This window comes from Triturus cristatus, chromosome 12 (assembly GCF_964204655.1).
Source record: "Triturus cristatus chromosome 12, aTriCri1.1, whole genome shotgun sequence".
Classification (NCBI taxonomy): Eukaryota; Metazoa; Chordata; class Amphibia; order Caudata; family Salamandridae; genus Triturus; species Triturus cristatus.
Genome location: NC_140595.1, coordinates 656073637 through 656145725, shown reverse-complemented (window position 1 = coordinate 656145725; position 72089 = coordinate 656073637). Strand labels below are relative to the sequence as shown.

General features: G+C 44.8%; 1 protein-coding gene across 1 annotated transcript; it reads left to right on the top strand.

Moving 5' to 3' along the window:
* Positions 1-20521: 20521 nt before the first annotated feature.
* Positions 20522-53339, top strand: IRF8 (interferon regulatory factor 8). The gene is made up of 9 exons (XM_085639977.1): positions 20522-21211; positions 28390-28564; positions 34238-34421; positions 37413-37510; positions 39272-39380; positions 41918-41965; positions 45427-45813; positions 47424-47539; positions 49767-53339. The coding sequence occupies exons 2-9, from the start codon at positions 28391-28393 to the stop codon at positions 49938-49940; spliced, it is 1290 nt and encodes a 429-aa protein (XP_085496103.1). The 5' UTR covers positions 20522-21211; position 28390; the 3' UTR covers positions 49941-53339.
* Positions 53340-72089: the final 18750 nt, after the last annotated feature.

Here is a 72089-nt window from a genome sequence, read left to right as displayed (position 1 = left end):
AATATGAAGCCAAGGTTGGCTTCCTTACCACACCCATCAATAAAGTCAAACCCAAAAACTTCTTAATCTCTTCCAGATATGTGGGAGTCCACCGGGTAGCTCTAGACTGGGGCCTAAGTTTGTCACTGTTGTTCCTCAAAAACTGTTCAGCATACAAATTCGTCTGCTCAACAATCTCACCCAAAAATACATCATCCATAAACAACTGAAAAAACTGTATAGGCAAAAAGTTTTCACAATTCACTGTACACCCTGCATCACCGCTAAAGGCAGGCAACACCGGCTGCACCATGTTTGGATCAACCCAAAGTCCAGCACTTCCAGTAGGAAGCCTAGCAGCCTCAGACTGCAATCAAGATGCCTCTTGCACCATCGGCACAGCAGTTTCCTCCTCTAAGACAGGCACTTCATCCGCACTGAGAGTTGCTTCATCCACACCAAGAGTACCTTCATCTGCACTGAGAGTACCTTCATCATCCGATGATTCCATGTTGAGTGAAAACTCACTGCCAGAATCTTCCCCTCCCTCCTCTCCCTCAGACGCACTGTCAGTCTCATAATCATGCTCAGAGGAAGATTCAAGAAGCATACCGACCACCTGTTGAGCAGTCATTCTACGGCTAGCCATATTGCTTACTAATAAAGGTAACTTGTCAACAACAACAAACTCTTTGTAAAATAAGTAATAAGCAAAAAGCACCTTTATCAAAAACTCAAATATACTCTGTTGGACTTGGCCCTTCTGGCAGGTTCACCCCTGAACTTTTTTGCTTTTTACTGATGACTTGGTGTGGTGATTTTTTGGTTTCCTGCGCACTTTCCCTGTGTCCCAGGGTAAAGTGCGTGCGTGCGTGCTCTGATTGCATGTGGTGAGATAGGCCTGCCCTCCCATAGGAATGCATGGGGAATGTATGTGTCCCTAGTAGTTCCTGATGCGTGGGGTGTGCAGGCCCGAGTTTGGTATGTGCGGACTCGTGGGAGTGAATGCTGCACGATGATGTGTGCGGCGTGCATGTACCTAGTGTGGAAGTGCCACTTCTAGAAGTGGGCACTTCTGTGTGCAGTGTGTCTGTCGCGTGATTGGCTGGTCATGTCATGTGACGGGCTAGGGATTCCCCAGAGTCAGGATGAGTCACCCAGTGGTGAATGGGGAGATCAGCAGCTAGATGGGTGGGAGGAGTACACCTGGGTCCTGAATAGGACAGGGTTTTCCACACACAATGCTGGCCCCGCCTCCTGCGGTGTGACTGACGACCCTAGCCCTGCCAATGAATAGAGTGAGGGGCTGAGCACATCAAGGGTGCTCCCCAACCAGCTGCGACTGGTTTTCCCCCTCACCCTGAACCCAGAACAAAGGGGTTTGCTGTATAAAAATGGGGCTGTGTCCCCACAGAAACTGTTCTCTGCTGATCCTAACTGAGGGGGCCTGCTGCTGCTGCTGGGCGCCAGGAGAGACCGCCACTGGGGACTGCCTCCCTGCCTGGAGGGCCCTGTGAGCTGGCCCCTGGGCCCAGCCCTCGCCCCCTGCCTACCTAGGACTTTTCCTGGACTTTTCACCTGCAGCGTCTGGGAAGCGCTGTATTTCTCATCCTACGGAGCGCTGTGTTTGTGCCCCAGGAGGCCTGCTGGGGGCCTGCAGCGCGAAGCTGCACAGTGTGTGGACCCCCCTGATTGGGATTGCTTTAAAGCGGGTGCCCACCCCGCGTTTTCACCCCATCGCGAATTTTATTAATAGCGGGTGCCCACCCCGCATTGTTGTGCTCGTTGGCGGGTGCCCACCCCGCTTATTCCTGTATTTTAATTACGGGAGCCTACCCCGTATTCCTGCCACCGAGAACACAGGGCCGCCGCGCTGCCTGCGGCGACCCGGAAGCAGTCAGGGAAACCCTGATCGTGGGCGGGGCTTTTTGACGCACCCCCGGAAGTAGCCGGGCCTCCCGTGAGCCGGGGGAGACCCGGGTCACTGCTACAAGAGAGGCGGGAGCCCACCCCGCTCTCACGACCGGAGAAGAATCCAGGCGAGGCTCCTGTGAGAAAGGTGGAGCCCCGCGTGGTCAAGTGCCGCATCGGAGGAGTACGGGAGCCCACCCCTTCTCCCACAGCAGGAACGAGGAAGTCCCGGGTCCCAGGAGGGGGCCCAGGCGAAGTGAAGTGCGTGCGGTGACTGCCCCACCGCCTTAGAGGAGAGCCCACGTGCAGCTGCAGGAGTCCGGTGAGTGGGGCTCCACTCTGACCTTGTTGGGGGCGTTGGTAGTGAAGAGTCTCCTGAGCGGCCCCCCGCCTGATAGGGGGGGGTGCTCCAACGAAGGGGCAGTATTGGTTTAGAGCGCCTGTGGCGCTCCATCGTGGGGGCATATCATTTTAGAGCGCTCGTGGGGCTCCAACACCCCGCATTGTTTGATTTCGAGCGCTCGTGCGCTCCATCGGGGGCATAATTTGTTTAGAGTCCAGAGGGACTCCCACGGGGCCATATTTGTTCTAGAGCCTAGAAGGCTCCCACGAAAGGCACATTATTCATTATAGAGCCCAGGAGAGGCTCCACGTAAGTGCTGCAGATTTGTGTTTAACAAGGCACAGTGGTGCCACAGCATCTCTCCAGTTGCCCAGCACTTAGTGGGCAACTGCAACGTTTAGGTTGTGGCCTCGGTGTTCTGGCTTGCGCAGCCTGCGCCGGCGCGCCCTGACTTTTCTGGACGCAGGGCGTCCTTGCCCCTACTAGGCCAGTTGGCCTAGGGACTGCCACAGGTGGTGGTTAATGTAAGGTTTGCGTTATTGTTCCTTTCCTGCACCTCTGAATGTGTTTATGCGTCATGTGCTTTGCTTTACACCTCTGAATGTATTTTGTGCATCATGTGTTTTCCCTCCCTACACCTCTGAATCTGATGCATCATGTGTAAAGTGCGTTTACCCCTACAGGTATCGTGATACTTAGGTGGTTGTTTTTCTCCTAGTACAGGTGGTGCTAGTGAGGTCCTGATTCCCTGCGCAGTATTCTCCTAAGGTGGTTAGGGTTGCGTAGGTGGTACTTACCGGATACCAGTAGTTACTGGTTGTGTGCTACGTGTTCTATTTTTAGTACTACAGTGATTGTATGTGCTATGTTCTAAAGTTTTATTCCTATGTTCTAAGTGCTATTTCTAAAAAGTGCTAATTCCTGACAGTGGTCCATGTGGCCCTGTCCCCTGTATATATAATCCCTTGTAAATTCTGCCCATGCCTGTTGGCACATTGTAGAGTGTGTGATTTTATCTAATATGTTGTGTATAATACAAAGGCTATTTTTATAGAATACCTTGTGTGGAGTTTCCTTTGTGGTGGGCCTTGGGTGTTGTTGCTGGGTGCGCGCGCAAACGCTTTACACATCGCCTCAGGGATACGCCTGACTGCTCGTGCCAAGCTACCAAGGGGGTGAGCAGGGGTTATCTTTGGCGTGTAACTCCCCAGCCCTGACTAGAGTGGTGGTTTCTGTCTGGCTTTGGCGCAAGCCCTAGCCAACCAGAAATCCCATTTCTAACATTGGTGATCAGCGGTGGGATTTGGACTTGCGTTTGCGCTGTACCGCAGCGGCAACTGGCCGCACTACAAAACTCTGCATTTAGAAAAATCACATGGTATAGGGATTATTGTTCTAAGTTCGTTTTTAATTGTCATTTCTTTGGAAATGTGTTTTTGTGCACTGTGAGTTAGGTGTCCCTAGCTCGGGAGGGTAGATCATCCCCCTTAGTGCATTGTGTTTTCTGGATTCACCAGAGGGTGGGATCCAGTGGTGGCAGCGTAATAGTGTCCAGTACATTTGTCCCCCGCCCTGCGCCCAGAGTTGGTACCTGTGTCACTTGTGGTCAGGTTGAGGAATCAGGGGTGGTAGAAACTGCCTTACCAGTCCGAGGGGAGGGTTGTGTGTGTGGATGAATGGTGTGTGGCACTAGGCAAGTGAGTGTGAGTTCTCTTGGATAGAGAGCTTGCTGAATCCTTTGTGAATTGTGTACTCCTGTGTTAAACTCAGACCTCTAGGTTCCCTGTGTGATCTTTTCTCTAGAACGTCTGCCAGAATGGAGCCTGCTTTTGATCTCAGTGATCTAGTTTATTACAGTATGCAGGAGTTGGAAAGGTTCTGTAGAGAAAGAAACATAGGGGTGAGAGAGTCAGACACTGTGTACGAACTGAGGAACCACATGATTGGATGGCAAGCAGGTGAATGGGAACGTGAGCGCAGTGAGGAAGAAAGGGCCCGGGCCTCACACCTGGAGGGTGGTAGGTCTGTGGGGAGCCCTGAAGATTCAGAAGAAAATGACAGTACCTGGATGCCAGTAGAGAGTGAGGACCCCGTAGGTAGGGAGTCCCTTGCTGGGTCCAGCGTAGGAGATAGCGCCTCATCCCTTTCCCTGTCCCCTGAGCATAGTGGTAGTTTTCTGGATTCCCCAGTGAGGGTGGAGTCCAGTGGTGGCAGCGTTATAGAGTGCAGTACAGAGAGTCCCATTCCCAGTCCCCCGAGTGTGGTACCTTGTTCCCGAGAGGAGGAGGAATATAGGTTGACGTTCAGGGCCAGTAGGAAGCTGTCCCACCATTCTTGGGAGGAGTTTTTGGGGGAATGTGATGATGCACTGTATGATTGGGTAAGGGTAAACACGAAACAGGATTTTAAAGGACTGTATAGTCTGATTATCAAGGAGCAGATGCTCAGTAGTTGTTCTCCAGGGTTGCGCCAACACCTGTTGAGGTATAACTCTTTTTGTCCATTTGAACTTGCAGAGGAAGCAGACCGCTGGGAAAGGGCCAGAGGTTCTCTAGTGTCATTAGTGAGTGATTCCAACAATAGTGGGTCAGAGATCCTCCAGCCCAGCGTGGTGGAGGAGGCTCAGTGTAGCCCAGCTAGGTCCCAGGATAGCGAGGAGGATGTAGGGGCTCACTGCCTGGCTCAGTGGAGCAGGAGTGAGGGGGTGATCGAGGGTCCCCAGACACCCGAAACCCTGCCTCAGGACTTGGATGGTTTCATGAGGGAACACCAAGTTGGAGACCTAGGCTGTCCTGTTAGTCCACTTGAGGAAGATCTCTTAGTGAGTGGAGGACCTGGAGCACCTGTAACCAGGGCTCCTGTGGTTCTAGAGTCTGGCAGTACCGCTCCGGTAGGGAGGGTACAGGAGTCCAGCGTGAGTGATTGGGGGATGAGTTCCCCAGTGGAAGAGCCGGTGGGTCAGGGACTTCCCAGTTGGGCTAGGATCCCGTGTAGTGACCAGGGTGACACCACTTCTGTTCTGGGGGATCTCCGCGCACTGTCAGGTGGACAGGGGACGGGAGATCAGCGCCAGACAGACAGTCGCTCGACATATGTGTCATTTGATAGCCTCAGGGGGAGGGAGTGTAAGTCCCCCAAAGTCCTGGAGTGCCAGGCGATTATTCCACCAAAGGTTCTAGGCCGGAGGTTGGAAGGCCAGGTTCGGGATCAGCCTGACCTGAAGGGTGGGACGTCTGTAATCAGCGTCCCGACCGGTTCTTCTTCCAGAGGTACCGCCCCAGTTGGTAGGGAGCAGGGCTCTGGAAGGGGGTGCAGAGGGTGGGAGAGCCCACCTCTGCCCCCGGTACAACCTGAGGGGTTAAACCCTGGGTTGGAATGGCGTTCTAGGTGTACCCCTCGCCAGAGGAGGAGGAACCCGAGGAGAAGAGGTAGGGGGAGGAGAGCCTTCCCTGAGACTCCTGGTCCGCCTGAGGGTGTAGACCCTAGGCTGGAGAACCAGTGGCAGTCTAGTCCTGTCTTTCAGAGAGGAAGAGTGGAGAATGGTCGCTATGTGCCAGGGGTTACTACCCCCCACTCTGTGATGAGGCAAAGACCGGTGGCACCTGGGTGGCCTAGGGCCTGGTCTTGGCCGCGGACAGCTTGGGAGTACCAGTGGGGTAGCCCAGTTGGTCCAGACAGTGGTGTTAGAAAGAATTCCATGGGTTCACCGTGGCGTAGAACCGGAGGGTGTCCCTGCAGTTGCGGGCCCGCGTCCGTGTTCTATCGCCCCAAGCAGGGAAGTCCATCACGGTGGTGATTGGTCTGCCCTGCGTTTTGGCTGGAAGGGGGTTGTGTTGGACTTGGCCCTTCTGGCAGGTTCACCCCTGAACTTTTTTGCTTTTTACTGATGACTTGGTGTGGTGATTTTTTGGTTTCCTGCGCACTTTCCCTGTGTCCCAGGGTAAAGTGCGTGCGTGCGTGCTCTGAGTGCATGTGGTGAGATAGGCCTGCCCTCCCATAGGAATGCATGGGGAATGTATGTGTCCCTAGTAGTTCCTGATGCGTGGGGTGTGCAGGCCCGAGTTTGGTATGTGCGGACTCGTGGGAGTGAATGCTGCGCGATGATGTGTGCGGCGTGCATGTACCTAGTGTGGAAGTGCCACTTCTAGAAGTGGGCGCTTCTGTGTGCAGTGTGTCTGTCGCGTGATTGGCTGGTCATGTCATGTGACGGGCTAGGGATTCCCCAGAGTCAGGATGAGTCACCCAGTGGTGAATGGGGAGATCAGCAGCTAGACGGGTGGGAGGAGTACACCTGGGTCCTGAATAGGACAGGGTTTTCCACACACAATGCTGGCCCCGCCCCCTGCGGTGCGACTGACGACCCTAGCCCTGCCAATGAATAGAGTGAGGGGCTGAGCACATCAAGGGTGCTCCCCAACCAGCTGCGACTGGTTTTCCCCCTCACCCTGAACCCAGAACAAAGGGGTTTGCTGTATAAAAATGGGGCTGTGTCCCCACAGAAACTGTTCTCTGCTGATCCTAACTGAGGGGGCCTGCTGCTGCTGCTGGGCGCCAGGAGAGACCGCCACTGGGGACTGCCTCCCTGCCTGGAGGGCCCTGTGAGCTGGCCCCTGGGCCCAGCCCTCGCCCCCTGCCTACCTAGGACTTTTCCTGGACTTTTCACCTGCAGCGTCTGGGAAGCGCTGTATTTCTCATCCTACGGAGCGCTGTGTTTGTGCCCCAGGAGGCCTGCTGGGGGCCTGCAGCGCGAAGCTGCACAGTGTGTGGACCCCCCTGATCGGGATTGCTTTAAAGCGGGTGCCCACCCCGCGTTTTCACCCCATCGCGAATTTTATTAATAGCGGGTGCCCACCCCGCATTGTTGTGCTCGTTGGCTGGTGCCCACCCCGCTTATTCCTGTATTTTAATTACGGGAGCCTACCCCGTATTCCTGCCACCGAGAACACAGGGCCGCCGCGCTGCCTGCGGCGACCCGGAAGCAGTCAGGGAAACCCTGATCGTGGGCGGGGCTTTTTGACGCGCCCCCGGAAGTAGCCGGGCCTCCCGTGAGCCGGGGGAGACCCGGGTCACTGCTACAAGAGAGGCGGGAGCCCACCCCGCTCTCACGACCGGAGAAGAATCCAGGCGAGGCTCCTGTGAGAAAGGTGGAGCCCCGCGTGGTCAAGTGCCGCATCGGAGGAGTACGGGAGCCCATCCCTTCTCCCACAGCAGGAACGAGGAAGTCCCGGGTCCCAGGAGGGGGCCCAGGCGAAGTGAAGTGCGTGCGGTGACTGCCCCACCGCCTTAGAGGAGAGCCCACGTGCAGCTGCAGGAGTCCGGTGAGTGGGGCTCCACTCTGACCTTGTTGGGGGCGTTGGTAGTGAAGAGTCTCCTGAGCTGAATGTATTTTGTGCATCATGTGTTTTCCCTCCCTACACCTCTGAATGTGATGCATCATGTGTAAAGTGCGTTTACCCCTACAGGTATCGTGATACTTAGGTGGTTGTTTTTCTCCTAGTACAGGTGGTGCTAGTGAGGTCCTGATTCCCTGCGCAGTATTCTCCTAAGGTGGTTAGGGTTGCGTAGGTGGTACTTACCGGATACCAGTAGTTACTGGTTGTGTGCTACGTGTTCTATTTTTAGTACTACAGTGATTGTATGTGCTATGTTCTAAAGTTTTATTCCTATGTTCTAAGTGCTATTTCTAAAAAGTGCTAATTCCTGACAGTGGTCCATGTGGCCCTGTCCCCTGTATATATAATCCCTTGTAAATTCTGCCCGTGCCTGTTGGCACATTGTAGAGTGTGTGTTTTTATCTAATATGTTGTGTATAATACAAAGGCTATTTTTATAGAATACCTTGTGTGGAGTTTCCTTTGTGGTGGGCCTTGGGTGTTGTTGCTGGGTGCGCGCGCAAACGCTTTACACATCGCCTCAGGGATAAGCCTGACTGCTCGTGCCAAGCTACCAAGGGGGTGAGCAGGGGTTATCTTTGGCGTGTAACTCCCCAGCCCTGACTAGAGTGGTGGTTTCTGTCTGGCTTTGGCGCAAGCCCTAGCCAACCAGAAATCCCATTTCTAACATACTCCTAAACAATACCACTCACTTGCCAGAGGCAGCTAAACTACTCACCACCACCAACTCTGTACAGACACAGTATGGATCAACAATATCCCACTAAAAAAGAAAGAGAAAAGCAATTACACATAAGACTATGCAAAACACATCGCAAAGAATTTCATGCTCAAACCACTAACTAAATATGCCGCCATTATGACATCACTTACAAAAAAATTCATTCAGACATTATATTATTACTCATTTGGTGTAAATACAACAACAAAAAATTTCTTACCAACACAATGCAACTACACAAAACTGCAGAACAGCCACCGTCGAAAAGCTTTAGACTAGAATAAAAAGAAGAAAAAAAACGTTATTGTAACATATGCATATAATGCTCTAGACCATCACGTACTGCGCAAAATGTATTGCTTGACCCTCCCACTTTCAAAAAGGAAAGATCGATGGCCCAATCCTTTACAAGCAACGCGGCGAGAATCTGGAACTGAGCCTCAGCTCCGGACCACCCCCTCCCTCTTCCCAGTCCTTCAAAACTAACCTCAAAGTTCTCCTCCTGCAAAGACACTTCCAAACTTAATTCACACCCTCTCTATTGTGTGAAGGAAGTCTTTACATTATAGGAAATTCTGTTCTCCATGCCCGTAGAAGTGCCTACCCAGTGTGTTCCTGTGTTTTGCGTGTCTGCCATTTATTGCACTTTTATACCTCTACTTGTACTTTGTACTCTTTTATAAGTTGACACCACTACAGTACACCTGCTTGTGCTAAGACATCAAGCCTTCTAAGGTCTAGTGGGGCCTTCTACGGTGTAGCATGGGAATGTGCTCCCTCAGTACAGTGGTGTGGTGGACTGGTCATGAATGCAGAACCCGGTTCCCCATTTCCAAATTCAACAGCTCCGGCCATAGTGCCACATCCCCACTGAACGCCATACTTGCCCACTGAGAGAAACTCGCACTGCCTTCAGCTATAACCTAATTGTGCTCGCTATAAACACTTGGATGTGGCTCAATTCAAATTATGCACTTGATAAGAGTAATACACTGCCTAAAAAAAAAAAAAAACACTCCTAGGGAATGCAAAGCATGTGCAATGTAAGCAGAAACAACATGGTTACCTAAACGATCTCTCACTAACTATTCAGAAATCAGCGAGTGGTTTCACCGGAAAAGTTATGGACATGACTAGAGGGCCCTGAAGGGAACCGTTTCACTGTCCATTGCTTACATCCTTACAAAACATAAGCAGTATGGTAGACCACATCCATAAAAACAGAACCATGGTGCACATTGTGTTTTCCAATTCACCCATCAACCAGGTATTGCAGTACCTCCATAAATGGTACACTCTCCCACCCTGGAAACAACAATGGTGTTCAAAGGAAGACGAGAAAACGAAAGTAGCAATACACTGGCAAACTCTGATGCTGGTGTACTTGGATGCAAATGAAATCAATCTGGCCACTTTGCAACCCCTCTGTCTTACTTTATTTCGCCCCCCCCGGGAACAACAATGCTGTTCAAAGTTAGATGAGAAAACGAAAGTAGCAATACACTGGCAAACTCTGATGCTGGTGTACCTGGATGCAAATAAAAACAATCTGGCCACTTGGCAACCCCTCTGTCTTACTTTATTTCGCCCCCCCTGGGAACAACAATACTGTTCAAAGTTAGACGAGAAAACGAAAGTCGCACTGCACTGGCAAACTCTGATGCTGGTGTACTTGGATGCAAATAAAATCAATCTGGCCACTTTGCAACCCCTCTGTCTTACTTTCTTTCGTCCCCCCTTGGTACAACAATGCTGTTCAAAGTTAGACGAGAACACGAAAGTAGCACTTCACTGGCAAACTCTGATGCTGGTGTACTTGGATGCTAATAAAATCAATCTGGCCACTTTGCAACCCCTCTGTCATACTTTATTTAGCCCCCCCCTGGGAACAACAATACTGTTCAAAGGAAGACGAGAAAACGAAAGTCGCACTTCACTGGCAAACTCTGATGCTAGTGTACTTGGATGCAAATAAAATCAATCTGGCCACTTTGCAACCCCTCTGTCTTACTTTATTTCGCCCCCCCTGGGAACAACCATGCTGCTCAAAGTTAGACGAGAAAACGAAAGTCGCACTGCACTGGCAAACTCTGATGCTGGTGTACTTGGATGCAAATAAAATCAATCTGGCCACTTTGCAACCCCTCTGTCTTACTTTATTTCGCCCCCCCTGGGAACAACAATGCTGCTCAAAGGAAGACGAGAAAACGAAAGTAGCACTTCACTGGCAAACTCTGATGCTGGTGTACTTGGAAGCAAATAAAATCAATCTGGCCACTTTGCAACCCCTCTGTCTCACTTTATTTCGCCCCCCCCTGGGAACAACAATGCTCTTCAACGTTACACGAGTAAACGAAAGTAGCACTTCACTGGCAAACTCTGTGATGCTGGTGTATTTGTATACTAAAAAAAAAAAACCAGGGCACTTTGCAACCCCTCTGACTTATTTTGTTTCACCCCCCACCCCCCTACCAGCACCCACCAATCACAAGATGTAAAAGAAATCAATCTGGCCACTTTTCAATCCCTCTGTCTAACTTTATTTTGCCCCCGGGGAACAACAATGCTGTTCAAAGGAAGACCAGAAAACGAAAGTAGCACTTCACTGGCAAACTCTGTGATGCTGGTGTATTTGTATACATAAAATCAATCTGGCCACTTTGCAACCCCTATGGCTTACTTTATTTCGCCCCCCCTGGGAACAACAATACTGTTCAAAGGAAGACAAAAAAACGAAAGAAGCACATCACTGGCAAACTCTGATGCTGGTGTACTTGGAAGCAAATAAAATCAATCTGGCCACTTTGCAACCCCTCTGTCTTACTTTCTTTCGCCCCCCCTTGGTACAACAATGCTGTTCAAAGTTACACGAGAAAACGAAAGTCGCACTGCACTGGCAAACTCTGATGCTGGTGTATTTGGATGCAAATAAACTCAATCTGGCCACTTTGCAACCCCTATGGCTGACTTTATTTCGCCCCCCACCCCCTTCCCACGCTAGCAGCACCCATCACACAGAAAACGAGAGAAAAACGAAAACGAGCGTTAATTTTTTGGATCCATTTCACATAGAAGCACCTGCACTTGGACGATCCAAGCGCAGGAACAAAGCGGAGCCTACATAAAAACATTTCTACCCACCCCAACATTGTGCCCCCACCCTACCTAACCCACCGATGCAATAATACCCCCTCCCCAGCCCCAAAACTGACCTTTACTCTCCGACGCACAGGAAGCAAATGGCTTCCTGCGCCTCAGAGAGAAAAGGGGAAGCCTCCGGTGACGTCCGCGCAGCTCACGCGCTGACGTCATTGATGACGCGGGCAGGGGGGGGGGGCGGGGGGAGGCAGGGGAAGGTCTTCCCCTGCCTCCCCAGTAAAAAAAAAAGAATCGACGAATCACGGGGGGAGCGCCAGCGCTTCCCCCAAGGGTGGGTCCCATGACGAGCTGGACTCGTCATGGGCACAGCGCGACTGTGCTCCATGACGAGTCCAGCTCGTCATGGGCACAGAAGGGGTTAAAGCGTTAAGTTGTATTCCCTATGAGTGCTTGCTTTTTTCCAGTATGTTGTTACTTTTTTTCTCAGGCAGCATATTACTGTAGTCCAATGCATAATTTGAATTGAATTGTTTCCAGGTGTTTATAGCCGGGCACAATTGGGCTGTAGCTGAAGGCAATGTGAGTTTCTCTCAGTGGGGCAGTATGGTGTTCAGTGGGGAAGAAAATGTGGCACTCTGCGGATGACAGAAACTGCCAGGCTCTGAGACAAATGGCTTGTCATAGCACTTTTAAGCATATTTGGGACATTCTTCAAATGGCAAAGTCTTCAGATAAATGTATAATGTTGACCAATAACAACCAAGCGCATGTGTGCATTGTCAATTTAAATAAGTGTGAAAAAATACTAGCTGTAGCATCGTCTTTTGCTTGTGGCAAAAATAAATATGGATAAATACAGAAAAAATGCCCAAAGAATAAATATGGATAAATACAGACGGAAATGGCAAAAAAATAAATACCATAAAACCGGGAGCCCTACTTATAAAGGACACAGGAATTATACAGTCTACTGAAACAGAACTGACCTAGAACCCGCAAGGTCAATATTAGCAATAAGGATATTTCCTAAATAATTTTAGTAATGCCACCCTCTGCATCTTGGTCATTTTCTGACTGGTCATAAGAGGACATTTTAAAAAATATATGTTGTTGCTGTCAAAGTATTTTCATATGTAATTTCAGAGTCCTGTGTTGTGTAGTGTGAATATATGTTTACATTTTCTGAAAGTAGTCAAACGAAAATGCTTAAGTGTAGAGATTGCATTTAAAGGTTTTGAAATCACAGTGAATACATTCACAGTTCAAGAAAATGTGTTTACTTGGCCTTGGAAAAATAATCTTGTTTTGAATAAATGCAGCTAGGGTAATGTGTTTAATATATAAAACTTTTAGAAAGATGGCATTTTTTTGCTCTTAGCCCTGTGTGATTGCAGCCTGTCTCCAATCCACATCTGGGGTGGGTGACACTTGAACTTTGTGCATTTCATCTAGACATCCACACACAAAGGAAGTTTAGGTGTAACTTGATGGGCCTTGATGAGGAATCCTGACAGGATGGGAGGGAAGAGCTGGGCACAGCCTCACACGTACACCTGAATAGGCTGTGTCCTGTCCCCACACAAAGGACTGCTTAACCCCCTGTAGTGAGTCTGGAGCCACAACATGAATGGAGGATCTCTGTGTACTTCAAGGCTTTCTTTGTAGTCTCCCCACTTCAAAGGCACCACTGAGCATCAGGACTGGTCCTCTGACCCAACCACTTCACTACACTATTGGACCTGTGATGAACTCTGCCAGGAAGAAGGACAGCTGTGCTGCTAAAGGGACTGCCACTCTGCTGTACAGCTGCTCTGGAAAAACTGTTTTTCTGCTGTGCTACCATGCTGTCTGCTACTTTCTGCCTGGAATGAAAAGGACTGGGCCCATCTCACTTGAACCCAGAGTGACTCCAAGGGCTTGCCTCTTATTCAAGTCTCAGGGGCATCAAAGACTTCAACTCATCCTGCAACAACACCTGGACTTTGCTTACTACAAGCCTTGCCCTGCCAAGTGTTGCCAACCCAGTCCTGGGCCCTTGGAAGTAGGTAGAAAGTGCTGCTCCAGAATCTTTACATTGACACAGTTGCACTGATCAGAAGTGAAGCATCTCCCTTGACACCAACGCATTGCTGCTGCTGTGAGGATCGAGTACATCCCTTCGCTGATGTTGCCGCCCATCACCTTTGATCCAGTGCTCAGAGATCAATAAATTTGCAATAAATAAGGCCCAATTACATTAGCCAAACAAGTCTCTTCACGCTGGGTTAAGTGTAATGCAAAGTTCATACCTAATTTACAAATCTCAGACTGAACCTGCATTTCTCTTAAAAAAATAATGTGGCGATGACATCTTTTTATAGTTGAATAGTTATAGGCAATAATCAATAACCACTCTCTAAATAAAAGTCGAACACAGTGTGTATAATTATAATGTGAAATAATACTCATCAAGTACCATTGCACAGTACAAACCATGGAATATCACCAAGTAAATTATTAGTTAAGAAAACGACAGAAATTTACATCACATTGACTGTGCATTGAAGGAGTGAAAAGGCGAAGAGAGAAAAGGTTAATAAACAAAATACATTAGCAAATAATTATGCAAATTCAGGTTTCTATCTATACTAACCCAGTAGGAACAGGAAATCCACTCTTTGGCCACAAGTGCTGAAAGACCCCTCAAGAAGATTGAAAGGGAAAAGACTAGTCAGAAATCAGGAACAAGGAAACAGGTGGGCCTCTACAACAAACCGACAACAGTGAAGATCTCCCAAGAATCTGCCTAAACTCCTTCCACCGACCAACCCCTCCATCCAGGCACCTCAATTATACCCTAAAACCCAAAAGTCCAACCCACATTTGTTTCAAAATGAAAGAAAATTTTACATTTGATTGGTCAAGGAAGGGGGTGTACTGTCACACCATACTCTACACGTCCATCTTACCGAATGTTCTATTGTTTTGTTTTTCAAACATCATGACTACATCATCCTAGGAAATACAAGTATACTAATATCAGGCTTCAGCTTCCTTCTCTCCGCTAATGTTTCCAGTTCTGTTACTTCTTGTGTCACTTGTGCGCTTCCAGAGGAAACGTTCAGCACTTGCTGATTGTTTTTCGCCTCCACGTTTTAGCTTTTGGCAGGCACACATAAAATCGAAGGTCGCTCACCTTTGCCTTCCCTCCACATTCTTTTTTGCTATTTCAGTTAATAAATGACTTTCTCTCCTTAACCCATGCTTCTACAGAAAATAAAACAAGCTTTATTACTCATTTTACAATGCTTTTTCTTTACGCACCATACAAAGTTGCATCTAACCATGCGCAACCCATGTTAGTGTTTTTTCAAGCAAACGTTAATAACGTGCACAAAAGCAGCATTAATCTCTTTATTTTCTTTAGTCAAGCATTTGCGGCATTGTTCAGTGCTTTAGTACGCGCTTGCGCAGTAATATTTTCCCTCATGCTAGACTTTAAAAGCACATGTTTTTCACTGCACTCTGTTAGAAAATTTGAAAATGTTACTAGGGGTTTTCAATCCGAGTAGGTTTCATTTTACGGAAACCCTGCAGTATCACCTTCATTCCTGATGCATCTTTGACTTTGTGCTGCTTAGAACCGACGCATCACATCCATCCTAAGGATCGATGACGACACATCACCTCCTCTGCCCCCCACATTGTCCTCGACGTTGAAAGATTCAAAGTACTGTTTCAGCAGGCCACGGCTGGTCCCTGTATCTGACCCACGCTCCATCATGGCGGGCCTGAACTTTCAGATTTGTCCCGGTCTAGCATGACCAGATAGCCTGGTTGGCGTTTTATGCTTTTAAGCAGAATGAATTAGTTTATTCTTTGAAAATGAATAACTTTGGTTATACTAATTGGATTTTTGTTGTTTCGGTCTTGTTTTGTTCATAAAACATGTAAGCTATTTTTATAAACTGGTGTGGAGTCGCATTGTGGTATTTTCAGTGTTACTGTTTGAAGTGTTGCACAAATACTTTACACATTGCCTCTTAAATTAAGCCTGACTGCTCTGGGCCAGATTACCAGAGGGTGAGCACAGGCCAATTTATGCTGTGTATCTGACTTACCTTGACTAGTATATTGGTTCCTGCTTTGACAGAGTGCAAACCTCTGCCAAGCAGAAACTCAATTTCTAACAAACCCCAAGCGCCTATGGTGCACAACAAGATAGTGGTTGTATAGAGCTCTATGTAATCACAACTAAAACTCAGCCACATTCATTTTCACGTAAGAAATCAGAAGCAGTTAATGCCAGGCACACAAAGTTGACGAGTGGAGCCCTTGCCCACACTTCAAAACCCTGCTCACTATAATTTTCGCTGGTTGGTGGGGCAGACGGTGAGAGCTTTATTCTGACTCAGTGGTTTTGCAATGTCGGGCAGGAAGACCATTGCCCAACTAGATATTAGACACAGCATACCCTCGATGCACAGTGAAAGCTAAGCTCCCCATTGTTGTGCTTGCTGCTATCAGTGGCTATAGCCTGCCCTGAATGCCTTGGGAATAAATTACATCAGCAAAGAGAAAAAGGCCAATGCAAAAAGGACCAACGCTATTCCCATCAGCTTCCTTGTAATTCATGATCCACTGGAAGTGTACTTGTCTCGTCCTCCCAACCAATGCAAAAAAAAATGTGCGACAAGAGTTGCCCCTCACAGATGGTGCATGTTAGTAAGAGCATTAGTTCTAATGCTGTCAAGTAGAAACATATGGTAACAAAAATACCTTCTCAATTTCAGATACTCTGCCAGGGTTTGTTTATCAGCAGGTGATGTTGTGGTGCATACATATATGCCACAAACTGAGAGTTATCTGTGATATAAATTATTTCAGAACAGCTATGAGGGCTGACTTGGGGGACCATCTTGATTTGTGCAGGCTTATCTGCTTCCTGACACCATACAATGTACTTGACCCCTGGCAAATTTATGATTAGTTTTCAAAATGTATTTAGGACAAGACACTTAGAAACAGCTCACCCAGTTCAATTCTGAAGACCTGGCAACTGAAGATGCAATTTACTTTGTGTACTTATGGTTGCTGCCTCACTCATCTCCCCCATTTGCTTCTAAATAGACCGACCAAATGATGTTGCTATGTACTACTGGTTGCTATGTAAAGTATTTACTGTTTGAAAGAGTACAATTCAAAAAAACATGAATCCCTTACTTAGACGATAAAGTAGATTAGACAACAACACTGTGCTTCACTGGGGTATTTAGCTCTTCTCTTAAATTGAGAAGCATTAACTCCACTTCACAGTTTGGTTTGGTGCTCATGAAGTGTGGTATTGATAACGTTTGACTTATAACATCGTGCCCTAATTGGTGAGAGTTTTCTACATGGACAACACTGGGCCTTTGTTTAGTTACTGTTAAAAAATCGTCATAAAGTCTAAGACTAATTTTAATTTCTTATCATGTACCCCTCCATCTCGTTTGATTGTCAATGTAATGAGGTAATCTTTATATTTCAGAAAAGGGCACAGTTCCATTTGTATTTTCATTCCCCACTCGAATTTCCCAAGTTAAGAACTACAAAAAGGCATTCAAGCATTTTCTGTATGGTACACCTCTATTGTACAGCTTTACAAATCATTGGGGTATGATTTGTGGCTTCATCAGATCGATACCTAAGAGGACGTCCTCAAATGGATTGCATCCTTCCTCACCAGAAGAATCAGCCTCTCATCTTTCACCTAAGAACATCATCTGCAGCATTCATCAAGGTTTATCCCTCAGCCCTACTCTGTTCAACTCCTACATGACCCTCCCGGCCAGCATCTTCAGAACCCATGGACTGAACATCATACCCATCGCAGACGACGCCCAACTAATCCTCTATCTGGAGAACCATACACCACGAGGGCCAACTTCCACCGATGCATGACCAGCGTTGCGGATGGGATGCAAAATAGATACCTCAAACTCAATACAGACGTACTGATCTTCAGGAATAACACCTCCCTGTGGAATGACTCCAGGTGGCCTGCTGAACTACGACCGTCACCCGCTCCAACAGACCACACCCAGAACCTTTGCATCATCAAATCAAATAAAATGTATAAAGCGCATGGCTGCACTAGCTAGTGTGTCCCCGCGCTGCGACAAGAACCCATTTCAGGCAGAGGATAGAGCAGAGTCATCATGGACAGCAAACTCATTATGAAAAACTAGATCAATGCAGTCTCCTCCGCCTGCTTCCTCACTCTTTGCATGCTCCAAAAGATATTCAAATGGAACCCAGCCAGCACCAGACTGACCGTCTGTCACGGTGTTAGTGGTGACGGACAGTGTTAGCCTCCACTAACCTTGTCGCAGCAGCCAGCGGGAACGATGACGAGCTGAGGAGCTTCCCAGCTCTCCGAAACGCTATGCCCCACAGTGCAAGAATACGCAGCTATGTGACTCAGCACCCCAGGGAAAAGGGAAGGGGACAAAATAAGAAAGGTAACTGCCTGGGAAGCGTCTGGCCTGTGTCTGGTATGGGTTCGAAGTCCGGATAGTGGAAGGGCCCTATAGATGGACGAGAAGAAGGTACACAGGTATCAGCACTTATCGCTCTGGCATCCACTCGCCCCCGTCCCTTCCCTTCCCAAGGCAACCACCCCAGACACTTACTGGAACTAGGCAGTCATGACTAGGAAATACAAGTCCGAACTCACACGTAGAGAACGCGTTCCGTTCTTAACTGGATCAAAGGTAAGGGTTCGAATGGAAGTCTGTGCTTCCGTGATACCTCAGGCAGAGGCTGCAAGTACTGAAGTGAGGCGCAGCCCGGGGCTATCCGGACAGATGTAGAAACCCCCCTGTTATAGGCACGAGAGTTTGTACCCACAGGGCGGGGGAAGAGGAGTCGTGGTGGACTGAGGCTGCAGAAAGCAGTCCTGCCCAAGCAGAAAGTAATCCGGGTAAGTTCTCTCCTGGCACCTCTGTGCGGGAAGAACAAGAACAAAGCAAGAAGAAATAAAAAGGAACGAGGGTACCCAGCTAGGCAACCTCGGTCACTCTCAGGGAGTAGTACTTGCGTGAGTGCCCACCGAGATGCCTTGCAGCCCTCGGGGTCGGATGACGATCGGGACGGAAGTTTCAAACACAGCGCTGAAATGTTCCAGCGGCGTTGCTTTCGGAAATCCTGCGCGGGAAGGAAAGCGTCCGCCCTGATGAAGTCGGCAACGGCGTTGCCTTCGGAAATCCTGTGCGGGAAGGAAAGCGTCCGCCCTGATGAAGTCTGCACGGCGTTGTCTTCGGAAAATCCGGTGCGGGAAGGAAAGCATCCGCTCCGATGTGGGAAGCTAAACGGATTGTCAAGCACCTTCTTCCAGTGGAGGAGGTGCTTAAGGGGGAGTTTGAATTAGTGTCCGCCAATCAAAACGGCGGAGGAGTGTCCCAGGGTATGCTGGGAGTTGTAGTGCCACGGGTCTCAGTCATTCTCTCTCGTGCTTTCATACCCTAGGGGGGCGCTGAGGTGGGTCCTCTCTGTGATAAGGGTTTGGAGATGGGGAATCGTGACACCGTCACTCAAGCTGTCGTCACTAGCCGCTTGGAATACTGCAATGTACTCTGGGCTGGAATCACCACACACCTCCTGAAAAGACTGCAGACCACAGACCATACAGAACTCAGAGGCCAGACTCATCCTCGATCTCCCCAAACAGACCCACATCACCCCACACCTCAAGAAACTCCACTGGCTCACCATCTACAAGAAATGTCAATTCAAGAAGCAGAACCACGCTTACAAAGCCCTGCACATTCAAGGACCAGCAAACAACAACCACCCCCTGAGCTTCCACCAGCCCTCCAGACACCTATGCTCCCCCTTCCTCTATGTCTCTCACAAGCTCTGCATCCCCCGAAGCAACAGTGGAGGATGCCCTTTCTGCCCCACCACAAAGTCCTGGAACAGCCTCCATCCTTGCACCTTACCCTTCCTTCAGGAAACCAGGAAGGGACTCAAGACCTGGCTGTTCAACTGATTCCATCCGAGCAGTGGGGCTCTCAGCGCCTGGATACCCTTGCGTGAGATTCAGGAGCGGCCCCTGCAGGTAAGAGCGGTGGGGTTGGGTTGAGGGGGGGAATCGGCAGACGACCACGAGGGAAAATTAAATAAATAAGTAATTTTCCCTTGTCGTCTGTTGAAATCCCCCCACCACCCGGCCCCACCGCTCTTACCTGCACGGGCCGCTGCTGGGGTGATTAGCAGCGTTATATAAATACTGTTTGAATGATTTATTGATGGAGGACCACACCGGCGACCTCCGTCAGAACGAAAATGACACACTCTGTTTCTATTTTCCCTCAGTTGTTAAAGATCGTGGTGGGATCGATTTATAAAAGCATTTATGAGTATGGGAAGCAGTACTTCTCAAGTACTTTTGCACACACTCTTACATGACATTTTGATTCGATCCCATCAATGCGTGACTTTGGTACCCGTGCTAAACCTGTTCTTCGAACCTTTCGCTGGCCTTGATTAATGTAGCGTTGCTACTCTTTCGCACTAGGGGCTGGTGTCGGCACATACACAACGCACAACCACTCTGGTATCACTGTGTGGGCCAGAAGTCCCGAGTGACCTCCGCCCGTTTATTTAAGCTCTCTGGCTACCCCTGGCCAGAGAGTGATACAATGTGTGGGGGCCCTGACGTGCCAGCAACCGGGGTCCCGCCTTAGCGGGATTGAGATAATTACAATTATGACCTCTACCTGAGATTTGATAACCAAAAACTAGGCACAATTCTGCGACCCTTCTCGGCAGCACTTATCTCAATCTTCATAAGTTGCAATAAGGGTCCTCTCCCATTAAAACGCTATTCGAGCTTGAAGTTTCCATTCACAGGGAGGAATCATTTGGAGGGGGCGTATATCAAGAAATAAGTTATTTCGAGGAAACGAGTGTAACATGTTGATCGGAACGTCAAAACGAAGGTCACTTGAGAACAATTTCCTAGGACCAGTGTCAGATCCGGGCCCTGGGTGTTAATAAGAATGTGAGAATGTTTTCGATTAAAAACTCCCTCTTGCTCAGCGTGGGCGTTGGAGTCACTGATAGCCACGAGTTAAGGGACTTCCCACCTGTGCGCGTCGTGAGCCTCGGTCACCTTCCTTCCGGACACGAGCTACCTCCTTCAGACTGCGAGGAAGATTACCTCCCTCCGCGACGTAACCAGCTCGGGGCTCTCTGAGGGGGAGAAAACAAAAAGGGAAGATGGACAGAAGACAGGCTCGAACTTTAAGATATCGTTTATCACAAGCTCTCGGTGACAGACACATTATTGACACGGTGCTCTGGGGGGAGCATGGAGTTTAGGATTGCTGGGGATGCTCGCTTTCCGCGCTCCCCCAGACTTTACTCCTTCGCCAGTCTGATGCGTCACAAGATGTATGAACACGAGAGGAGATGAGGGCGCGCAGACCAGAGCGTGGGCAGAGAAGCGTACCCCAGCGTCACCCAGGGTCACGGCACGAGGTTTGGGTTTCCCGGAAAGCCCGGTGCTGAGGAGAAGCGGCTCTGCACTGATTGGCTAGACATTGAGGACCCGCACGCTCTTCCCATTGGCCGATGAGTCTGACTGTTAAAGGAACGTGGGCAGGGCCCGCCTACTGCCACAGATAATATAGTGTCACTGTGCGGTTCCTCCTGTTTGACCTGGAGACTGAGCTGGGTCCCGCAGGAGCAGAGCACACGGAGATTGTGAGCAAACAGGGAGCACAGGGCGGCAGCGTACAGGTAGCTATTTCTCTCCGGTAACTTTTTGTCAGCCAGCAGGCTCGTTGTGTTTTACCTGTCAGCATTTTTTTTGCACATAAGAGGGAGGGTTGTTTTAGGGTAATATTACACGGAGTGATTTTGTGCAAATCCAGTTGCATTGCAGCAAGGTGAATTTTAAGTGTGTGACTAAACGTTGAAGGATGTTTTACCCTGCAGCGTGGATTGCGCAGTAGGGTAGTCCAGCGTGGATTGTGCGGAAAGGCTGATGTGGAATGGGGTATTGGACGGTGCGAGACATGAACCTGCGCTGTGCAAAAAGTGTCATTGAATAGTGCAGTATCTATGATGGGATGTGCGGCGCTAAACATGGTACAGCCCAGTCCAGAGGGTTGGATTTAAAAGCACAGGCTGCTGGACAGTGCAGACCAGAGCATAGGGCTGATCAGCCCACGAGAGAGAGCAGACTCCTTTAAACAACTTGACTTTGGGTGATTGGACCACGTGCAATGTGTAGATATGTGGAAATGCAGCATGGAACTGAAAACATATTGTCTGGAATGTAGGCTACGCGTGTTTGGAAAATGGGACAGAACAGATTGAATGTGAATGCTCAATGCAGAATACGAGTCTATTCAGGTCAGAGAGAGGGCACTGCATAAAGAAACAAGTGGCACTGCACTATGCAACACATTGCCTTGTGCATTGCAGTACAGAAGAATGGACTGCACAGAGCGCGGGGCCGCAGCACATAAGAACGGACTAGGCAATGTACAAGGTGTGACTTAGTAGTACGACATATGGGGCTGGGAGGGGAAAATGTTACCCCTGTGCATAATGTAATTTCTATGCAACCTAGAGTGTGTGGCTGGCTGGTCTGAATGTGAGACTGCACTAGGAGAATGTGGGACTGGACAGACAACAAATACATTAGACTGGGCAGTGCAGAATGTGGCCTTCGGCCACTCGGAAGAAATATTAGGCTACGTAGAATGTGGCTGTGCAATAAGTGTCTTTCTGTGCATCTTTGCCCATTGGATAACACAGGCGCTGAGTGTGGGACTGGGTAGCACATTGGACAGGAGAATACCCAACTGTGTTTAACAGAGGAGGGACCTAGTTGCATAGAATGGTAGACTGCTTACTGCGAAATGTGGGACCATGCAGTTTAGAATTGGGGACCGGGCTGCCTCGAATGTGTGATTGTGCAAAACAAAACGTGAAACTGGGCAGCACAGGATGTGACCACAGTGTTAACCCATGCAGAATGTAAACCCAGTGCGGAGATCGTGACTTCCGGTGGTGGATAAAGACTTGCAGAGCAAAGACCTTCGGACTGGGCTGCACAAAATGTGGGGCCCACGCCCCCAAGGCGCAGGGGAGTGCAGCGCAGTGTGCGGCAACGTGTGTGGTCCTGGAAAGGACCAAATGTGTGAACAGTGTTACTCCACTGCAGAACCCACACCCAGGGCAGGATCCATTGAATTTATAGAACTACAGCTTCGTTTATCATTTTATGCTGACGGTATAATTGTAGCATCTCATGGAAATGTCAACTGTTTTCTGTCTGGCGACAGTCACACGCAAAACGTTTTATATTTTGCGGAATTATTTTATGTAGACTGTAGTAACCCTTGTCTGTAGGGCCAACAAAGCGCTGCAGTTAGGTTGGTTTATTAGCTTGGTTTTGCAGGTTATTGTACGTGCATTTCCACTCACGCCGCTGACTCCGCCGGGGAGCACCAGGCAGTGATTCATTTCTCACCTCGACGGGAGCCTGGAGCAGGTTATCGGCTACGGGTTTCCCACACATGCAAGGCGGTCTCTGCTGCAGCTTAAGCGGAGTGTGAGGCTCCACCGCAGCTGACGTCAGCGAGTAAGTGGGGTCTGCCCCAGCTGAGTGACGCTGCGGGGCTCACCTGCGTCTGACGTCAGCGAGTAAGCGGGGTCTGCCCCAGCTGAGTGACGCGGGGGGCTCTGCTGCAGCTGACGTCGGCGAGAAAGCGGGGTTCTGCCCCAGCTGAAGGCCTTGGCTGAGAGGGGGTGCCCGGGGTAGAATTCTGTTGCATTTGAATGCAGTTTGGGGCTCTGCTGCAGCTGAAGGCCTTGGGGTGCAGGGGGTGTCCGGGGGTGTCCGGGGGAGGGATTCTGTTGCATTTGAATGCAGTTTGGGGCTCTGCTGCAGCTGAAGGCCTTGGGGTGCAGGGGGTGTTTGGGGAGAGATTCTGTTGCATTTGAATGCAGTTTGTGGCTCTACTGCAGCTGAAGGCCTTGGGGTGCAGGGGGTGTCCGGGGGAGGGATTCTATTGCATTTGATGCAGTTTGGGGCTCTGCTGCAGCTGAAGGCCTTGGGGAGCAGGGGGTGTCCGGGGGAGGGATTCTGTTGCATTTGATGCAGTTTAGGGCTCTGCTGCAGCTGAAGGCCTTGGGGAGCAGGGGGTGTCCGGGGGAGGGATTCTGTTGCATTTGATGCAGTTTGGGGCTCTGCTGCAGCTGAAGGCCTTGGGGAGCAGGGGGTGTCCGGGGGAGGGATTCTGTTGCATTTGAATGCAGTTTGGGGCTCTGCTGCAGCTGAAGGCCTTGGGGTGCAGGGGGTGTCTGGGGAGAGATTCTATTGCATTTGATGCAGTTTGGGGCTCTACTGCAGCTGAAGGCCTTGGGGTGCAGGGGGTGTCCGGGGGAGGGATTCTGTTGCATTTGAATGCAGTTTGGGGCTCTGCTGCAGCTGAAGGCGTTGGGGAGCAGGGGGTGTCCGGGGGAGGGATTCTGTTGCATTTGAATGCAGTTTGGGGCTCTGCTGCAGCTGAAGGCCTTGGCTGACAGGGGGGGTCCGGGGGAGGGATTCTGTTGCATTTTAATGCAGGTTTGGGGCTCTGCTGCAGCTGAAGGCGTTGGGGAGCAGGGGGTGTCCGGGGGATGGATTCTGTTGCATTTGAATGCAGTTTGGGGCTCTGCTGCAGCTGAAGGCGTTCGGGAGCAGGGGGTGTCCGGGGGATGGATTCTGTTGCATTTGAATGCAGTTTGGGGCTCTGCTGCAGCTGAAGGCCTTGGCTGACAGGGGGTGTCCGGGGGAGGGATTCTGTTGCATTTGGAATGCAGTTTGGAGCTCTGCTGCAGCTGAAGAGTCTACATTTACAGGGCTCTGCTGCAGCAGGGGCATATCAAGAGCTCTGCAAAAGGTTTACTTTGGGAAGGCGAGTCTGCTGCCGAGGGCTTCACTGTGGTCTTTAGTGCAGTTTATGGACAATAGGAGCTCTGTTGCAGTTGAAGACAATTTGGCTGCTCTGCTGCATCTGAACCAGCTTGAAATTGTGACTTCTGCTGTAGTTGGAGGTCAAATGAGAACATTGGGTGCTGCACTGACAGAGCAGCTGTGTGTGCTCTGCTGCAGGTGTAGAGAGCTTGTGTGCTTTGCTGCAGTCGAAGGTAGCCTGACATCGTTCTCTGCTGCTGTTGGACTTCCGATGAGCTCTTCTAAAGCCAAACGGAACTTCCGGGAACTTTCTACCGCAGAACGCTGGCTGAGCTTCAAACAAAGACATCCTGGTGGCTTTGATGGAGCTCGCTGCAGCAAATGGAACTTTGATGGGTTTAGTCTGTCTGGTTAATGCAGGAACTCTGCTAGACAGACCGGCGGATACAAATGTGCACCCCTCAGACAGAGGTGTGACTTGTCGCTCTGCATACAGCAAAGAGCGTGCATAGCTTTAAAAATGCGGAAGTGGTTTGCACTTGGACCTTGAAAGGATGCAGCCCCCAGCACTGCTTGAAATGAAAAAAATAAAATGCAGACTTCCTTTCTCTGCACTTGTTTCCTGAAGACAAATGCTGACAAAATACAATCAACGATACTGCAGCCCATTTTAGAAGTGCTGCACTGTGCATACATGCCCTGCTGTGAAGTGCCTGTCCTATCTCATCAGGACCAGTGGAGCCCTGCTGAGCGGTACCATCACTGTCCTGTTCAAAGTACGGCAGTAGTGTTGAGGAGCTTGTGTACTGTTTGATTAAAGTGTAGCAGACCTGCTGAGGAGTACGGGTACTGTGCTATTGAAAGTGTCTCATCTCTGATCAGAAGATCTTGTACTGTCCTAATAAAAATAAACATATTCCTGGTTCGTGCGTATACCCAGCCTCGTAGAAGTTGGAATGGCTTGGCAGTGGGTGACATTCGTAAACTTTGACAAAATCTCTGATGCACTTGGTGCCAGGGGTGGGGCGGGCCCCTCACAGATGTGGGCGGTGCGAGTTGGAGCCAAATGTAGGGATACTTAATGCACATGTCAAAGCATTAGCAAAGTAACTTTAATCAAACATTGTGGGATTTAAAAACAAATTTAAAGAACACCTAGTGACAAATGGTGCCTTCAAGAGAACATTAGGTCTGTATTAACAGTCAAAGCTATGTAGCATATAAAGACTTTTACAGGATTATTATTGTACATTATAGAGCAAATGGTAAATTAATAAGCATAATTGGCTAGTGACAATGGTAAAAACTTAGTAGGATTTAATGACAATTTTGTGCAGGAAAGAAGGGGCAAAAAATGACGGTCCGTCTGCTGTTTCTGATGCAGTTTGCAAAATAGAACCTAGGTCAGGGGCCCAAGTCTTGAGCTCTGGGAGGCCCCACGAGGAACATTGCGCAAATTACATCAGCTTCAGCCATAGCCCTTGCTATGTGCAGCATGTATGCAGTATTGCACATGCAATTTACTAAGATAGACCTGAAAATCTCCCGAGCACATGCTAGTTGAGCTGTAGGTGGTTGGAATGGAAGCCTCATGCCACCAGAGGTCCCCAGATTGCCTCCAGAAACGGCAGATTGTTCCTATGTCGGGGGGCAGGGATGCATTATGGCTCTTGGTGTGGAAAAAATCCTTGCACCAGTCGAAACCATCACTTCACCTCTTACGTGTACTCAGCTGCCAACGGTTCATCGATCCTTGACTCAATATTGCAAAATGGAAAAAAAAAAATTGTGCCTCTTACTAGTTCTTGCTACATTTCCTCGATATGCTTTTTTTTCTTAGAGGAAGTAGATCTTGAAAATCACAACATTGCACTTTCTGGCTCAGGTTCAGTCTCCATTTGCTGAGTGCTTCCGAAGCAACAGCATAATTCTTGAATATGTCAGTGAAATATGTTGACTTTGCTGGGGATTTTTTGTCACCGAATGTGAGAAAGAATGAAAGAACCCACAATGAAATGGGCTAATGTATGTAGTCCCAAATCTGGCCTAACCCATGGCGAAGCCTTGAAGATCCATGGTAAAAATCATGTAAAGGTACATAGAGCACTTCGCATTTTTTAACAGGGTTTGCATTCCTTTCCTTGATGCTGAAGAGGTGGGTCTTGAATGTACCAGGTGGTCACCGCAGAGTGTGCGGCGTTGAAAGATACTCCAAGGAGACTTGAGTCTGTTCGGCACAGCCTCTTACACTCACTATTAGCCTTTCTGTATCCCTATGTTTTTCCAAAGTTCCATAGAGCACAGTGCTTAACAGTCCAAGCTTGCTGGCCTCCTTGACTTATAAATTCATTGTTGTATTGTCGAAGGGTTGATCAGCAGGTTATTGAACAAATATAATAGCATAGGGTCTGCTGGATGTTGGGTCTCATTTGCTGATTGGATTCTATGGTCTTATCCTTTTTTCAAATTGAACATTGAGTTGTTGTAAATTGGATGTGTGAAGTTGCATTTTTTCTCATGGACTTCAGAGCTCTATGGATGTCTGCCCAGCTTCAGGAAGTTAAGCAAACAGAGAAAAGCCCGTCATAGGTTTTTCACTGCTCTTAGAACAACCCTACAAAAGGTAAACATGACAGAGAAAACGTCTGCATAGATTTTTTCATTATTACCTGGGTATGATTAGGGTGAAACCTCTCTTGCAATGGAGTTAAAATGGTCTCTCAATGCGCAGGATAGCATCTCATGCTTGAAGGTGGACTTCAAGTAGGAAATTTGCAAATGGTGAAAAATGTTCACTTTTCAAAACACCAAAGTACAGAAAACCTAAAACACTCAGAGTTATAACTAGTGAGGGTGGTCAAAGATAGGTTCTAGATGTAATGGGGGTGGGGGGGGTGGGGGGGGGGGGGTTAGTGGCAGAGTCCATCTCTTTTACTAATATTTTAACTTGATTTTGGCAGACCTGTAAAAGTTAATGAAAACACATGGATTATTTTTCGTAGACTATTCTACTTGGTATTAAAGAAGCTAAATCAATCCCTGGGAATTATATCATTTGTTGACATGAGTCTTGCGGTAGTGAAGGTTAATTTCCTCCACGCGTCAAATTTTGGTACAAACTTTAGTGTTGACCGCTGTGCCCCGGAGTGGGAACTTTCTGGACACCTTTGTACATTTATTGTATTAGGTGCATTACAGACATAGAACATTTACTAAGATCCTTCAATCTTTGTAGGTCAGGGTACTACGGCCAAGGCAGATGAAATAGTTTTTTGAGAGTTAGAGCGGGAAGCCGTGACTAGAGCACAGAACTCTTGGTTACGCGGCCGTCAGCTTTGCTAATAGATCATTTGATGCCCCTTTCTTAATGCACTGTGGAGAGTTCCAAGCCGTGCTGTTTTCATGAATAGTTGCTTGATGGAGGAAGTTCACGTGTTTCAGTAGCTAGACACCGCTTTTTGGTTGGAATGATATATTCACAATAAGTTTAAGTGTGTACCCACATTCATGCCAATAGCTCCCTTTTGTCCAAGTATCTGAGCTCAGTAGAGTTTTCTGTTCAACATGGGCAAATGGTAAAGTATTTTCCATCAGTTTCTAACGAGTGTTAAAAGCATGCAAAGCAATGATTTGTTGTGTGGAAATTTATATTTATTGTTGAATCACATTGTGCAGTCTGGCTGTCATCACATCCTAGGGTGGTATGTCGCAGTATCATTTATAAAAATATCGTCCCATTGGCTGAAGATTTTTATTAATAACTCTAACCAGCTGACTTTTTGTACATAGTTTATGGGATGCAGTATGTATTTCAACTCATATTCTGAATAAAATATTCTGGTAGCTCAATTCTCCAGATGAGAGCACAAGCCAAGTTTTTCAAGACCCACAAAACTTAAAAATCTTTATCACCTTATGTTTGCACCAGTGGGCAGTTCAGCATCTATTATGCACACTCTGTATGGCCACAATGTTTAATAAACAGCTGTACATTCATCCTTTTTAGCATGTGTGACAGGAACGGAGGAAGGCGCCTCAGGCAATGGCTGATCGAACAGATCGACAGCGGTTTGTACCCAGGACTGGTCTGGGAGAACGATGACAAGAGCATGTTCCGGATCCCCTGGAAGCATGCTGGGAAGCAAGACTACAACCAGGAAGTAGATGCCTCCATATTTAAGGTAAGGCTGCAGCTTATCCACCAGTGTGATTACTGTACTGCATTATGGTTTGAAAATGTATAAACTAAAGAAGTAAGCGGGGACTAAACATCCTGTAAAACTCAGAGTGGTAGTGTAAATTCGGCCTGTAGCATCCACTTAAGTTGTCAGTGGGTCAATGCACCTGCTGTGGAAATGTGAGTGGTGAATGGATTGAATTATGGTGTACCAGCTCTATATTTTTTAAATCATTTTGAGGTTGGTAAAATATGTGAGTGTTGTTTTTGGTGCTTTTAACATAGATAAATTTTACGCTTGATCATTTACGTGAGTATGTTAGGTATTTTTCCCTGTTTGCCGACTTATTGATGAATTATTTTGCTGCGCCACCGAGCTTTGATTATACCCATGCCCGACCACGCAATTTTGTGTTTTTCCTGTGTCTTTTCTGGCCTGTTTGACCGAATATAGAATTATTGATGATGAAGTGTCAGTGATTTGGACAATATTAGGAGATGTCTTCCCTGTATTCTTGAGACCACAGTTTCCCTGTGTCTACGATTAGAATCTGTACTAGCTCATGACTTTTGGACAATTTTAAACCATTAGGACTGCCGCTTTATCAGGTAAAAACTGTGCATTGTTAAAACATACGTGATCAATAACTATTAGCTTTCAAATTCCCACAAGTGGCACTGTGATATACTGGTAAAACCCAAGGCATATATGTATTCAGGCTTTGCATAGTCCCAAGCAGGTTGCAAAGAAGTGCAAGTGGCACATGCTTTATGCTATCTAGTGCATACAGTGCTTTGCTCATGGAAGACACATTTTTCACAGTGCAAATCCACGTTGCGACACTTTGCATCAAGGGGGATGTTACTACAGCACAAGTTTCCATAGGTTGGTGACCGGACCTATTAAACTAAGACAGCCAGTCAGCATCAACACACTTACAATAAGCAGGCACAAGGATGGGGAAACATGTTTATTTCTCAAATAAATAGATGCATTGCATATATGTTGCAATGCACAACACACTTGTGATGCGTGGGAACCTCCTGAGTTTCTCTGTGCATATGGGGTTGTGCTCGAAGTGTACAGTTCCAGTCCAAATCCTTGTTTAAAACGTGCAAAGATGTCACCAGCAGCAGGTCAATCCTAGTAGATATGGCTGTTTGCTGTGTTTTGCCCCTTGTGCAACAGAGTGCAGCACATTTGGATGCTGTGCTGCCTTTGCATGAACAATTTGTAAATCTGGGTTCAGAGCTCTTGGCCGGTCTAAATTTCCCCAGGGCCAGATAAGGTGTCAAACAAAGGTGAACAGGTCACTCTAGTCTATAACAATCCATCATGTGAAAGATTATTAAATTTACACTAATGTGCTCATCACCGTCAAACACATATTCCTCTTTCGATAAATATAGAGTAAGCAAGTGCAGCCTGTAACATCTTTTTTTTGGCTCTGATCCACTGTTTGGCTCACAATTCTCAAGTGGAAATGCATATAATGTTGGCCTTCATGTACCAGACGCCACAGCAGTGTGCGTAACTGAAATGACACTCTACAAACACAATAAACACATTTATTGTTTTATAGCTGGAATTTTGTGCTGCAGTAAGGTCACTCTCTTTTTGTGCCGTCAATATTTCTTTTCTCAGAAGCAGCGATCTCCCTGAATCTCTTATGTAGAACTATGAGCTTTTTTAAGACAATTTTTTTATTTGTTGTGTTTTGTGCTAAAAACAAGTAGGTCTGCACCCTCAAAAACCGATAACTCTGAGTCTTAGCCATCTTAAAATGTTGGTCAAATCATTGCAGAAGTATTTTTTGGGAAGAGACCTCCTCAAACTCTCTAGAAACGTATTTGTAACTGATGGACAGGCATATCACAAGAAATAATTCAGGTGGAAAAATAACCTACAGTGAATGTTTTGAACATTCCCATTGTGCTGCTGAAAGGAACCACAGCATGATATCAGACGATTTACGTACACGGTCAATACTCCTTGCCTTAAGTTATGTACAGAGTCTTGTTGCTTCCTGGTTAGGCTGGTTATATAAATATTGCATAGATGTGCACCGTTTGAGGCAGCAGTGAGGAGCAGCAGAACCTTAGATATTGGAAACATTGGTGCTGGGCCGAGTTTTAGTTTGGGAGAGAGCTTTCACAATCTACACATGCCCAACTTTTCGAAGGTTTTCCTCAAATTCAGGTTTTTAACCAGTTTGGTTGTATTTTTGACACTTTTCTTCATACCTGTTAAAGTAGTTCTTACCTGTGTTTCAAGCGGAGTAGCAGCATTCAAATATCATAGTTATTGAAGAGTCCGCAATATAGTGTTGTATGTGACATTATTAACAAGACTCCAAAAACCTCAGAAAATAGGTAGGAATGCCTCCAGCTTTAGCATACTTTCACTGAGAAGTGCTTAGAGGCCTTTCATTGAGAAGTGCTTTGAGGGCTTTCATTGAAAAGTGCTTTGAGGGCTTTCATTGAGAAGTGCTTGGTGGTCTTTCATGGAAAGGTGCTTGGAGGCCTTTCATGGAGACATGCTTGGAAGCCTTTTATTGAGAAGTGCTTGGAGGCCTTTCATAGAGACATGCTTGGAAGCCTTTTATTGAGAAGTGCTTGGAGGACTTTCATTGAGAAGTGCTTTGAGGCCTTTCATTGAGAAGTGCTTGGAGGCCTTTCACTGATAAGTCACATGGGAAAAAGAAGAAAGCGGACTGGAATCAAATCTGCACAGATGAGCTCTACTTGCATTGTTTACTTTAGGATCAGCTTCTCTGCTTTGAAACTAGAAAATAGAAAGGGTAACTTACTTGCAACAATTGTTTTGCATCCTTTAAATATATTATTGGCCTTAGAAAAGCATTTGTTGAATGCAGTTTAAAACTTCTTGAGTGTTGACCACAGCCGTGTGCAGAATGGCCTAAGTTGATGTCAACCTGGCACCTATAAAGTCTTACTCTAAAGATACCATCTTCTCCTTAAAGCCTTGAGTATTGGATTAACGTTTCTGAGAACTGTGCGTCGCATTGTACCAATGGGTGAATTCATGTCAGGCTCCAGAAATGTCAGTAAAAAATGCAGCTCAGTGGTAAATGTTTTTTCTGCAGAGATCTGTGTCTTACTGTCTGGTCATAAGTGTGAAACTAGAAGGCACTCAACCTTTCATCCTTGCAAGGATTGCAAAAACACTATTGAGTGAGACCGTGATAACACTCATTATTAGCAGCGCCAGCAAGCCTCAGGACTGTGGAAACATGCCAATAGTATGTAGGAATTTCACAAAAAGAGTACTGAGAAACGAAACTCGTGGGATTTCCTTTCACCTAGAATCTTTTGAAAGTCCCTTAGTGTGCTTTTGGAGACATTGGACTGCTGGGAAGCCTTCTAAAACCCCATTTGTCTCGTCCACTGGTTTTGAGCGATGGGTACCAACCCGGTAGCCTGGAGGTGGATGCTCACTGCGTTCTGCACTGACAGACAGAACCAAGGGTGAGCCTGGTGGTGTGCAGGTTCTGTCTGGTAGAACCAACATATCTCTACCTCTGGTAGACTGAGCTTTGAATTGCCTGGGAGCGGAGGGCAAGGTGGGCTGTAAACTGAGCAGAATGCCTTGTAGAAATACTGCCAGTTGGATTCATTTGTAAAATAAAAAGTGCAGGGTCCCAAAGTTTTTCTTAGGAGCCCTTGGCCAGCAGTGTCGGTGGTGTTGAATGCCAAGGATGTCAGTCTTGATTCCACCTCATGCCTCTTTCTTCCACCTGCATTTTTATCCCTGCTTTCTCCCTTGTTACTGTTTTTCTTTCATTCTCTTCCTCCTCCTTATTCCCTTTTCTGTCTTTCTGTCCCCCGTCTGGATAAAAGACTTATTTTGAAAAACAAGACCCGGTGCCTTGCCCCTGCAACCACCAGGACACACTGAGCAATGGATCGCAGTACTGCCTTGTGAAGTGCTGTGCGCTAGACCCTTTCAAGATGGCCCAAAGGGTAGTAATGCATGAAAACACCTTCTTGCAGTGAAAATAAGGGGTTGTATGATGGAACCATGCACCCCTAAACCACTCGTGGCTTAACAATGCAGTCGTCACTACCACTACTGTGTCGTTACCACGTGTTCCTTTAGCAAGCATGTTGTGACAACGACTTGCCTTCGGGGGTTGCTGGACGTTGGAATAATATAATTTACTATTCCAACTACAGTCGTACCAGTAGGGAAGGTGTTGGACTTTGAATCCAACACTAGTCCCAACACCACGTTCCCTAAAGAAAGTCGTTGTAACGACTAGCGTTCGATGTGATGCCTGCGTTGTAAAGGCACTGCCTGGTTCCGGCTGCATGGTAAAGGGTGTTTCCCAAAATTAAGACATATTCTGATGATAATTTAAAAAGAAATGGACGGACATAGAAAGTAGAAAAATCGTCAAAGCTAAGACAGAACTGCATGAAATGTAGAACCTACGGACCTACAGCAGGCAGCGGGTCGACAAGATGGGACCCTCATTCATGGCCAGTGCTACATTGAGACCTCAAAGGCAGCACAAAGTGTCCCATCAGGCAGTTTAGCTGCGAGCAGCAAAAAGCGAGACTTTTGGTGTTTTGCACGAGGGCGGCAATGGGACAGAGCACCCAAACGTGGGACAAACCTGCAAATGGTAAGCCTGTTGCCCTATAGAGATCTTAATACCAATACTATTATGCCACTTACTCGAACAACTGCTGTAAACATATCTTCTGTTAATACAACTCCTGGCACCACTGTTGCAAGCAGGCCTACTACTTGCACTACCACTATTAACACAAGCAATTCAATCCGTATGTGTTTTCCTATATGAAGAGCATTTAACACAAAATACTATAAGTAGCGCGTAAACTACCACCAGTTTCAATATGATGTGCATCCATATGTGTTATAGTTGTGGCCGTGTAGAAATACTGAACCTACTATTACCTCTACTGCTACTTCCTTTACTACCTAGTCTAACGCAAGTAAATCTTTAACCTGTAGTCACCGCTGGTACTTCCACTGTGATGTATAGGCAATACTCCTAGAAGTATGTGATTGTCGGGCTTCTGCGTTTTCTGCATAATTCTAGATTTACCACACTTTCCACAATCACCTGAATAATCTGCAAGTTTCTATAAAAAATATGACTCTAGCTCAAGTGGATCAAAAGTTTTAAAACACTTTGTCACACGTGGTAATCTGCAGGGCCAGACCCTTGTAGAGATTTGAGTGGTCACTTTTCAGTTGCTGATACGTGTGTTCATGAGTTGAAACAGTTGGTCAGACAGTGTTGCTCAGACAGTGTTAATATCGATTAGAATGTCAAAATAGAAAAATATTCCTGCTATTTTTCTTCCTGCATTGTTTGGTCCTCCTTTAGCACATAATGCCAGTAGCCCTGTGCATAGGCTACTCTAAGAAGTTCACTCACAGTAAAATGTATGCACTCCTGATTTGAACCAATACCAGTGAGGCTAACAGAACTGAGGAGTGATGTAATCTCATCCTCGCTCTTAAAGCAGCCATGGTCTTTAGCCCAAAGCAGTTCATGCTTCCATTTTGAATATGCAATTATTGAACACTCTTTGCTCCTGAAACTTGTGCTTATAATGTATCCATTGTGGAAAATGTTTGTTTTACTGTTTATTTAAAATGACTGGGTTGATATGTTTGTAGGCCTGGGCAGTGTTCAAAGGTAAATTCAAAGAAGGGGACAAAGCCGAACCCGCCACCTGGAAGACCAGACTGCGCTGTGCCTTGAACAAAAGTCCCGACTTTGAGGAAGTGACCGACCGCTCCCAGCTGGACATTTCGGAACCCTACAAAGTGTACCGGATCGTCCCTGAGGAAGAACAGAAATGTGAGTAGTGCTTAGGGTTGGGCAACCCAATCTGACTCTTCAGTTCACCCCAGTGAGTTAACTCAGTGCGTTACAATCATGCTGCGGAAATTGTTTCTCAGGGGGGCCAAATCAGTCTTTCATCCGTCCAAGGTGAACAATATGAATTGGGTTGGAAAGACAATATTTTGTAATTTAAGCTCCCACATAAAAATCTGTTTCTGCCTTGTGTTGTATACTGATAAGTACCATAACTTATACAGCATATTGTCATCACTAGTTACTAAGAATAATTGTGCCCCCCACTAAATGCCATTGCGTCCTGTGCACCAGTGTCACCTCTCCCTGATCACTTATCTCAGTATCCCAGCAAAACACCGAATAACTTGAAGCAAAGATGACTGTGTTATGGGAAGTTTATCAGAGTCACTTGGGTTATTGTCTCATGAACGAGGGTTGTTTGACCTCATGTTAGCTTTAGCTTTTCAACAGATTACATTTAATTGGAAATGCTCAAACAAGCTCTTAGAAAAGTCTTGGTGGAGCACTGTATGCCACTATCATAGGTTGGATACTGCTTTCGCTTCCTGTTGTAATCCACAGGTAAATAGAGATTTATTTTGGTTACCATTGACTGTTTATTTAAATAGGATCTTTATTTCTCTGGTCTCCTGTAATCATTTTGAAAACTTCCAGCCTCCATGAATTTCTTTTTCTATTTCTTTGCCTTTTTTTCTTTAACAATATTCAACATTGCAAAATTTAAATGAATATATTAATTGTATCCCTTTTTGTTCTGATGTGTATTTATTGCTATTTGAGCCTCAGTTGCAAAGTATATCTTATTTCTCCCCTTTCTTTCCTTTCCTCCTCTTTTCCTATTTAAACCCTAAAATTGTAAACAGTTTTCTACTATGTTTTATGGCATATTTTTTATCTCATATTTTGGTTATTCTCAAATATTGTTGCGATTTTGCCCTATGTTGTATGATGAACATTATGTCAATAAAGCTTATTAAACTTTAAAAAAAAAGATGACTGAGTATTCCTTAGATCAGGGGGCATGCTGCTCCAGAGGGCAGGAGCCAGAACCCGGAATGAGCGACCTCCCAGTTTCTTTCTATTGAATTGTGGGATCACTGGCAGACTTAGCTTTGCCGAGCGAAGTGTTAAGGCAGGAAGATAGATCAGCTGATCGCAAAATTCTCTTTACAATCCCCCTCCTGTGCAGTCGGCTCATTGCTCAGACATTTAGTGGAAACCCATGAGTGAAACATCACGTGATGCCCACTTAGACACATCAGGCCTGTTTTAGGTCCGATGTGCACAATTTTCTTATTTCTTGGCAGTCTTGCAATCACCACAGTGAGAAAGCAGACACATCCAGTGTTTACCTTTCAGGTACCTGGACCCAAGTCACCAAAGTTCCATAGCCGAGACGCAAAACCCTCCTCACAATGAATCAATATTTCGGAGGCCTTGAGTGACAGTGACTTGAGAGGCCAAGGAATAAATGAGCAGAGTTTTAAATACCACCTCTCCCACGCATCCTTTGTACATCATCAGGGAAAACTAAGGCACTATGACAGATGAAGGTAGCACAGCTTGTATTGGTGTTTTCTGTGATGTCGCTCAATGAATGAATGCTCTCTCTTGTGTGTGTACACACACGTGCATCATGTGAGTGAAATAAGTGAAAAAGAACACATGACCCGGTGCCTCACTAAAGCAAAAAAAAAGGAGGAAGAGTGAAGCTTGTGCATAGTGTTTACACACCATATTGCAAAGCTACTTCAAAGGTCCTAGAATTCACTTCCTCTGCTGGCCCCGCCGCTCCCTCAGTCCTCCACTCTTGCAGGGCCCCCTAGCTGATCCCTTATGGTTGTTGTGTTTATATCCGTCTCGGGTAAGGATCTAGTGATCAGGTGAATCATTTCTTGAATCCTTGGCCACTCCCGTCACCCACTGTAACTGTGGGCTGTTGCACGAGAGATGTGACCTAGGGGCTGACTTGTGATCTTGGACCCCGGAGATCTGGGAGTTGGCACTTTTCCAAGTTATTTTTAGCAAATCTCTTTAGATCCTCGTGCCTAAAATTGAAAATATTTGCTGCCCAAATAGCATGTTCCCTTCCCACCCATCTCTGCATCAGAACCTGGTTGCTGTAATCTCGCCTCTACCGAACTTCACACTGCGCTGTAAAATGCAGAGGCAGAACACGTCATGCTCGAAAGGCATCTTCCACAATAGGAATATTCACTCTGATGCTGTTTGCTGCTCCTTGGAGCCAGGCCCATGCTCTGTGTAATGCCAAAAAGCAAGCCCACTCCTGTGGTTCAAAGGAATGGCAAGAGCCATGCCCACTCCAAGCTCATGGTGTGCTCTTGAGCAGCTCCCCAAAACATAGTAGAGGACTATAAATGTTATTATTGTCTTATTTTATTCTTTTTACTAGTGGAACCTAATGCAGTTATTTAATGGCCAGTGTGACGGTAGGTTACTTCTTTAAATTGTAACGCAGTTAGGAGTGTCTGTACCTCTTTCTTTGGTTCTCAGGCGTATACAGCCTTGTAGTGTTCTAGTTTAGATGACACACAGGGCTAGAAAGTATTCCTGAGATAGTCTTCAGCTGTTGTTTAAGGTCATAATTCTTCTATTTCCTCATGCCTAACGTTTTGACTTTGAGGGCCCGGACCAAATTAAGATGTCACGCATACAGTAATAGAAGTAATGCGAAAACATAGTGCTTGAAATGTTTGCTCAAGCCAGTCCTTTCCCCAGTCTCATAAGAGCGAGTGATGAATGTTGGATAAGTGGATGAATGAATGTTCAGCAGTACACGGCCTCTGCGTGACGCTGTTGACCGCACAGACATTACTGGTGGTGCTCTACAACTTTCAGTGTGACCATTACAAGAGTTTTTAAAGTGACTGTTAGAGCCCGGCTGCCCCTCACCTGCCTGTGGTGTTTTCTTCTAGACATATCAATGTTGTTTCTTTCTCTGCCCTTCAGGCAAGAGTATCCCCTCAAGCGGGAGCAGCAGCAGCAGCCTGGGGGAGGTCACGGACATGGACTGTGGGCAGTCTGAGTGTGAAGAGCTCATGAAGGAGGTAAGGGGCTCATTGTTATTTTTGTAAACCTTTTTCCTCGTACTTGTGTTGTTAACTTTTGTGTATTTTGCCACTCTTGATATCAAGAGACGGCTTAATATTTTACCTGGAAATTTCTTGAATATTTTCTCTCATGAAAGACTCAACATTATATTACTATCAAGCAATCTAAGCAACTTTGTGTGAAAAAAAACGCCTTGTAAAGTGAATATTCACTTTGCAGTGAGAAGCCCATGCAGGACATTGTACAGCGAGCCTGGTTTACATGACATGTCCACTACTCCAAGGTGACACCTACTCCACTAATCAAGCAGTTGTGGCCCCTGCTCATACATTATGAGTTACGTGCAGGGTCGAGTTGTTGCCAGTGCTTAATTTGTAAAAACCTAAGTGCCAGGGCCCTCGTCAAGAGGCCATTGGAGCTGGCATCACCCATAGCCCTGCCAGTGCTGCCAAAGACAGCACCAGTACAACTACCAACCATCACGCCCCTACAATTGTGACAATTCAGACGATTTCAGGCGCCCTACGCTATAATAATGGCTTGTGAGGCAGGCATTAGTCATTTTGTAATACATAATGAATTATTAAGCAACTGTTGTTGTGCTAATCTCTAAATTAGACAAACAGCGCCACCATGTGGCAGACTGTCATAGGTGCCGGTGTTGACAATCGAGTGCTGGTGCTGAGCACCCCAAACCACTGGCTCAAATTAAGTACTGAGTTGGCAGTAGGTTTGTGGCCTTCACAGAGGTTGGGCAGCCTGCACCGATATTGGAACCTGACACAAGACTGAATCAATATACTAGTCCCTACTTTGGCCACTCGCTCACTCAGGCTACACTCCACGTGAATTATAAAGTCACAAAAGCACTCAATTGCTTCGGAGCAACGTGGTGTCAACTACTAGAGTTAATAAGGCCAGTTGTCTCACAGAATCCATGACTGTTTACGGGGCTACCATTAAGCACGCTCAGAAGCTTTGAAGGGCTGTGGGCCAGATTTACAATACCTTTTTGCGATTTTCACAAAATCGCATAGTTTATGACGGCAAAAAGGCTTTTTAGATGTACAAAACCCCTTTTAGGAGTCAGATGACTCACCAAAAGGCTTTTGCAATCCTTTCAGAATCACAAATAAGAGTGGGAAGAAAGGGATGTCCCCTTCATACTTACGAATCAGAGAGGGCTGTGTCAATAACTTGTGATTGTAACTGCGATTGCGCATTATTGATGAGTTGCCGACCCCTGAGCTGGATTATTAACTGATTGGCAAAGGCCACTGCCTGATCCATATGATGTTTTCCTAAACAAGAAAACATTTATTTTTTAAAGCAGAAGTGGTCCTTTTAGGTAACACCCACTGCTTTTTTTAAAAAAAAAGTTGCAAACACAAGTTTGGTGGTCTGCTCTTCCTCTACAGAGGCTCATCCCTGTGTTTGTAACAAATCCCTTTGGGGGGGGGGAGGGGTATCAAACAGGAATCTGCCAAATAATATGCAACCTATTAGTACATAGATCACATTTCAGAATTTAAGACAGGTTAAAATATGTTGTGCGGAATTTACGACCACCACTTTGCACCAACTCTGTTAGTACCTCTGGCCCGTCCTTCACCCTACTCAGCAGTCCCAATCTCTGACTCTCAGGCTTTTGGAACCAGTTGTTGATGGTCTTGTTATGCACCAGCAAAACAGTTTTCTAAACGGCGGAAGTTCATCAGTTATTTCTCACTCATCTTACTGTAAACTCTTCTTTTCAGTCGATAGTGGATGAATATCCCACTTTAATCAAGAGGAGTCCCTCCCCGCTGCAGGAGAACTGCTGGAGCCAGCCATCGCATGACTGGTGGATGATGCCACCAAACCCCGGTAAGTAGAAGAACCCTCACCCGAAACAATACTGTGATGCAACTCAATGGGATAATGTATTCTCAAGAGAAATCTGTGTGCAACCTTCAGGTCACAGGTTGAAAGGCTGATGAAACTGACTCAGGGCCTGATTACAAGTGTGATGGATGGGTTACTCCATCACAAATGTGACTGATACCCGCCTGCCGTATTATGACTTCTGTTACATTCAATGGAACATAATGCAACTCGTTATACGGCGGACGGGATATCCATCACGTTCGTGATGGAGTGACCCGTCTACCAAACTCGCAATCAGGCCCTAAGTTTCTAATTCCCACAAGGGCTATTAATTGGACAATCATTGTGGTTTGGTTCTCAATGGTATTTCCTCTCCCACTTTGAACAAAGGTGCACAAAAGCCTCCATTTAGAAGTATAAACTCCTGTTTTCATGAATATAGAATCACAAGTGTACTTGTTCATGCTCAGTATTCCAAAAGTAATAATCCATTTGCAGGGAGCTTTGCGACATGTTATGGCCACCCCATTGCAGTGTTGTCCGCCTTTCTGGGTGAACACATGCAAGATTGAGAGTGGCCAGAGCCTTTCCACCTGGGATATAGTTGTAGACGTACTGCAGCCAAGAGCATCTCTACCCATAGTGGGAAACCGGAGGACAACTCCCAGAACTGGGAGGGGTTGGGATTTCTTCGAGCAGAAAAAAACATAAAAACCTAACAAGCCTATGTGTACTTGAGTGTCGCATTTATGCATGCAAAAATGCTTTCTAATCTGGGTAATTTAGAATTCACAAAGAATTCCAGAAGTTCTCCTGGGAATCTGCAACTATTGCAGCTTTTTAGAATGACCCTGTAAATGTGGATTACTTTCTAAAAAAAGTGTGATGTTTTCTCCAATAATAGGCATAAGGCTCGGGCACACATATTTCAGTTTTTTTTAAGAGTCTGGCCCACAGTAGGGTAAAAGCAACAATTGTCACTAGCAATACTGGAGCAGCACTCATTGTGGTTAAAAAAAACGAAAATTTCTACCACTATCAACAAGACATTCTCTGGCTGACGCATTCCAGAGGCGGATCTCCGTGCTTTATGGGCCTTAATTTATCACAATATTTTAGCATTACTATTTTATTTATATTATTCGGGGTATCACCACCTAGTGGCAAGGAGCACAAGAGCGCTCTAGAAAAAATAATTTTCATTCCAGCAGGAGCCACGCAAGCATGGGGTGCCGTCACTAGAACCGCGCGGCATGTGGGGTCCACCAAGAACGGCTTATGGAAGCCATGAGGCTATAGGAAGTTTAGGGCAATGCAACTGGAGCAGCATAGCAAACATTTTTATTTACAAAAGGTTAATATATATTCAATTTTACAGACTAACAATTTGAACACACAGAGCTGAAGTGATTCGCCCATTTGATCAAGTGTGGAAGCTGAGCCTGGAACCAGAGCGCCAGGTTCTGGTCCAGGGTTGGAGTTCTTCTCCAGACCACGCCCCTCTCTCCCTCAGATCACTTTACGTGCTGGTGCTCACGTGCTCCAAAATAGGAAGTCACGGGGCAAGGCGCGCAGGGTTATTGGCCTGTGATTAGTGTTGATTTATGGAGTTCTCTTCTAGTGCAAGGTTCGTTGAACCTTGAGGACTGCTGTGGGCCAACCGGTGCCGCACCCAAGTAAACAGACTGCCAGCCTTTAACTGGCAGCTAAAGGTGTTGGAATGTGGCTCGTGTACCGCTTTCTAGCAAATTGTATTGCAGGTTGTTTTTTATTTTTGCTTCATAGGTAAGGACAAGTGTTCTGTGCTCAATCAGAGCCATTTTGGATGAATTCAACTTCTATACATAGATTTAAAGAAGGAAGAGAAAGAAGTTTAGGCAGATAATGTTAAATGTTCTCATTCAGAGCTGTTTGACTTAAAAAAAACACGATGCCTTCTGATTGGCTGATAAATTCGATTGCAAGACTAGTGCGTATTGAAATTAGGGTGTAGAAAGGTTTTTTTTCTTCTTTTTTTTTCTGGCAGCCTTTGCGTATTTCTCATGAAACACCAGAACATACATGATGGACATTGCATTCTACAAAAATGCGACTTTTGCGTGAAAAGTGAGACTTTCATTCTGGTTTTTTTTACACAAATGTAATTTGACGAACTTTCTTTTCCCTCACACCTGCTAAATCCCTCGCAGGGAATAGCTATGCAAGGTATGCATTTGGGTACAGAACTCTCAAAAGTTCTAGCTACGACTTGGTTTCATAGTGCTTGTGAGACAAAGACATTCACTTTCAGCTACAACTAACACTCCTGCAAGAAAAAGGCAAAGAAAAAGGCTGAAAATCCATAAACTAAGTGAAGGCCAATAACTAATGGAAACTTCACTCATATCAAAAAACCCTTTGCACTCCTCTAAATCAAGTCTGACATCTGAATTCAGTTCATACATTACAAGGTGCTGTGTTGATGGCGCTAAGCAAGCTGCATAAACATATTCCAGGCTGTAAATTGTACACTAATAATTGTGTTGTTTTTTTAACAGCTGTGCAATCTTTGGACACCTACTCCATGTACGATCCTGTTCACCAAGGTCAGTACAGTAGCAACATTAGGTAATTTGATTCTTGGTAGTGCCCTGTATGATATAATTTTCGATTTGCTAATGAATGAAGTAAGCATTGGTATGACCAGGAGGCCTGGCCTTGATAAACTAATGTGATGGTCGCTGTTTATACTTGGGCGCCACATGCTTGCAAAAAAACATCAAATGTAATTAAAAATGAACAATCTCATGTCATTTTAATAGGACAGTAGCAGTGATTACAAGCATGTAACTATACTTAAAACAGGAACGGAAACACATAATACGGTAAAATGTAATTATTACTGGTGCACATTAAAGGTACTGTTGGCTTTCAATTACTGTAACCCGAAGACATCATTTATACACAAAAGGATGACAAAAAATGATTAAAATGGAAAGAAAAAACATTGGCAAAGTACATTTTTGGCCAAACAGCCCAGGCACTTAAGTGCTCATCTTTGCAAGTGGTTGTACATATATGATGAGGATAAAATTCAGTCACTCACAGCGGGTGAAGGGAGATGACACCACTGCCCGATGCTGTATGCTCTAGTGGGCGAAAACAAAACCTGAATGAAAGTTGAAAAGACCTATGGATTAAGAAGGCTGAGCCCCAGCTCCTTTACTTATGGATATGTGTATGACATTTGTATTTCTGGTTTTTGTATTACATGAGGTCAACAAAACAATTAAATTTGCCCCTCAGGCCAGACCCATACATTCTGTGGTTGTCATTGCAGCGCACCTCAAAAAATCTAGGCCTGAGTAGAAACTAACATAGAATGATGCAAGCACGAGAGAGGAACAACATACTGGATTTTCACCTTGTTTTGTTTTTCAAAATGGGGAGATAAACATTTTAAAGTATTTAAATGAAAACTAAAAATTTGACTAGCAATGACAGCTGTTTTAGGATCCGCCTCTGTTCGCTGTCTTTTCTATATCCTGTGAGGCCTCTTTCAACTTCGTGGAAACACAGGAAATAGAAGTGCCTGTGAAATGTTTATTAAAAATGTTGCCAAGTTTTTATGTATGAATAATGCCAACCGAGGTGTGACTGCTCTAGGTAAATAGATCGAACTCTGTTAACTTTCATCTGCTCTCTTATAAATATGCTTTTCTTCTCATTAGTACAGAATATGTATCCACACTATCGAATGCACAAATACTTATCATTTTTATTCTATTTTTTAAACCAATTTTTTTTATTTTGAGTGTTAGTATCGCTAATGCCTTGATAACTTGATTAATTGTTTTTTGTAAAAAAAAAAAAAAGAAAATTGTATGTGTGTGATTCCTTAGGGGGTAGACCTATACCTATTGCTTTGAGTATATGTAAGATAATTGTGATGCTCTACTTAAATAATGCAATGAAACTGTGTTAAAGGGATAATATTGTTGCAATATTGTAAAGTAATATCAGTGATCTGTACATATATAATGGCGGTTTACAAAACCCCTTTTTGTTGATACTTTTATGTGATGAATTGTCGACATTGTTTTTAAGAGATTTTATTGGAGAACAAAAATTAACCTTTTTAAATAAAAGGATAGATATCTTTACAATTAACAGACTGTAGTGTACAATTAGGAGTGTGTAAGACTATTGAGGAATATGGTGTAGATGGGAAAAGATTGATGGTAATAATATATACATACGACACAAGAGGGGCATTTTTCTTGTTGTGAAGTATCGATAATGCCCCACCGTTTGATTTCCCTTCATTGTCCTGAAAGATGTGTTACTTAGATTTTTTTAAATGTTTCTGTAAAACACTGAGCTTTATTTTCATAAATCCCCATAGCCTTACCTCGAGGTTTTTTTTGTACAGTAATACTAGCAGGCCACGATTTGTTTTCACAGCAGAGATGTGTCAATAGGTTGCAGTTTTGTCTCGATAGACTACAGTGAGGTTTTAGAAGTCCACAGCGATGCTTCAGTGGTCACAATGTTGTTACTGTGCATGTGGTAATGTTTATAGACCTGCACAAAACCTGCAGTGATGCCACAGTAGCCCACAGTGGTTCCACAACATATAACAGGGATGCCACACAATACCTTGCAGTTGTTTAATAATTGCCTACACTTGCGGTGATGTCACATGTGACTGCAATGATGTCATCGTTTCCCACAGTGAGGTCACAATTGCCCAAAGCGATGTCACAATATCCCTCAGCAATGCCACATTTCACAGATTTTCTTTTCAGTTTTGGTTATCTGCCCTTCATGTGCCAAGAGAACCTTACGTTTATGGTGCTGTATGAAATAAATGATAAGATGTCTCAATGGACCATTTTATTCCATAACAGTCTACATTGAGTTCCCAATCACTTGCAGTGATGTCTAAGTAAGGCAAATTGATCTCACAGTAGCCCGCGGCTATGTCACAGAAAGCTATATTGATTTCCTAGTAGCCTGCTGTGATGCCTCAATAAGGCCGGTTGATGTCACAATAGCCTGATGTAATGACACAACACGCTGCTTTGCTGTCACAATAGTCTGCAGTGACTTCAAAGTTATCCACAGTTACATCACTGTTGTTTACCGTCATTTTACGAGATGCCGAACAGTGGTCATTGATTTCAGAATACGCCACAGTGAAGTCACAAAATAAAATGTACTAAAAAGCTGATAACGTTGATAACACGAAAGCCCGCTGTGATTTTACAGTAGCCTATTGTGAGATCACAAGCCTCAGTGATGTCACAATAGAGTGCGGTGATATCACAAGAATACAAATTGATGCCTTCATATACTGATATACTGCAGTGATTTTTCAACGCCTCCTCGCCCGCCCCCAGTGATATCATAATTGCACCTAGTGATTGCACAAGACCCAGCAGTCCACAGTCATTTCAGAATAATCCATAGTGATATCATAAGCGGACATTTAATATGATGGAACTTTATTCAAATGGAGGCCACTGCAGCACACAGTGATTCTTCAGTTGCCTTGAGGTGTGTCGTTGACGCTGCACTAGCGTCCAGTCATGTCACGGAGAACCACACTTATGTCCCAAAAGAATGCAGTGATGTCATAATTATTTCAAGGGTCTCCAACGATTTGACAAGATCCCCAACAGCCCACTGTTGTTTGATTATTGCCAGCAGTGACGACACAAGTTGTGCCCCCCACTCCCGATTTCCTTGAAGTCATTCCCTCTCATATAGGATTTTACGATTTCTACTATCAACAAGAAAAGAACACGGGTTCTATATTGAACTGATGATAATGATTGAGATCGCACCCATAAGAAGGGCATGTTGTGTTTGTTTGCAACATGAATATGCATGAATTATGAATGCACAGGTATCAATCAATTAATCAATCAGGATTTATAAAGCGCGGCTAATCACCTGATATGCAAAAGAAGCCTTGATACTGAATATTAGCTATGCATGCCTAAATATGCCTCACATTATGCAAACACACCTGCTATAAATGTTGTGCTATTTCGTTCTCTAGGCTTTTCGCTGATGGGCATCAGTTTTTATTACGTGGGGAAGCTGGTAGGCTGCACCACGACATCTCACCCCAATGGCTGCCGCATCGCTCTTAACCACTCGCCATTGACCATGGACAAGCCCTACGTGCCAGATAGTATGGAGAACATCCGATTCCCGCCTGAGGACATCATCCAGAGCGAGCGTCAGAAGCAGGTCACCCGGAAGTTGTTCGGGCACCTGGAGCGGGGCGTCCTGCTGCACTGCAACCGGCAGGGCATCTTCATCAAGAGGCTGTGCCAGGGACGCGTGTTCTGGAGCGGGAACTGCACGCTTAACAAGGACAGGCCTGCCAAACTGGACAGGGACGAGGTTGTGAAAATATTTGACACCAATCAGTTCTTCAGAGGTATGTACACTGCTGATTAACATCAAATAACTTTATTGAACATTATTGAGAGCTTACAGTTTGGGAGTGTGTAAAGAAGCTATGTAGACCCTGAGTAATTGTGATAGAGGACTGTCTTTGTTTTGGCTGCATTCTAAAACCACAACTGGCCCCACAATCGGTTACTTTTGTATGCAGATGTGTGGAACCACCAAGAGGCTTATCATTAAATAGGATCTGCTGGGGCAATTAATATATCAATTTTTCCAGCCCCACCTCACCTCAAATGACTAACCAGGAACTATTACTGTTAAAAATAATGAATAAAGCCTGGGTAGAATTTACTGAGCTCTGAAGCGAGCAGGAAGTGTTGCCTCTCTCTGGCCATAGTCCTGCTCGGGTCCACCTCCTTTACCCTGAATGACCCTGGAATAGATCGAGGATGACGCTTATGATGTCACGGAGGTGTCCAAACCTATCGGTGGCATTATCAGAGGGCATCTTTGATCTGCTCTGAAAACTGTCAGTATATTGACTGAGTCACCTCCAAAGCAAACATGCTTTGTGGAGGTGTGCGCTATCAGCTCATTTTTAAAATAAGAGCATGCAGTAACAGTAGCAGTAATTATAATAACTTTGTTATTAGATAGTGTTGTTACCACAGCTGTGTCAGAGGAGCAGGCGTGGTAGGTTTTTCACTTACCCAACTCACTGGCAGTTGTTTTATTGGCATCAGAATGGTGACAGGCTAAATTGGCCCTTTTGGGACAGACTATTCCATTTGTGATATGGGTTATATTAAAAAAGCTATCATATGACAATTTCCTCATTATATAAACGCAACCTTTCCATAATTATTTGGTAGAAACACTTGCATATGTGCCTACAAAATTAATTCATGAAATACACACTCCCCCCTCTTCCATGCCACCTTCTGAAAAATGCACCAGACCTTTCTTTCTGAAGAACACACACACACAGTTTGAATTTTTCGTCGGTGGCTGCATTCCTCTTCGTTTATGGCCTGCTGTTAGTATTTCTCATTGTTTTGGTTTTGACTCTGTTTTCTCTGTGTATGGCCACCCCTGATTGTAAGGCCATGGCTGCTGATGTGTGTTTAGAGCAGGCCTCTCTCATGACCATCTTCCAGGTTTCTATGGGCCTGGTTCTGCTCTCTGCTGACTCCCTTGCACATCACCCTGGGGGAGACCATGGCTCTGGTGCCATAGATAAATATAGCACGCCAGAGGCACACAAACTCTTAGTACCTGTTGAAGGATGCTTGTGCTTTTTGGTAAGTGCTTGATTAGATAGTGTAGAATGCCTTAGTGCAACTTCTAAGCACATTCCTTTCACATTTGTGAAAAAGTAGAAGAGGAAGACATCAATTTGCCCAAAATCATATCGTTTTAGTACAAATGTTTAAATTGAGACATTAATACATATAATACACGACTACCAATTGTATACAAGCGCCTTCAGTACCAGCTAGGTTGCAGTTTGTGTTACATCCAGTATGATGATTTTTGTGCACACAGAGCAGCGACCTTGTTGATTGTTGTGTCAGGCCCTTGTGTAGCATGGTACAGCTGCGGGCACAGTTTCATTTATCTTCCTCGTTGTCTCTGCAGAGCTCCAGGCCTACTACAGCAGCCAGGGTCGGTTTCCAGAGAGCAGAGTCACCCTGTGCTTTGGGGAAGAGTTCCCAGATGCAACACCCTTGCGGTATAAGTTAATCATTGTTCAGGTAAGAGTGACACAGGAGCGTGCACACACATGTGGGTGCACACTACCAACCACAAGCAGGCAGTGTGCACATATGTGCACACACACAAGCACACGCGTCCATAATACATTATATGCCCATAATACATGAATAAGTCATTATTAAGTTCTCTCACTTTGTATTGCATTCACAACTGTAAATGTCGAGGTTAACTAGTGACCACTGTGCTCAGCTCTTAGTTATTAAAGGTGGGTGAAGTTGCAAAGATTTTTCTCTCTCGTATAATTCCTGTGATTACTACAATTAATTAGAGCACAAACCCTCTGCATGTGCATTTTATCAAATCAAAATCGGGACTTTTATGCCTGTTACTTTTTTTTAAAAGAAAAAATATTGCTAACTTCAGTCTGTTTTCAAAGTGGCAAAGAAAACTATTTTAAAGTTAACTTGTGAGAATTTGTCATATCCATCGACAGAATCAAATAGCACCTGAGGATGTAGTGTCAGTTTGTGTATAAAAACGTGTGGGCATCCGCACATACAAAGCTAGAAACTCTTGTGCTGGGTTTGTGTCACAAACGTGACGCAAACCCAATCCAATGTGTTGTGTTGGGATTACTTTCCGACCCGAATCCTGATTTGCTTTGCGAAGTTGCCTAAAGTAACTCCGAGTAGTACTACACGCTATTTAGCAGTACTTTGCATCAAGGGGGCTTTGCATGGGGGTACCTGGGCGTGCACATTCAATCATGCATAGGTTGTGATGCAAATCCCTATCTACTAATATTAGAAGGCAGGGATTTGCACCAGAACATTAAATTACACCTCCTTGAAGCAGGAATAAACTTTTAGAAAAGCTTTCTTTTCTCAAAACTCCTCAAACTTTACATATATGCTGACATGCAAAGTTGGAAAAGTATTAACACATAGTTTGTGTACAAGGGTCCAGTAAAACTACAGAAGCCAGGCTTCTTGAACCTTGGTGCAAGTGTGTCGACACTGGGGCATAGCAGCCTAAACTAAGCCGTTACTAGGGGAGGGAAAACAGCGCTATATCTTCGTAGATATGACACTGTTTTGTCTTTCTCAACGACACAGTGCTGCCCCTATGTTTGCTGAGTTGCACTGTGCCAACAATTAATAAATCTGTCCCTCTGTGTCCTATATGTAGGCCAATAAATGGAATTTGTGCCCTCCCCAAAATCAGCGCTGGACGGAGTGTGGCTCACATGCAACCACCGGCTCAAATTAAGCACTGAATACCAGTAACTTGGCCTTCTTGATTGTTTGCACTTAATTATTAGATGCATAAATCATGCTTTAGCTGTCATCCAGAATGCTTGTACATAATATAAATAGATCAGGTTTCTGGTAACCCCCATTTTGGCTACTGCTTTGAGAGAGTTTCAATCACATCTTGGTCACACTAGAGGAGTGTTTCAGTCTCGAATTCCTCCTGTTTTCGAATAGGTGTATTTTTCAATCACATAGGGAGTGTTTCAATTGCAGTGAATGAGACACATTGGTTGCAGCCCTGCAGGGTTCATCCACTGAAAGCAGAAGCCATCTTAGATAAAGGGCTTCCCTCAATAAAAGCAACAGATTGTGGAAATTAATCAATGGCGTACTTGAAGTGTTATCGAGATAAGTATGTGAACGGCTGCAATATTTGTCAAGTGTAATTTTTGATTTCGTATGCAAAAGAACTAAATTAAAAATTATAAAAAAAATGTATTAATGAAAAATCAAAACTGACAAGTATTTGGTACACTTACACAACTTTTCTTGATTTTGTTTTAGTGAGCTTTTTTCTTGTCCCGTTATTTCAATACATTTATATGTTTTTCAATACAAGGTGAAAATGCTTCTTTCCAACATGGCTGTGAATGTTATCTATTGTGAGACCGCCTCTCTCTTTGTATGTTGCTGCCTGCAAGTGACAATACTCTGGCAGGGTCTGGAATAGTAAAAGGTTCCTGGGTCTACTTTCTGTGCCAGTCCGACCTTGCTGAAGCCTAATCCACCACTGAAGGACTTACTACAACTGTGTTCAAAACATGTCTAACAACTGGTGGACCAGTGGCTGGCTCATTAAAAACCTTCCGGTGGGAGATGGCACTGATGGCACATGAATGTTAGTTGCAATCAAACAGCCAAGTCCTTGTATCCTTGTTGAGCTTACATTTATCAACATTTTCAGCCCTACTACTCTACTTTGCCCACAAAATTAACTGTGCTCTTTTTTCAGATTGAACAGATGGCGTTGAGGCAGCTGGTACAGGAAGCAGAAAAGAGCTACAGTAGCGCCACCATACACGTCCCTCAGGAAGCCCCGCACGAGCAAATGTCTCACATTGTGCAAGACATCTGCGGGACACCCCAGCGGCCTTTCTTCAGAGAAAACCAACAAATAACTGTCTAAACCTCTCTGTTAAAGTTCAGTATTTTAGTACAGTAGCTAAATGTGAGGATCGTGGTGCAAAGGGCATTGTTCGCTAAGAATGTATAAGACAAAGTTATCTGTGGAAACTAAGTTCTTTGAAGATCTGAAAACAACCACTGACTTTTTCAAGTTTCACTTGTCAGCCATTTTGTTTTTTCTCTATTTTCCATCTATCACTTTTGAGTGAGAGCCACTTTAAATTTCAATTAGTACTTAATTTTTATAAAACTTTAGACGCAATTTCCTGTGACAGGGAGCACCTTTAATTGACATAGTACATTCTTTAAAGTTCAGATCGGAGGTGAGGGAAAGACCAGAAAGAGGCGAGTTTGCTCTTTTTCTCAGGTACAGCATGCCATGTAAGGAAGGCTTGCCTGACCTCTTTCTATCACACCTGTATCAATCAGGGCAGATTTAAAAAATACCATCTAATTTAGGCACAAATAAGGGCCCTGTCTTGTGCAATGTGATGTAATTCCTATTTGTAAAGCACAAACATATCATCCCGTAAGGTTTCAAAGCAATGGGGGCCATCGGGTAGATTAAGTGAGCTATTGCCCAGAGTCACATGGTGCCGAGCTGAGCTGCAGCCGGGGGCGAACTTGTGAGCCCTGCGCTCAGGAGTCAGCCGCTCTGGCCGCTGCGCAACACCTCTACCACTGTGTATGAGACCTCTTTAAACAAAGCTTGTCCCTAGAGTCCAGGATTATAGTAGTGACCCCATATAATAAATAGTTGTATTTCCTATTTATATGTAGGATCTTGGAGAGAAGTATTGTTCGGACATTAGCAGACATCCCACTCTAATCACGTGACTAAAACATTGCAGCCACATGCTAAGGTTGCATTAAAAAAAACATTCTGAGTGCTATGGTTTTTGTAAAATCATCCGTACACAAATGTATGCATGTTTTGTATCTTGCAGGTTTCACACAAATTGTACTCCGGTTTCTCCATGTGTATTTCCCCTCCAGGTAATACCTGCAGGAAATTGTGTGGGCAAAACTGTGCGGTATGGAGAATACGGTGCAGAAAAAAACAGCTGCAAATCTAATTTGCATAAATTACTCTGCATTGCACTGTCACAAACTTGGAGTTGGTCGTAAAAAAAGTTTTTATGTGATCAATTTCTAATCACTCAGAATTAGGTTGATTACATAGAATTTATTACATGTGGGTACCCTGAAAAACAGACATGGTTACGGCCTATGTAACCAAACATTTGAACATTCATGAATTAGCATTTTAGTCATCCCCAACGTAGTGGTGTGTTCTTTTAACTGTACCATCTTCTAACATTAGGAATAGTGTCTTATATGCATTTTCTATATTTCCTGTGGAAATGGATTTTTTTTTTATTTACAATAGTTTCTCAGTTCAATTTGAACTGCAGAACGTTTTTTTCTAAAAACAGTGCCTTTCTTATTATTGCATCCAATAAGCTTGGCACATATTGAAATGTAATATACATGTTTTCAGCAAGCGTAGCCGCAAGAGAATTCAGATTTTATACTTATTTTTTTAGTAGCATTGCTGCAAAATGATTTTTCGGGTGTGCATTTGTGCTGGAAGTTTCTTTACTGTGGTACGAGCTATTCGATTCTCGCGCTACGTTTGATCTAAGCTTTTGATTCATGTTGTTAATATGCCTTTTGTTAGCGGGTGACAGTGGGCCTAACTTTTTCCCTAGTTGGGGAGCAAATAAACTATTACTGGCTTTCCACAAATCTGAGTCTTGCTATGACATTGCCCGGCCTACATCATGCTTTAACTTGGTCACCTCCCCGAGATGTTTTTTTGTGGCCTATATGCCTGCCATTCTGGCTATGCTAGGCCCACCAGTCTGTGATCTGCTGTTTTATTTCTTGGTGTTTGGTTTCTTTTCATCACTCTCAACAGATGTTAATTGATTGTCGCAGTCAGTAACTGCGCAGCTAACAAGCACTATTTTATATCATTCTAGGATGGTAACAATTACTATTATATCTCCATTCCTGGAAAATGTGTGTGAGTAATTCACATGGGGCATCTAAAAGCTTTTCGCAATATCTGGTGGGTGTGGCCTTAGCAGTTTGGCATCAAGATAGGGCAAGTGAGTAAGGCTGCGAAATATATCCATAAAGCACTCCATGTCTGTAAAAGCCCAAAATATGCATAGCAAGGAACAAAGACAAGAGTTGAAGTAAAGAGCTTCTGCAGCACATGTGCACAGTTTGACAAGTAGCTTGTTATTCCAGATGGCAGGGCAAGATGAGAATTGGGTCTAAACAGCACAATTCCAGTTTCCACTGAAGACAACATTTCAAGGTATGACCTACTCACTTGTGAAACAAAAGACTAGCAATTACCATTGTGTGTGAGCTCAATTAAGAAAATTGTACTGGAGTTTGTTAGTGACAAAGGGGCTACTTGTAACTGATCTACTTAAGAGTTTTAAGGTTGTAAGGTATGTAAGATGACAACCTGAGCTTTAAAACACCTAAGTAAATACATTATGAGGTCCTTATTACAAGTTAAGAGATACAATATGATTTCTGTGGATTGGAATTACAAATTATGTGCTAAATATCACACCCTTGCAGCTTTTCCCTGATAAGATTCTGCGAAGATTTTTTTTCATAAAAAAGGCAAAATATGCAGAAGTTGGTGTGTTAAATACTAACTCTTCATGTTTTGAAATTGAAAACTTGAAATAGGAGTTATTTACCACGCGTGGTAAGTACCTCACCCTGGCAGAATGGTATTTACTATATACGGTAAATACCACACCCTGTCATGCCCACCTTGTAATGAGAGTTGTAGAGTCACATGAAGTAATTTCTAGAGAAGGGAGGTCCAACATAGATCTAAGAGGGTGGCGTCCATGCAGATTTTCACAATTTCCACTATTTAACTGCAAACTGTGCAGAATCTTTGTATGTAAGTTTATCTTAGGTGAATGTATTGAAAATCTGCCACAGACCAGTGTCATGTTGGATATCCAAATCCTGTGGGTAATGCTGGAGTAATGTGCACCATATTAGTGCTGTAGATCAATGACTTTCAAATCTTGTCTCTTTGTACAGTTTCTGTCATGAATACATGTGAAGCAGTAGCCTAGAGGCAGACTTGAGATCATACCACCAACTGTGCCAACACATCTGAATGTGTAAATAAGGCTTTTTATTGTTGTGTAATGTATGTTTTTACAGGGAACGCCGCGAGGCTCATTCGTTCTTATTCTATCATGTACTCTGAAAGAATAACAGTTTGAGGCAGAGTGTGCCCTTTGACTTGAAAGACATAATGTTGTCATCTTGCGCATTTTAAATAATATTTATTTTATATCTTTTGCAATATTTTTGTGCAAATAAAATTGAACTTCTATTTTGTACCATTTTTTTATTGTTGTTATTTGTTACTGAAAAGCATGCTCTCCCCAACAAAGTGAAGTCCTGCTTACTGTTTGGAGTGTGCAATGAGCCTCGAACAAGGCATAAGTCAGGGTTGTTCAATGTAGGACTGGGAGGGCTTGATCCAGTCTAAATTTTCAGAGTTATCACTTTGTGAATGAGAACCATTTTTATGCATTGAGTCAAAACATATCGCATTTGAATATCCTTAAAGTTGGGCGCTCCACAGCCAGCTTTTTAGTTGGACAGCCCTGTTGTAAGAAGTAGCGGCGGTCCGTACTGGGATATCAAATGAGTAGTGGAAAAATCAATGTCGAAGACCAAGATATTCCATTAATGCTATGATTCTGGCATCCATGTTGCAGACAATGTCTGACTATTGCTTCTGCATCTTACACATCACTGTTTAAATATTGCTTTAGCAGGTTTGTTTAAGATTATCCCTGATAATAGAGATGCATTTATTTTTAATTTACCTACCTTCCCCGAACATGAATAATTGTGATATGTGTAGTCGTAATAGACCATCAATGACAGATGTCACATGGGGTTGGGACGTGTGAATCTGCGCAGTCATGCAAATACAGACCTAGGACCTCATATGTACTGACACATTCTCCCATAGATAAAGATTGTGAAAAACTCGCTTGTACATTATTAGCCTTAGTACCTCAATTACTGAACACTCTAAAATAATAATATGCATGCCATAGCTGCATCCTCCTCTGTACAACTAATTGTAAATACCATTAATAATCCACAGTACTTAATATGAATATCACTGGGAGAAGTTCAGCCCATTCTGACAGAACTCGGCATTGTGACAGTGACCTTGGGGTCTTCTTAAATGCCCATTAGCATGCAATGGGATTTCTGAAAGATGATTTATAAAAACACCTCAAATTCTGCCACCCAATCTAGAATCACTTGATAGAACTCTAAAGGAGGGTAGGTCTTAGAGGCCAACCTCAGCCACTGGTGGATGTCTCCTAATTTTACTAAGTTGATCCCAGCAGGGATAGAGATTTTACCTTTCACAGCATGCAAAATTGGAAGCAAATCTTCAGCCTGAGGTGATGGGGCACACATATACCCCGGTAAAATCCGTCCTGAATTTCTGTTGATACAGTAACCCATCTCTTAAAAGCAAAGTGTTGAAGGTGGGATACATCTGTTTTTTTCAATTTAATATTTTGAAAACGTTTGTTCCTTATATTGAATCTTCATTTTGTGCCCCTTTCACACCTTCAATACATAAATTCACCTTACCCCTCTATTTTGTTCTGCGCCCTAAACTGCCCACTTATCCCTGAGTCCTTACATCAGCCACCTCTTGCTGTCATCTTACTCTTTTTCCTACTCTTCTTTCACCCTCCTTCTTCACAGCCATAAATTCCTTTGAGTCCTAATCAGCTTAGCATACTCCTAGCATACTCCTCTGTTGATGTTCTTCTTCTGACTTCCTTTTCCCTCCCTTTGCACCCCTTTTTCTTGTCTTACACATTCTCTGCTTGGTCTGAATTAATTATTATCTGACCCCCCCCTTGAGTGCTCAATCCGCTTCTCAGGACCCTCTGTTATCTTTTCACTGTTAACATCCCTATGACCATTCTGGATCCTGACTCTCCATATTTCATCCCTGATCAGTTTCCTTATGTAGTCACTCCATTCTCCCATAACAGATCGAACCATCTTGGTTGAATTGGTGGCTAAGGAGACTTTACAAATGAGACAAAACTTGAAGTGCCAAACAATATTAAGGCAATGTGTGCTATTTCAGACCAAACAATTGTGCTTTTAGCTATTTTTTTTTAAGATTAATTGGAACACAAAAGCTTCCCTAATAATGCAGTTTTACAAAATCCTGAAAGAAACAAGCACTGACAAAGCCAAAATGCTGAGGGCGGACGACAAACCTATTCACTTTAACAATAATTGTTAAAATGTGGTGTAAAAACATAAATGAATGGCTGATCGCTGAGGAAGTCCATCTGTCAGTAGTCAGAACATAAGTTAAACTGGAGGAACATCTTGCTGACTAGAGGGAACTATTCAAGTATTAAAAGGCTCATCTGATGAAATAAACAATGCGTGATGTCTACTCGTGAACATGGAGAACATTTGGTGACTGCTACTTAATGTTGCTAATTTGATTTTAACACATTGTCTTCTTTATTTTATCTTGTATAAAACAATAGAAAAGCTTTATGGGTCCAATTTACTAAGGCATTTACGAGTATGTGAAGTAGTACCACAGAAGTGCTACTTCAGAAACTCATAGATGTCTTTGTGATGTGGCCTCAGTATTTCTTGTATTGTAGTAGTTCCCCAGCCCACACCACTATTCCAGGACACGCAGCAAAGTTGCTTAACCTGGTTGTGAGTCTCCTGTTTGGGACAATATGAAAGAGATTTCTGAAATTCACTTAGACTACATATCACACTCTGTGCTCAGTGCCCTCGGCCAAATAATAAATAACCCTATATCACTGGTGTGACCTCTTTCCTTTGAAACCATGTCAGTGTGAATCCTCTAACCTTGAGACTTTAAAACATTCAATCTGTAGTGCCTTTATAAGTTATTCAACCAGGTATTGAAATCCTATGACTGAGTGAACGGCAAGATGGCGGCTGCATGACTTCTGTGTATGCCGCTCCCACCCCATGGAATGGAGAAGAGGGAAAGGTTACAGCTATGAAATTTACCACGCGAGCTGGAATCGGGCTGATTGCAGAACGACTCATGCAGCTGGTGTTGGGCGTTCTTGCTGGGGTCTTTAACCGTGCTGGTTCATGTCCGCTTTGGTGCGGAATGCCACCGAAGGCAGCAAAGCCTCCCAGGGACAGGATGGAGAGCGGAATAGTGATAGCCACGGTGGTGGGGGGGGGTCCCGAGGTCTACCTCCTTCCCGGAAGATGCTGGCTGGCCGTAAGGGAGAGGACGCTACTCCCCTAACTGTGGAAATGTGGATTTTCCTGATCAGTTATGTCCCCTATCTTGGACCCCAACGGTTCTATATGCATGTTACAAGTACATGTATGTTCCCTCCAGTTCCAGTTTCTAAGACGCAAACATATGTGTGTCTACCGTCAACATGTTCTCTGTCAGATCCGCCATCAAAGGGCTGGATATTCGATTCATAAGTATGAAAGGCCACCGACTTTATATGGCTAAATTACTCCATTTTTACAGTTCAGGCAAGTAGGCCCGATTCTGTCCTCAAAGCCTTTCCCTGCTCTCTGTCTCTGACAGCTTCAGCTTGAGCTCGCATCTGTATCCATGAACTTTGTCCTACTCCCTGTGCAGCTAACGGTGCCTGCCTCGGCCAGTTTTCGCATGCCTGCCAAGAAGCTGTATTTCACCTTCGAATTATCTATTTTGCTCTTCAGCCGATGCATTCCTGTCTAGTGATTTAGGTAAACATTTCCTTTAGCTCACAAGCAAGAACTCAGCCTTTCCGTCCTCCTGCAAGTGATTCATAGCCCTGCTGCCATGGAAAGTTTTCTATCCCTCGCATCTCATATAGACACTTAGACGCTTGTACACGCACACAGTCAGTATAGAATAGATTCTGTCCGAGAGTCTCTTCCTTGTGGATAACATAGTTCTTTAAACATAGGATGTTAGATATGATTTGGGATTAGGTTGACTTGACCCCCAGACTTCTCGTCTCCACATGTAGAGCTAAATGTCAAGTCCCCTTCACCCCCTAGTTGCACGTCAATTACACGTCATGCTGCTGCGCGCGCATCTATGCCAAGTATTATCTTATAGATCCACCTATGTCTGATAATGCAAACCAATCATGTTTCTTTTATTCCTTATTACGCCTAGTTTCGATTACGAACCTGTTTTGTCACTCTTCTTATCAAATGTTACGCCTTCTACATTCGTTTCATTGTAATGCACTTATTATAAAAATACATGTCTGTCAATAAATTATTGTACTTCACTTCCTGAACCCTCGTGGTGACGGAACCTGAAGGCCGCGACTCGAGTCGGCCATTTTGAATGGAATAAAGCCCATTAGAAAACCTCTTATACCACGGATTCTGCCTCTTGTTATTTTGAGCTATGTTACTTTATTTAAGATCCCGTATGAAATTCAGTCCGGTATTTTTATTTACCACATAATGGCGCCCGAATAGGGACACTTTCTCATCTCACGCGCCGGCGGTGCGTTGCAGGCCCGGTCTCCTGCCACAGCTGGACGGACCATAAACGCGTACCAGCAGGATTTCCTGTAAGCTCCCTCCGGTCAAGCGGGGGCGACTGAGGCTGCGATCAACCCAGACGAGGCGGTGAGAAGTGCGAAGTATCCCGACCAGAGCCTAGCTGAGAGAGCAAGATCCGAGGTATACTGAGGCCCACCAGGTTTTCCGAAATCCCGACGTCCAGAGGGTCCGCTGTCCGCAGTTATCGAGTCCTGTCCATTCTCTGAGGCCTTCCGTTTCAAGGAGCTACTCGGTGAGTACCATCGCCGGGGAGGCGTGTTGACGCGCACATAGGTTGTGCCGGTCAAGACGGATTTGGGTACACAAATCCGGTCTGCACTGTTTAGCAGTGTATATGTACTGTTTGGCAGTATATCAAGTATTCCGAAGTATGCAGTTATTGTCAAGAATTCAGCGTGGTGATTAGTTAGGCAGACTGTCATCATTGTCGATCATTGTTATAATGTTTAATGTTTAATGTTTAAAGTATTCAGAAATGTCTTGCATATTGTGGTATGAATGACTGTTCATTGTTCACTGTTCATTTATTGTGTTTTTTCGTATTAAGTAAGTTCAAGAGTAAGTATCAGATCAGTTGTCAATATGCCGCTCTTCTCGAAGTTAAGACAGATTACTACCAGAAAAGGGGTGCTTGAAGAAGCAGTTCCTATTCCTCCTAGGGACACTCCAGGGCATTTCATGTACCATAAACATGGCTTAGATGCCATATTGTTTCTTGATCTATGGGTAGATTATACCAAGGGATTACCGGAAAGTCAAAGGTGGCCCATAGCGGGAACCTGGGATGCAGAGTGCATCATGAAAGTGGAGGAAGAGTTATGGAAAAGAAAGGTCAGACAGTCACAGAAAGACGCTGTTGAGTTATGGCGTAAAGAATCTCATAGACGAACAGAAAAAGCACGTAGACAAGAAGAGAGGAGTAAAGAAAGTTCAAATAAAGTTGAAGAAAATCTATTAATTAAGGAAGGTATCCGAGTGAAATCAGAACAAGTAAATAGACAAAGAAATGCTCTTATGAATGGTATGTATCCCCTTCTAGCCGAAGGACTACCTAAGGCTGATCCAGAGATGCCAAAAGACTTGCCACCCCCATTATTTCCAATTAAGGTACATCCAAAAGGGCATCCCAGAACCGCAGAAGATGTTTTTCTTTCCTCATATCTAGACGACGCAGCTCCGGAGTATGCTAACGCCGCACCACATAGACCGTCTGGCGGAGGGGTTCAACGTCAGGATCAGGTATCTGTCCCCGTGCAACAGCAAGTCCCGATACAAGCTTCGGCAAGCACATCTGTTTCCGCATCTGTCTCCGCAGTCGACTCTACAGAGGTATCGACACCCATAGTTGCTGTGTCACGTTCAACGAACCCATTCACACCCGACGCCCCAGATAGGGCCACGGGAGGTGCTAGCAGTACTTTTACACCACCTAGAATAAATAAACTTGTCTTTCAAGAGTCAGCACATTCACGTACACCTAAATTCGTAAGTGAACGTACGCTTAAGGAACTCCTTGTAAATTGTAGATATGACCCGGTGGTTGGTAAAGAGGACGAAATGGTCCTGGCATCATTACGTATCAGGCGAGCCGCAGAGTATTTAGCGAGGTTACCAGGGATGACTACGCATCTAGACAACATATATCATTTTGTTCAAACAGGACGAGATCCAGGATGTATTAACAGAGCTATGGAATTCCAGAAAGTAGAGATACAGGGGGAACTGTTACGTTTCCTCATAAACTGTGTAATCAGAAATCAAGACCGTCCAGGGGTAGACCCGAATGCAATGCTTACTCTTACAAGATGGAGTCAGAATATATCAGAAGGGAGACACGATAAGCAAAATTGTATAATAGCCATGTGCCGAAAAATCCGTAAAGAAATAGAGCGTATTCATGAAGAAAGACTGGGAACAGACGAGTTTGAGCAAGATGAAGTGTCCGAATCAGGGAACTCCGCAAGACAGTCAGAGACCATAGCCTATGTAGGCAGAGGAAGATACTGTGAAAGTACTAGATGTTTTTCTGATCCCATACACTCTGTATGTCCAAATAATAGCAGAACGTATCCGACGCCTGTAATAAATCTGAAGTCTCCTGAACATTCGTTTCAAGCCGCAGATAAGATACTACGAGAACGAAGGGGTTACCACCTCCTCGATTCCATGGATGAGCAAGAATTAGCCAGATCAGCCGTTCACTGGATTGACAGTCCTGAAAAATACGGTGATGAGACCGTAGCACACACGTTTTTTAATCTCAGTACAGATGAACAACGTTTAGCTGGAATCTATATGATTCAGCAACTCCTCATATTATATAAGAGCCAACATGCTGACCCTGGTCCTTTACCTGATATATTAACGGAACTACTCACGGACAGATGGAGAGGTTCTAGTAACAAGCTAATTAAAGAGATATTAGTGTCACGTAAACAGTATGTCCTTTTTGTAAGTCCGGATTCTCTCTCGCTGCCCCACAGAGAAAGAACGCCGTACTATATGGATAGACAAAATCCTTTACGAGAAGTGCACCCAATAAAAGGCGAAGACAATGAGTTTCACCGTGTATTTGTTTACACACCCATATCAAAAATGGAATTATTAGAAATGAAGAAAGTAGTACCTAGTCACGACAAAGACCCAGCGGGTTTCCACCGAGAAATTAAAGACATGTTACTGATGGGAGAGTACACCTTTCCTGATATTATGACGATATTAAAGGTGCTTTTGCCTGCTGGCATTTATGAAAAACTGAAAGAAAAAGAGTGGGAAGTAGGAGACCAAAAGATAGACTGGACAGCATTAGCAGAGGAAGAAAGGAGCCGAACTGCAGGTTCGGGGCTCGGGGATAAAGTTAAACTGTTACCAGGTTTACTAGTACAGGTACTGCCACGTTTATTAACTACAAAAAAGGAAGATTGGGGTGCAATCACAGCCTGCAAACAAAAGCAAGATGAAGACACAAGCGATTATTATGCTCGATTTGAAAAATGTTTTGGTATAAATAGTGGTATAAAAGCAAGTAGTGATTCATATCCACATTTATTTGTGACAAAATTAGTGGAAAATGCATTACCTCCAGTAAAGAATAGAATATTGAAATTCGAGAGTACCTGGCAAAGTAACACTCCGTCGCAAATGCTACAAATGTTACAGTATCATCACAATAGAATTAGGGATGAACAAGAACACGAGCATAGACGCATGAAGGATACAAAAATGAAAATGCTAGTTTCTCAGACAGTACCAGCAGATGGTCACAAAAAGGGTGTGACACATTCTGGTGATTCTGCAGTTCCTGTAAAAGGAACCTGCAATTACTGTAAACAACTAGGCCATTATGTACACGATTGTCCAGTCCTGAAACGTAATATAGCTACAGGTATTGCAAAGGAGAGACCACGATTAGTTAGACAAGATCAGAATGAACAAGGAGCTATGCAGCATGGACAGTCCATGCCAGTTCAGCAACAGTCCATGCCAGCCTCACAGCAACCCATACAGTTTGTGCCAGCTGCACCACCGTTGCCTGCTACTGCCACACAAACCACAACACGACAAATGTATCAGACTGCACAGTATGAATACCCTGAGTATCAGCGTTACGCATGAACCAGCCTAGAGAGGGAAGTTGACTTACCGCTTATCGAGATTCCTGTAGATCAAGAAGGACCTTATGTACATAGTGAATTATTAGGTCAAGATAGAAAATTCTTACTCGATACAGGGGCAAGTCGAACAACCATAAAACGTAGTGAAGTTCCAGGGGCACCCCTCTCAGGCTCTCAAAATGTTTCCCTTGGTTTTTCAGGAAAACCTATTGTTAATGAAGTATCACAGCCTCTACCACTTACGATAGGACCTTTGACACGAACTACAGATTTATTGCTTACTAAATCATGCCCAGAAAATCTGTTAGGAATTAAAACTCTGAAAGCACTAGGAGCCATAATATGTTGTTCTCCGGAAGGAGTAAGGTTGTTTTTGCGTGATTTTAAAGGTCACTATGTGTCTAGAGACATGGATCCCCGACTACAGACTTTACCAGTACATCTATGGGCACAAGGCCCTACGGATGTTGGCTGCATGAACATTACACCCTATCGAGTTACATTGAAAGCAGGAGTGGTACTACCACGAATGCGACAATACAAGTTACCGCATGATGCTGTAGTGGCTTTGCTGAAAATCATTGATGAGCTGATTGCCCAGGGAGTAGTTGTAGAAACAGACTCCAATGTATGTAATTCACCGATAATTCCGATTCTTAAACGAACTGACCCTACTGCCCCACCAGTATACCGATTGGTTATTGATTTGCGTGAACTAAACAAGTGTATTGTACCACAATTCCCTGTGGTCCCTGATATATCATCATTGTTGACAGCAATTGATTCCGAAGCAACATTTTTTACTGTAATTGATCTCAAGAATGCTTTTTTCAGCGTCCCAATAGATCCGGAAAGCCAATACTTGTTCGGATTCAGTTTAAATGGGCGCAGCTTTAAATTCTCACGCGCTCCCCAAGGATTCACAGAAAGCCCCAGCATCTACAGCCAAGCATTGAAACGAGAACTTGACAGTATCCACATGCCAGTCAATACTGCACTGCTTCAATATGTCGATGATCTGCTGATCACCGCGAGAAGCGAGTCAGAATGTGAAAAAGCTTCTCTGACAGTTTTACATTTCCTAGCCGACAAGGGGCACAAGGTGTCCCCTTCTAAGCTGCAATTCTGTGTTCAGCGAGTTATTTATCTTGGTCACTCGCTGTCCAAGGAGGGAAGGCAGCTTACACCAGATCGCATCCAGTTAATTGCTAACATGTCAATACCCCAGACACAAAAGGAGGTGCGAGCTTTCATAGGCCTCACTTCATATTGTAGGCAGTGGATCCCTCAGTACGCATTTCTAGCAAAACCACTCATTCAGTTAACCACACAGGAGGCAGCCACATCGACTGTTCTCCCTTGGACTCAGGAACATACACAAGCTTTTGAAAGCCTAAAGGAAGCTTTATGTCAAGCACCTGTTTTAGCAACACCATGTTATAGCAAACATTTTACACTCTTTGTTACAGAACGCGAAGGTACTGCCTTGTCAGTACTCACTCAGGATCAAGCAGGATCACGCAAGCCATGTGCTTATTTTTCCAGTACATTAGATCCCGTAGCTCAGGCTTTGCCTGCATGCCTGAAATCAGTGGCAGCGACAGCTTTAGCAATCAGACAAAGCGATGCCATAGTATTAGGACACCCATTGACAGTTCAAGTACCACATGCAGTAGAGGTTCTTGTGAACCGAACACAAACACAACACTTGACCATAGCAAGACTTACCGGTTATGAACTGACATTGTTTCAACCACACATAGAGATCCGACGGTGTAATACATTGAATCCTGCTACACTATTACCTGTAATTGGAACAGACCCACTAGCTCATGATTGTGTTGAAATCATTGAAATAAAGACGAAACCTAGACAAGACTTGACAGACGTTCCATTGTTAGATCCAGACCTGACGTTGTATGTAGACGGATCGTGCATGAGAACAAGTACAGGAGATTTAGTGGCCGCGTATGCAGTCACAACAGACACTGAAGTTATTGAGACACATTGTATAGATACTCTGTCAGCCCAAGCAGCAGAACTTATTGCTCTAACGCAAGCCTGTATTCAAGCCACAAATAAGAAAGTTAATGTATACACTGACTCACGTTATGCATTCGGAGTTGTACACGACTTCGGCGTGCTGTGGCGAGAGAGAGGTTATCTAACGTCCCATGGTGCCCACATTCAGCACGGGCCCCTCATTCATGCTTTGTTAGACGCAATACATCTACCCACTGCTATATCGATTATGAAATGTAAAGCACACACGAAGGTTACTGATACCATTTCTCAAGGCAATGATTTAGCTGACAGAACAGCTAAACAGACTGCTCAGAATCGCACATTAGACATGACAAAGCCAATAGTTCAGACACCAACACAGTGTATGACAATTAAGGATCCCGCACTTGACGTAATTGACATACAGACACATGCCACAGCAGAAGAAATAAAGAAGTGGACTGAACTAGGAGGGATCCAGACAGATCAAGGGTGGATGACGAAGGAGAAATCTGTATGGTTTCTCCCTGATTCCATGGTTCAAGCCATTATAGCTACAGTTCACAGTCCAGCACATTTAGGAGAGAAGGCTATGCTAGACAGCATTCAGCACATTTGGTTCAATAAACATTTACGAGCAGCAGCTAAACAAAAAGTTCGTACCTGTATGATATGTTGTCAGTTTAATCCAGGAAAGAGTGTTCCCGTAGAGCAGGGTGGATTTCAGCCTCCTGACCATCCTTTTGAAGTCCTCCAGATGGATTATATTCAGATGGAACGTTGTCGAGGATTCAAATATGTCCTCGTAGTTGTCTGCGCTCTCTCCCGTTGGACAGAGGCGTATCCCGTATCAGATTACACTGCCCCGACTACTGCCAAGCAGCTAGTTCGAGAATTCTTCCCACGGTACGGTTTACCACGTGTTGTATATTCAGATAACGGTCAGCCTTTCTCATCCGAATTAATGAAACATGTCTCACTTTTGTTGGGATATCAGTGGAAATTCCACTGTGTCCGACACCCCGAGGCAGCAGGTCTCGTGGAACGACATAATCAACTTTTAAAAATCAGATTGTCTAAAATATGTCAGGAAAAAGGTGTGGACTGGATAGTAGCCTTACCAGTTGCGCTATTCTACATGAGAATGGTAGCACACTCTCGAACAGGGCTATCCCCTTATGAAGTGATCTTTGGTAGACCACCGAATATGTGGGGGACGCCTATACCCCGTAAAATAACTGATGTTGACTGTAATATGCTGACAGATTACCTGGCTTCCTTGATGTCTGCACTACAATCTTGTCGTTCACAGGTAGTCGCAGCTTTTCCCGACAACACCGAGGTGAAACCTCATGATGTAATTCCCGGTGATTATGTTCTCATCAGAAATTTTGATCGGAAAACCCAACTGGAGCCAAGGTGGAGGCTTCCTAAGTTGGTCCTGCTGACGACCAGAACAGCTGTGAAGATCGAAGGAAGAAAAGGATGGGTGCATTCCACCCATATAAAAAAATTTCATGGACTTCCTCCTGACACAGACAGTACTTCCCGTGTGTCTTCCCCCATTGACTCAAAGCTACCTTTGGCTGAGGCCAGTAGCACCGAACTCTATAAACAGAAACTCAGGTCCAGATCTAAGCTGTCGGACGATTTGATTGTTTAAGTCCTCTCCAAGGTGAAGCGGTTGAATCTGTCCCGACATGTATCCCTTAGGTCTGAATCATGTAGAGTCCAGAATCATAATGAAACGACATGCTTATTGTAAATCACTGCGTAACCACTGTATTGTGACTTTATTAATTTTGTTTTCCTTGAGTTTTTTAATAGTTACTGCAAGTATATTGTTGCATATGTATTATCCTGTTTCTAAACGTACTTTCAATATAACTGATGAACATTCTTTTAGTGACCTACCGCCACATGAGTTGTCCTATAGACTTGCGCTGCGCAATAACACATTCATTAGTATGTTACATCATTCCCATCAGACTAGTAATGCCACCAATTGTTGGGTGTGTGGCCGACTCCCTCCCTATCAGAATAACAAAGGAGTTCTGCCTTTCTTTCCACATCCATTCACACACAATGGCTCCTGTGGAGCATGGTTTAGTTTATTAAATTCCATAGACCCAGACACAGCAGTTTATCAACAACACTGGATATGGGGAAATCTGAATATAGTTTTATTCAAAGTCTGTCACCCCAATAAGGAGGGTCACTCCAGTAGAACAGGAACTGATTTAGAAAATGAAGTGTACAAATTAGGTAATTTTACGCCTAATCTTATGATTCTGAATGTCAAATCCGAAGTTGAACTAATTCTGCCCACTATGTCAGTATTTCCAGTTAAGGGTGAATTATGTGTGAGAAAAGTTGGTTCCATACATATGGGCCATAGCCAATGCGTTACTACAATAGAATATAGTGATCAAGGTAAATCTTCATTTAGAGCTTCTCGCCATTCTTACTTTATATGTGGTCAGACGGCATATATGCGTCTGCCTCTAGATTGGGATGGTACCTGTTACATAGCATTCCTTTTGCCACCTGTTTTCCTAGCTCCCCCTGATTATTATCGAAATGTTCATTTAGTACACAATAGAGAGCGGAGAGATCTCCCAGTTGTCGATTATACTGAGACGGCATGGGACAAGTATGTAGATTTCAATAAAGGTATCTTTCCCTATATAGGTACCATATCAAATAGTAAGCTGATACGCAGACTCACCAAGACTCTTGAAGCTGTAGTAAACGAGACTATAGCCGCCCTAGGCAATCTGACAGAGGAACAATCAGTGATGAGAATTGTTGTTCTCCAGAATCGTCTTGTCCTTGACGTCATCCTGGCCGATAGGGGCGGAGCTTGCAGGGTCATCGGATCCAGCTGCTGCATATTCATACCAGAAAATTCGCCATCTGTATATAAAGCTATAACGCGCCTTCATAAGATTGTAAGCCAGATACACGAAAATCCAGGCACTTGGACGTGGTCCGGGTGGTTTTGGAGTGTGATATCAGCCTGGGGATGGAGAGTTTTATCCTTCCTAGGTATTGGCCTTCTTATGCTCTTCAGTTGTTGTTTATGCCTGCAAAGTGGACCAGCGATTTGTGGTCTGTGTGCCACATCATGCATTCCATATCACAGGTCTCGTTCAGAATGCCGGAAGGAAGAAGAAATGATGCTCCATGAGCAAATCAATGGAATGATGAAGATTGATGTCTCGTGAAGGGCAAGAAGGGGACAAGGAGGGAATGTGGAAATGTGGATTTTCCTGATCAGTTATGTCCCCTATCTTGGACCCCAACGGTTCTATATGCATGTTACAAGTACATGTATGTTCCCTCCAGTTCCAGTTTCTAAGACGCAAACATATGTGTGTCTACCGTCAACATGTTCTCTGTCAGATCCGCCATCAAAGGGCTGGATATTCGATTCATAAGTATGAAAGGCCACCGACTTTATATGGCTAAATTACTCCATTTTTACAGTTCAGGCAAGTAGGCCCGATTCTGTCCTCAAAGCCTTTCCCTGCTCTCTGTCTCTGACAGCTTCAGCTTGAGCTCGCATCTGTATCCATGAACTTTGTCCTACTCCCTGTGCAGCTAACGGTGCCTGCCTCGGCCAGTTTTCGCATGCCTGCCAAGAAGCTGTATTTCACCTTCGAATTATCTATTTTGCTCTTCAGCCGATGCATTCCTGTCTAGTGATTTAGGTAAACATTTCCTTTAGCTCACAAGCAAGAACTCAGCCTTTCCGTCCTCCTGCAAGTGATTCATAGCCCTGCTGCCATGGAAAGTTTTCTATCCCTCGCATCTCATATAGACACTTAGACGCTTGTACACGCACACAGTCAGTATAGAATAGATTCTGTCCGAGAGTCTCTTCCTTGTGGATAACATAGTTCTTTAAACATAGGATGTTAGATATGATTTGGGATTAGGTTGACTTGACCCCCAGACTTCTCGTCTCCACATGTAGAGCTAAATGTCAAGTCCCCTTCACCCCCTAGTTGCACGTCAATTACACGTCATGCTGCTGCGCGCGCATCTATGCCAAGTATTATCTTATAGATCCACCTATGTCTGATAATGCAAACCAATCATGTTTCTTTTATTCCTTATTACGCCTAGTTTCGATTACGAACCTGTTTTGTCACTCTTCTTATCAAATGTTACGCCTTCTACATTCGTTTCATTGTAATGCACTTATTATAAAAATACATGTCTGTCAATAAATTATTGTACTTCACTTCCTGAACCCTCGTGGTGACGGAACCTGAAGGCCGCGACTCGAGTCGGCCATTTTGAATGGAATAAAGCCCATTAGAAAACCTCTTATACCACGGATTCTGCCTCTTGTTATTTTGAGCTATGTTACTTTATTTAAGATCCCGTATGAAATTCAGTCCGGTATTTTTATTTACCACATAACGCTCAGTGAGAAGGAGGAGGAGGGCAATCCTAGACGTCGGACGCGGGAACAGCGTCTCTCGGAGCTCACAGGGAAAACTAAACAGCCGACTGTCCCAGGGATGTTCTCGGGACGCGGACTTCTCGATGGCAAGAAGGCAAGCAGAAAAGAGGGTTCTGACAGTAAGGAGCAGGCTGATCAGAGCGCATTGAGAGACACTCCTCATAATGTGAGTAACTTAAAAAACAAGACTTTGGCTCAGACTTTTGTAAATCTACTTGATAATCTTTCTAGCGCTTCTAATGTGCTGCCTGCTGCTAGGGCGGCGGGGGATGATATGACAGGTTCTCCCGTGAGACAAGAAGGGATGTTGGCCATGGGGGGGCCCAGTATCCCCATGGAGCCTAATATTACTTTGGGCAATTTAAATGGAGTGGGAACACCGGAGGCGGATACATTTTACTCTCTCACTGATGACTCAGAAATCTCTATGGACAGTGAGATGGGCGATTAGGACCTAGACAATTCCAGAGAAGAGTCAGATAGTTCCAAAACCGAGCCTGTTACTCAGAAACAGGCTTGTGCACTTAATAAACAGAAACATAATACTGGGAAAATGCTGCAAATCAAGGAGTATTAATCAGACTTTGGCCAGTCTGGGCAGATGAAATGGGATTATTCGGGGATCCTCCTGGATCCGGAGGCTAGGGGAATAGGAGAGGACTGTATCCAGCAGGAGACAGCCAAGCTTCTCTCTGGTCCAAATGCCATCCCCGAATCCTCTCCTTCAATGGGTTTAATCTACTCTACTCTTCAACAAATGCAAACTGAAGTCCGACAAGAGCACAAATGGGCCCACATGGCGACAAAGAAATTACAGGCGGCTATAAGAAAAATCAATAAAGCCTGCTCTGAGATCACAGAGCAGATCTCGGCTTTAGAAAAGCGGGTAGTGGCACTTGAGGCTTGGGCTGAGACAGGTGGGCAACAAGCAACTTCTAATGAGGCCTGAATGACAGATGTCATGTGGAAGCTCGAGGATTTCGAGAATCGCCAGAGACTAAATAAACTGAGGTTGCTAGGCATACTCGAAAATGCGGAAGGAGAAGATATTCGAGGGTTTGTCCTGCGGCTACTCAAGGGAGCTTTCCCGGAGCTGAAGCATTGGGACTGGGACTCAGAAGTGCAGAGAGTGGACCGATTTCCCCTTATGTTGAGAAAAAAAACGGACAAGGTGCTCAAGATGATAAACCCAGAGCTATTCTGATTTTTTTGGGTAATTTTTTGTTGCGACAGGCAGTTTTTGATAAGACCCGACCAGAAGCTAGACGCTCAGCGGAGGGACACTCTTTCTTCATCAGGCCAGACTTTTGCCACACAACAGTGGAGAGACAGCTGATTATTCCTTTTCAGAAAGTAGATTGTGAAGTATTCCTAATGAGTCTTGCCCGCTTGAAAGTTATTTATAAAGGGGTGATTCGAGTATTCAACTCAGAAATTCAGGCTCAAGAGTACTTGCAGGAATTATCAGGTGCAGGGAAATTATGAACACTTTCTCGATTCCTCATGTTTAAGATGTTATGTATTTTCTCGTAATTTTTCCTTCTATGCTATCTTTTTCTTTTTTTTGTTGTTGTGCGGGTTTGTGGCGGCATCGGGCGACAGCAGGATGCAGGAGGCATCACAAGGGTCCTCGGACCTATTTTGTCGGGTTTTGTGGGGTGAGAGGGGTTGAGTAGGGTTGGATCCTTTATCACGAGTTTAGCTAGCAAAGGGAGGGGACTTCTGGATATAGAGAATGGGACCTTTTTTACGGGGATATATGGTTAAGGGCAAGGTAAGGATTGCTTCTGTGAATATCTGCGGTTTAAATAATCCACAGAAGAAACGCAGAATTCATGAGGACATCCAACATTTAACAGCAGATATTGTGTGTCTTCAGGAGACCCACATAGAAGGTGGTCGCCAGAAAGTTGCAGAACTGTCTGGATATCAATTAATTACCGGTACTACCCAAGGGACATGAACATGGGGTGTTGTTAAGTTTCCACGTTTAAGTTCTGATAAGATGGTGAGATGGGCTATTTTTTAATGTCTTCGGGGTCCGGTACTAGAGGGCTTTTGCAGGCACCAAGCGGGTGTGATGCACTGCGGGCGGTGTGCCATTGTTGCTATCACCCCCCTCCCGAAACCCATGATGCATTAAATGACTGCGTCTTAAAATTAACTCTGTTTGTCCCACGCACAAGGGATACACGTATAAAAGTTTTTATCTATTTAACACTTATAACCTCAGGCCAGGGTGGGCCTTAGCGCGCCCATACCGCCGGGGTTTACACTTCTTGGTCCTGAAGAATGCCCGTTAAATTTACAACACATAGACAGAAACATGTTGACCACCCCTTAAGCGGTCTCTGCTGAACAATTTACTCAGCTAGTCGTCTCACACTTTGTTTTTACTGTGTCCAATTGGCCTTTAATAAAAATCATTTTTGGACACAACCGTGACACTTTTAACTTTCACTTTTTCACTATTCACCACACACGAATACCCAGCTCCGCAGTAAATCTGGCGTCGTAGCACACCAGGGTGGCATTCGGCCTCTCCTGGTGGGGCCCAATGATGAAGCATGTCACCAACCAGGTTGGTGAGTGAGGGCTTTATAAAGAACCAAATTTGGTTTCTTCTGTCGTGCTCCACATTCTTTGTTTAAAGGCACACTCTTTTGTTGTTACGATTACTATTGTTTAATGTGTCATGAATAACTGTTCATTTACTTTATGCACTGTGTATGGATCTGTATTAGACAACCCTGCTTTGTTTAATTGGCTGAGTACTGAACTAGTTGGTTGGCCTCTCCCTCTAGTCATTTGTGGTGATTTTAATATAAATATAAAACCGCAACGAGGCCACCTCGAGGAAAGATTATATCAGGGTCGTAAGCCCAAGGTTTATAAGTCTGTTGCACACCTTTGTGCGCTGCATGGTCTTTTGGATATTTGGGCCATGCTTATATCTGGCTATCCCTGCTATACTTTCTTTTCAGCCCCCCATCAAGTTCATGCTAGACTCGATTACTTTTTTGTATCTCCCGCAATTGCACAGAAAGGTCAGATCCATAAGTACCCCAGGGTTATGTCTGATCATAACCATCTCGTTCTTGAAATAGTAATACAAGATAATCCATCACCAGTCTCACGTTGGACTTTCAATAGGGCTCTACAGTCAGATAGTGGATATATACAGCATATGAAGGCCTGGATTCCCTAACTTATTATGGAAAATAAGGGGAGTGCTTGACCAGATATCGCGTGGGACTCTCTCAAGACGGGGATAAGGGGGGAGACTTCAAGTTATGGCTGGGTATAACAGAGAAAGAATAAGAAATTAGAACAGAAATTATATACGGAGTTAATAGATGCCGAAGAACATTTATTCATGGTAATTGTGGCGGGAGGGCATCTCGAGAAAGCACAAGCCAGAGTAGCAGTTGGAAAATCTGCAATAATAGAGATCTCGGCTAAAAAGGCAGCTGGCAAGTATATGGCATGGCGTAATAAACTTTGCGAGAACAACGAAAGGGTGGGACAGTTACTAGCAAGACATACAAGGGAGAGGAATATACAAGGGGACATCTCAGAAATCAACGATCATATCCTGGGCACAATTTCCGATCCTTTCGCTATCTGCTTGGCTTTTCAGAGATTTTATCAGCACTTGTACAAAGAAGACTCACTTAGATGACTCAGAATATTTGGATTATATTTCTAATTTTCCGTTTGGAGAACTAACCTCGGAGGAGGCTGAGTTACTTCAGGCTCCAATTTCAGAGAAGGGAGTAAGCGGGGAGTCAACTCTTTACCAAGTGGAAAAGTGGCTGGAACAGATTCAATTCCAGGGGAATTGTGTACATTTTTTTATCCATGTTTAAATGAGATCCTGAGAGATATAGTTATGAATGCCCAATCAGGGGGGGAAGCTCCAGATTCTTGGAGGTATGCTAATATAGCGTTTTTCCCCCCCAAAAATATGAACCCACCTACGAGTTAGGGTCTTACCGACCTATCACGTTGATCAATAGTGATATAAAAATCAATGGCAACATATTGGCCAATCGCTTATCCAAAGTGATTAAGAGGCTGGTTTCCCCTGTCCAGCACGGCATTGTTCCCGGCCGCAGCACCACGGATCATATACAGCGAATAATCGCCCTGTTTCACGCTGCAAAAGCTGCCGGAGACCCTATGGCTTTCATCCTGCTAGATGCAGAGAAAGTCTTTGATTGGGTCTCCTGGCCTTTCTTATGGGCCATACTAGCTAGACATGGCTCAAGCAGTGGCTTTATTAAGGCTGTCCAGACAATGTATCGTAATCCAGTTGCCCGGGTGGCCATAATGGGGGATATGTCTCAGCCAGTTTCGATCTGCCCTAGAACCCGTCAAGGGTGTCCATGCTCGCCTCTCTTATTTG

What these genes read in the sequence shown, in the direction of transcription:
- IRF8 (XM_085639977.1), top strand. Translation starts at nt 28,391, where the DNA reads ATGTGTGACAGGAACGGAGGAAGGCGCCTCAGGCAATGGCTGATCGAA. An exon ending in TAGATGCCTCCATATTTAAG is followed by an intron (nt 28,565 to 34,237) that starts GTAAGGCTGCAG and finishes ATATGTTTGTAG; the next exon opens with GCCTGGGCAGTGTTCAAAGG. An exon ending in GATGATGCCACCAAACCCCG is followed by an intron (nt 39,381 to 41,917) that starts GTAAGTAGAAGA and finishes TTTTTTTAACAG; the next exon opens with CTGTGCAATCTTTGGACACC.